The sequence below is a fragment of the Pagrus major genome, chromosome 6 (genome assembly GCF_040436345.1).
Source record: "Pagrus major chromosome 6, Pma_NU_1.0".
In the NCBI taxonomy this organism is placed as follows: Eukaryota; Metazoa; Chordata; class Actinopteri; order Spariformes; family Sparidae; genus Pagrus; species Pagrus major.
The window spans coordinates 35,847,199-35,919,287 of NC_133220.1; the positions used below are offsets into that span (position 1 = coordinate 35,847,199).

At 40.3% G+C, this 72,089-nt stretch overlaps 3 protein-coding genes across 3 annotated transcripts in view; all 3 read left to right on the top strand.

Moving 5' to 3' along the window:
* The first annotated feature begins 18,974 nt into the window (after positions 1-18,974).
* LOC140997970 (general transcription factor II-I repeat domain-containing protein 2A-like) lies at positions 18,975-20,771 on the top strand. The gene has a single exon (XM_073468068.1). The coding sequence runs from the start codon at positions 18,975-18,977 to the stop codon at positions 20,769-20,771; it is 1,797 nt and encodes a 598-aa protein (XP_073324169.1).
* A 6,732-nt stretch (positions 20,772-27,503) lies between these two features.
* cntn2 (contactin 2) lies at positions 27,504-60,301 on the top strand. The gene is made up of 23 exons (XM_073468475.1): positions 27,504-27,592; positions 32,432-32,573; positions 33,568-33,743; positions 33,959-34,054; positions 34,419-34,631; positions 34,831-34,845; positions 35,322-35,406; positions 35,643-35,824; positions 37,753-37,889; positions 38,859-38,988; positions 39,401-39,551; positions 45,611-45,738; positions 47,236-47,411; positions 49,054-49,174; positions 51,099-51,257; positions 51,526-51,675; positions 51,970-52,040; positions 52,621-52,855; positions 54,251-54,366; positions 55,589-55,775; positions 57,764-57,876; positions 58,987-59,155; positions 60,146-60,301. Exons 1-23 carry the CDS (start codon positions 27,532-27,534, stop codon positions 60,253-60,255), a joined length of 3,123 nt encoding a protein of 1,040 aa, XP_073324576.1. The 5' UTR covers positions 27,504-27,531; the 3' UTR covers positions 60,256-60,301.
* Positions 60,302-68,228: 7,927 nt separating this feature from the next.
* The window catches only part of chia.1 (chitinase, acidic.1), an 8,654-nt gene continuing 4,793 nt past the window's right edge, over positions 68,229-72,089 (top strand). The window contains exons 1-2 of the mRNA XM_073468415.1: positions 68,229-68,253; positions 68,371-68,575. Coding sequence (XP_073324516.1) covers positions 68,241-68,253; positions 68,371-68,575 — 218 coding nt within the window. The 5' untranslated portion in view covers positions 68,229-68,240. The remainder of the gene's footprint in view (positions 68,254-68,370; positions 68,576-72,089) is intronic.

A 72,089-nucleotide genomic window follows, 5' to 3' on the forward strand; every position in this document is an offset into this window, starting at 1 on the left:
GGCCCAGGCGATAATATTCACCCTATTTTGGTCTCTTATGGATCATGTCATGGACTCACCTCCTCCTTGCTCTGATGTCCCAATGTCAAATAAAAAAGAAACAGATAGTAAACTGCAAAGGGGCAATGTCAATCATACAATCATACAGTGGTGGTTGTCAGGATATTGTAGCGTTTTTTCTCTCAGTGGACAACCACTTCATCTCAGTGCTCCTGAGTGCACAGCCAGCGCTTTTCTGCCTGAAAAAATGCTATGTGGACACGTGCCCTTGGGCTAAAACTGGCTGGAGAGTTGGTTATTTTACATGGATGCTCATATCCCTGTAGTATTAATAAAATATTTAGTATTGAAATTTAGGCTGAATGTGAAGAGTGGCTGTAAACATCATATTCTGTTACGAGGTTGAGAAACCTGGATAAGGTTGAAGGGATATTCCTGACTTATCTGGGATATAAATGTAAACATATAATGATCTTTACTTTGCCCAAGTTTTGCTAAAACCTAATTTTACATTGTGTCATGAGCAAAGTGTTTTTGCCCTCAGAAATGTGTGACCAGCTGGATTTTTACAAATAATTTCAGAGACCTAAATAATCCTAAATCTAAAAGTTTCTACTGACTGACTGAGGTAAAAGGCAATTGTTTTTCAGTGTTTATATTGACTGATGTCTATCAACAAATAATCTATGTTGACATGATTTATGTTTCACCTCAGTTTCTCTATAGCCATTTTATTTATTGACATAGTGTGTTTTCAGGATAGAATGTGCTCAGACACTTCACAGTTTCTGTTTGGATATGCTCTGTCTACACTACTGTTGTGAAATGTTATCAGATGTGTTGTGTTGAACTATATCTGGATGGAAGAGGCCAACACTACTTTCATCACATCAGTATATTGAATGTATATCTCAAAAGGTACCTGCATACTGTGACATTTTCTCTGCAGACCAGCAGCAACAAGGTAGAACAGCTTCTGTCATCTCTGTCATATTCTCACCTGTGGAATGTGACAGATTAGAGCTGGACTGGAGTCTGATACCAATATTGACATTTTAGGCATGAAAATAATCTTCCAATGATGTATTGATCAATATGGATTTTTTAAGAAAACATGACATAGACAAACTTTCTAATATTTTTCTGTGGTTATTTTTATTTGGTTATTCTAACCGTGATAAGTATTGAATGGGAATTTTTTTGGTTAAAAAATAAAATTGTCAGTGTTCTTTGGTGTACATTCTGTGTAATGGCGACACTGTTTTTAAATTGCCTCTTACATATCTTTGACATTTCTTCACTGGCAGCAAATACTGAGATTAATAAAGCTGTGAGAAGCAAAATCAGCTGATGATATTGGCCAGGATAATGTCTCGGCCTGGGTTGATTGCAGATTTCCAGTTAAACAACATAAACTGGCAGAGTTGAAAACATTTTTTTTTTTTTGAATATTAGAAAAATACTGATGAGTCACATTTCACATTTTCTGCTAGAATGGAAAAACAATTCTTTGTTAATGTTTATTTGCAGTATTCAGTAAAAGTAATCAGGTGTTTTCTGAGAGCAGAACCCTGACACATAAAAAGCTGGTCTTGTGTCTCAGTTTACCACAGGGTAGGGGTAATATGAGCGTTGGTATGGAACAAGTTCAGACCAGGGGGAATAAAATAACTTCAATGTCCAGTTTTGTTCTGTTCAGTGCTTGTCAGCACAGATAGTCTGTCTCTAAACATTCTGATCTCTTCCGAGAAACACAGCGTGATGCTTGATCTCTCAGAGAAAATGTATTTCCAGCAATAGTGCAGCTCAGTGTTATCAACAGAATGTCAGCATGTCTCTTTCAGAGACGTTCACTGTACTTGTCCTTCATTGATTTTTTGTTTTCAGGACTTTGTATTGCTTTATTGTCATCCAGCCTATCTTTTATTCCCTAGCTGCTGATCAAGCTGACATCTACTCTGACTCTTCCTTAGCTTTGCATCAGCCAACTGAACTACTATTTTTATGTATTCAGTTGGCATAATATTATCTGCTCTGTGAAGCAATATTTTTATACCAACATTTGCTGCATTTGAGCAGAATGTAAGTCGACTGGTGTGAGTCATTTGCTCAGTTCTCTGCAATGGCACATTTGACCACATAAGAAATTTGACTAAACTATCGGGCTTAGTGAAGAACCTTGGTACTTATTGAGAACCGTCTGTGCTGTCTGCACAATAATTGAAATAATATCGAAGTCGCAATATGGCCAAGTGCAATATCCAAATCGGACAGGCTGCAATTTTTTTTATTACGGTAGAATGTGACAAATGGCATTATAATAAAGTGCTGCAGAGATGTCCTGGTCTATAAATCCTGTTTTCTACATGGAAGAAAACAACAAAAAAATAACAATAAGAAAGAGGAACAGCTGTCAGATAAACTTGTGGTCTCTAAAAGGAATGTTAAGTTGATGTGCTCGCTTGAAGTCAATCTCTCTCCAGTCTGTCTGTCTTGTTAACCTAGCTGGATAGCACATAGCCTCTCTCTCCCTGTCTGTGTTTTATTTGCCAGCCACTTGTACAAAATGACCGTCGAGTTTTCCAACTGCATCCTCAACCATTCAATCCAGACAATATATAGCTAAGATGGCACTCACTGTGCCATTTTCTACATTTTATATTCTCCACAATTTCTCATTTATGGTCATGTAATTTATGAGTTAGCCTCTTAATTGTTCTCTCAAAGTGCACCAGATTGATACATTTAACTTTAAAATGTGAAAATCTTCTTTCGGGGGGGGGGGGGGGGGGGTCCATCCACCATAGTCTCACGAAATCCTGTGGGAAACACTGCATTGTATGATATTTTATAAAAATAAGGATCCTTCTTAAGGAGAAGTACCCCAGCACAGACCCACCCTACCGAGGAAGCCAAGTACCAGTTATATTCAAGTTTGTGATCATTGTCTTACCCTGCATGGTTAATCTTGAGAGTAAAGAGTAAAAGTAGTTACTGTTTTCCCATAACTTTCTCTGTTAAATCATGTGATCACATGACTCATTTTGCACATGGTTTCCTGTAGAGTTGGTGCATAAAGTTGGGCTCATTTATTTCAACATTTTCACACAATTCATGACTTTGATTAAGACTTGATCTGTAACAGAATAAAAACTGCAATTTAGACTATTAGCATTGCTGTTTGTACAGTCACAAACACAGAATGACTGTCTCACTGAGCACCAATACTGACTGACCTGAAATCTTTAATCACTCCACTTTATGTAAATATAGCCGCCTACACTCTGGAAACCAGGCACTGAGCTAGATTGAAGCAAAACAGCACAGTACCATCATGAGTGTGTGCAAGTTTAGTGACAACTTCCAGTTTGAACACTGCAGAAAACATCCACACAACAGATAGATGAACATTAACCTACAGCTCGCTGCCCCACAAAACTCCCAGTTGAGATTTTGTTTTTGTCACCTCAGCATGTTCCATATACAGTACATGCAGCTGTAAAGAGGGCTTCAGTTTGTGAAGGTATTTTGACAGTTTTTGTCTGCAGCTGGCTTTTTTTTCCTTTCTTTTTTTTACAGATCAACTGCAAGAAAAACATGTAATACACCAGACACCAACTGAACATACATTTAGGAAATTAGGTTAACTTGTGGTGTGATTAAACAGTACATTTATTGGGGCCCTCCCTCCCTCTGAATTAGGATCAGGAGGATAGCCCAGAACAGGCACTTGGCCGTGGGCATGGGCCAGACTGATTCCTCCCTCCCGCTGGTTGTTCAGCGGACTACAAGGCCCTCAAAAATCTGTCAGATGTGTTGTGTGTTGTTGACGGGGAGAACTCCACTGTTTGTCTCATATACTCTCTTCAAGTAAGACGAGATGTAAAAGAAACAGGGAGTAGCAGGGGCCTATTTTAGAAAGCAGATTCAACACACTGAGCCTTAACCTTGGGCAGAGAAAAAAAAAGCTCATCAATGGAGTGCTGATGTAAGATTCACCATGGCAACAGGTAAATAAAGATCAGTAGTAGTTTAATCCAGTGGAGCTGGGAATATGAATGCATGCCAATGCAGATATTTATCTATAAAACAGGAGTGGAGAAAGGAGTCAAACATTAATTAGGCTACCATATTTTTCAGCATAATCCACATTCACCATTTACCAGACTTGAAATTTCCTGGTAGATTAAAGTCTTTGAATCCTATCGTATGTTGCATTCAGTTTAGACCCTAAACTGACAAACAGCAGGTGGTAGCGACTGATTAGTGATGATAAAAGCAGTCATGTTGAGAAGGTCCTTGGGTTATGAACTAATATCTAACGGGGAACTTCTGAAGACTTAAAGTTCTGCAAATAAATGTGTTCCAAAAAGTGCTCCAAAATTAAATTGGAGAAACTAAACACTGTCAGACAGCTGCTTCAGGTTCAGCACAAGGGGAGGTGTCAGAGAGAAACTCAGTCAGTTGAAGACAATCAGCCAGCGAGCAAATGTTGTGTTTTGTGAAATGTTGTGTTTTGTGAAATGTTGTGTTTTGTGAAATGTTGTGTTTTGTGAAATGTTGTGTTTTGTGAAATGTTGTTTTGTTAAATTTTGTGTTTTGTGAAATGTTGTCTTGTGAAATGTTGTGTTTTGTGAAATGTTGTGTTTTGTGAAACGTTGTTTTGTGAAATGTTGTGTTTTGTGAAATGTTGTGTTTTGTGAAATGTTGTCTTGTGAAATGTTGTGTTTTGTGAAATGTTGTGTTTTGTGAAATGTTGTTTTGTGAAATGTGTTTTGTGAAATGTTGTGTTTTGTGAAATGTTGTTTTGTGAAATGTTGTGTTTTGTGAAATGTGTTTTGTGAAATGTTGTTTTGTGAAATGTTGTGTTTTGTGAAATGTGTTTTGTGAAATGTTGTTTTGTGAAATGTTGTGTTTTGTTAAATGTGTTTTGTGAAATGTTGTTTTGTGAAATGTTGTGTTTTGTGAAATGTTGTTTTGTTAAATGTTGTGTTTTGTGAAATGTTGTGTTTAGTGAAATGTTGTTTAGTGAAATGTTGTGTTTTGTGAAATGTTGTTTTGTGAAATGTTGTGTTTTGTGAAATGTTGTGTTTTGTGAAATGTTGTTTTGTGAAATGTTGTGTTTTGTGAAATGTTGTTTTGTGAAATGCAGTTTTGCTTTCTGCAGTGTTGTTGTGTTTTGACATTCAGGGTCACCTTATGAAACAGCCCTGCAATTGCACATTACTGTGATTTGTGTTTTGTGATTTTCTATTTTTCTTATTGACAATATGACTTATGTTTATGCCTTAACTGGATTTAGTATCAGAATTGTTATAAAAGGTTAACAAGTGCCTCATACATCAGTGTTACCCAGCACTCACCTTTCTTTCCCTATCTGTCTTCTTCCTGCTCCATCTCTCTTGGTACTGTTGTGTGCAGTATAACAGAGGAGCAGGGACATTACCAGGGCTGGGTCTCAACAGGGACTCCGGTGGCGCCGGTGCCTGACTCCAGAGGTCACAGTGTCTGGGTCGGGTCTCAGGAGAGCCTCAGTGCCTCCAGATGGAAAGGGTGGGTGGGGGAACTCATTTACCTGAGTGTTAGCTGTCCCTGCTGGGTGACACAGGGATAGAGACAAACATGGGATGGGATGGGATCCTCACTGGCAGTAATAAAGCTAAGTAGTTGAGAAAATCCCCTTTGGGACTGTGAATCATACCTGCCAACACTCCGGATTTTTGTGAGTCCCCATTTTTTGCCCTTTCTCCCGCTGTGCTTCTGATTGGTTATTTCTTTTATTAATCTCCCTTTTAATCGTGATACAAATCAGATTGTTCAGTTTCTGTGTGGGATGTGTGTCATGATAACTGGCAACCTGACCCAGAGGTGAGCATGCTGCCCTCCTCATATTCACTTTCACACATAATGTGATTTTTGCCCCAGTCATTAAATAGGAGCAGTGTGAGGAAAAATCTCTTTATGGCCAGTATGAAATGATTACATCCACCAAAAATGTATGGATAGGCATGTGAGTATTGTTTTTAGACAATTGCAAGAACTTGTTTTGTGCACATTGGCTATAGATTATATCTCTGCCTGGGTGGATGTGATTATATCCTGGACCAAATCAGTCCTAAAGGCTATATTCAGTCAGTATCTTTGAAGATTGTTAGTTTAAATGTAAAATATTACATGGTATATGTCAAAGCCTTCTCCTATTTTCTAAGGATGACTTCAGTAGGTTTTCAAAGCCTAATCTTAGTCTTATCTGTAGTAGTAGGCAAGTAGGACCAAATGTGTGTCATATGTAAATTTTGGGTCTCTTTTTGGACCTATTTCCTCCTCTGAGGCGTTTGATTAATAAAGGCCCAAGAAGGAGGGAACGATCACGGTGGTCTCTTAAGTACTTCAATGGCCAAGCTGTCCATCCATGGCCCTGGGTGCATGGCTGACCTTATTCCTCCTACATCCTTTTCTGGCCTGAGGTCAGCTAAGATAGGACAAGAAGTCAGAGGAGATGGCGATGACCACTGAAAGGCAGCACTTATATCTGAGGTCAGAAGTCGCACATCTGCTGATACACACACACACACACAAAACCCTGAGGCTGTGTGGAGTTTGTCCTTCAGCCAGAAAGAAATCAGAACAAGGTTGTGAAGCAGAAAGGAGAAAGTGGAGTAGAGTGTGTGTAGGGCTGCACGGTATGGTCAAAATGATATTGTGATTATTTTGATTTATGATCATTTTGAAATATAATTCATGATTATTATGGATAATTACATTTTACATCACAATTTTCATTGTCATTGAAAAACCAGTGAAATCATGGTGATGTGGCATTTCTTCCTGTATTTGCCAAACAAATATGTTTTATTACATCTGGAGAACAAGCTTTGTAGACCAGAGTGTCTCTGCAGCACTATAACATTTAATTAATAACACTAATTTGTGACACATACTACCTTTATAAAATAATTGCAGTTCTTGCAATTTGGATATTGCACTTAGTCATATTGCGATTTTGATTATTTTGCAATTAATTGTGCAGCCCTAAGTGTGTGCTTGTATGTGCATGTTTGTATGGTCTTTTTGTTTAAAAAATGATTATTGATTTTCAGTTGCTGATTAGTTTTCTGTCGATCAACTAATGTAGAGCTGTTTATTTTCATTACTAATCTGGTGAAAGGTATTCCATTTGCAATTATGTAAAACAGAGAGAAGCCTGCTCTTTTTAAAATCTTTTAAACTGACAAACTTCATACATGTAAATCACACTACAATTCAAACTGGACCAAAAAAATATTTGTCAACCCAGTTCCACTCTCACATCCTGTCAAGTGACTGATTTGGGTGGGCTCTGTGAGTGCTGCTGCAGTGGTACAGTGGTCAGCCACTGTGCAAGTGCCCTTCATGTATGTGTCAGTGTTGTAAGTGTGGATTGCACTTCAGTAAATGGTTCTCTGTTTAACAGAGCCAGAAGTGGCAAAAGAGAGTCATAGACCCACTATTGTTCCCTAATGACCAAGAGGTGTCATTAGGGAACACAGAAAATAGATGTGTTTCTCTGTGTTCTGATGATGTCAGCCACAGCGTGCATGAAGTCATCCTTCTCTCAGGCCCCACACTGCCCTTGTTAATGGATGGGAAACTAATAGCTGGTTCAGGGTGCAGCAGGAAGCCTGGAGATTTTTATCTTTCCCCGCTGGTTAAGCCTGGGTAGGGGCTCAGTTTTGTCTTGGTATGTGAGTATGTGAGCAGTTCAGCATGTCTCAATATGATCCCTCATTTTTTCTATCCATTAATGTTGCAATAATTGTGTTTTTCCCAGTATGTGGTCAGTCACTTACTGCATGACTTGCTAAAAGTGGTGGCAGGTACACAGTGTATGCTGAAGTCTATGAGTTACTCTGGAGTACTAATTAGATACTTTTTCTGCTTGTTGATCACAATCAATTAATTACAGTATAGTGATGAGTTGATTATCACTCTGAGTACAGGAGGTTGATACATGCCCGGGTGTCATTCTGAGACATTCTTTTGCCTGTTACTTTTATACTTTCAATTTAGTTTTTCTTTGCCTCCCAACAGGAAGTTGGATCAAACAATCAGCTTGTTTGGTCTGCACATCGACTGTTATGTGAGCCTATGTGACCTGTAGGCAACCATAACCCCCTTCTGTGTATGTCTGCAGAGGCCTCTGGTTATTTTGCAGAACTTTAATTCCAGCTTCATGGGTGAGATTGTGTTGAATGCTGAGCTGAAGTCAACCAACAGCATTCTGTTGCAGCTGTTCGTATCCCCAGGTGTGTGAAGACACATCTACTGCCCTTCCCTCAGGAAGGGCAGTAGATATGGCATCCTCTGTGGATCTGTTGGTTCTGAAAGCATACTGGTGAGGGTCCAGGCTGGCAGGGATGTTGTCTTGGATTTTTGCCTCTCAAAACATCAGGATGGGGTAGGGCTGGGCGATATGGCCTAAAAATCGAATCTCCGATTTTTTCACACAGAACGACTTGATTTACGATGTTTTTTTTTCCTTCTTAAAAACAAACTACAAATGACAAAGTATTGCTTTTATTTTAATGCTTTTATTGTAAACAAAGTGGCCCTGCCATTGTAAACAGTGCACCTTCAAAATCATACACAGGACACACACAGGGCATGTGTACCATTATATTGAATCATCAATCAATCATCCGCAAAACCGAACCAGTTCCAAACTACTGACTACTGAGACTGTGTCTTTTTTGGGAACGACCTCTTTGCTTGCTGCATTGTTGTTGTGTTTGTCTCTCTGTGGGAAGTAATGCGGGGTGGAGGGCGGAGCCCACTATGAACTACGTAACAACAGCGCTTGTTGGTGAGGTGTTCAAGGCACGATAAGCATTCCTGTTTCACTGAAGTGTAGCTATAAAGACTCCTAAAGAATCTGAAACGCATGCCCACTTCATGCAGTGTCTGGCCAGATTATTGATTATTATTATTATTATTATTATTATTATTAGCAGCATTTGTATGATTCATTGGGCCTCGTCCCTCTCTATGGCAAAGTGTAGCATGTAACAGGTGAAAACACTTGTGTAGTTTGTGTGAAGCAACCTTTCAGGGCTATCCATTCATATTCACACTATGCCCTTTCCAGTCATATACAGCGAGGACAGAATAAGTTCAAGAGTTTCTTGAAGTATTCTGCAGGATCACACACACTGATGAGATAAACTCATAAAAATCTTCCTATCCGACAAATGGTAGGATAACAGACTCACTCCAAGGCAGAAATACCATCCTGTTGTTTGAAATGTATTGTTCAGAAAGGGCACGGTCAGTAGTGTTAAAGGGCAGACTAAGGTCAAGCAGCACTGTACTGATACACAGCACTCTCTTGACTCAGCACCCATCAATAATACATTAGTATAACCCCAAGACGGATGGCTTTGTGCCAAGTAACTGATCAAACCAGACTGAGAGATTACAGTCTGGTGATTATAGAATGCAGCTCCTGTAAAAGCAATGAAAGGAGTTAAAATGACTTGAGACATGAAAACCACAGCAAGAAAAGTCTACATTGAAACAGGAATGGTGATGTAAGCCATGATATTATTCTTATTCACAAATATGGAATACATGTTTAGAAAAACTGCACAAAATAAAGCCGACACTGTAACATGATTGAGTTTGGTAGTTACACACACGGTTGATGAAGAGCATCAGTATGTCACTGAGCTGTGTGTGATGTAGATGGTTGTTGTAGCTGCAGTATAAAATCAAGAAGTCACCTGGCCAATTTCTCTGGGACGATAAAGGACTCTAAAGGACAATGTAAGGAGTTCGTAATGGACAGCTCTAGAGGCCAGGCCAGGTTTTGATCCTTGATTGTGAAATCAGCTCTCAACCTCTTTTGATTCTTTGGAATCTCTCTGCTTTCCCCTGACAATAATGCTTTCCCATCACCCAAGCTGAAGGACCTCCTCTGATGGTCAACCTCTAGACAAGCATATATACATAAATAAAAATAAATATGAGGGGAGAATTGAAATAGACATACATGTTTGTAGATCTTACAAAAGCTCCAAATCATTGAGGTGGATCCTTGCTTGCTTTTTCAGATGTTTAAGTATTCTCACAAAGATAGAAACCCCAAGGTAGGGTCAGACGCACAGCTCACCTCATGCACAAACATTTGGTCTGAATGCAAAATAATCCCTCTAGTCGTGCTTTTCAAAGGTCATATATTTCTTTTCTGCTTTTTAAAAGGGCGACTTCACACAACAGTGCTTGAGCAGAGAGATTTAACTCTGGTACCACATTTGACTATTTCTTAAACACACATCTGTCCTTACACACTCTCCACAGTGTGTGCATACCATCAGTCTGACTCAGATGAACAGAACTGAGCGTCTTGCATACCATCTGCATGGTGTAAGAGATGGAGCACTGTAGGGTTGAGCTTTGTTGGCTGCTCAGCTATTTCATGAATGGCTGCCAGACAATGGAGAGCAGGGCAGCTGGTCCACTATGTAGCCATACCAGTGTTTCCAGTCTCTTTAGGAGATACCACAGATTTTGGGCAAAATAAAAGAGCACATGACAAGGAATCAGAATTGGTAGGGCAGTTTGGTATCACTTTAAAGTGAAGTCATCATTATCAGCATAAAAAGTTTTTTGAAAATCACATGTAGTACTCTTTTCATAAAATCTACATAAAATGGCTCTGATGTACATACAGACAGCAAAGCAAACAGACAATGATAACAATAAACCTTCTCTCTAAAGCCACATTAGATGCAGTCTGAAACCAGGCTGCTCCATCATGTGGAGTCTGGGCCAGCCACCATCCACCATGTGGACAGTATCTTACAGGCTCCTTCTACCACAGAGAGTATTCTAATTAATGAGATCTGCAGGCTAAGCTGATAAAAATCATCAGCATTGTTTGGCTTGACTACATTGAACTGACTCAGTGAAACAGACTGCAGGTCTATAACCAGGAAGATATGTATTCCAACATACCAAAATAATACTTTTTTGACACCTAATTTTCCAGAGTAAAAACACATTTGTCCTCCTCGAAATATATTGAAATCAACGGTAAAGCACCAGAAGTTGTACGTTAAAGCAACTATAATCGATATTTTTACAATACTGTAATATATAGAGATGCAACGATACCATAAGTCATCACAATAAATAGTCCATGATAAGATATTTATCACGATATTAAAGATGACTTGGACAATATCCTTTAATAATAAATGTGATGTGTACAGCATTTATTATTTGTATACAGTTTGTATTTACTTTTTACTTGAGTCACTTCTGCTTTCCTTCTATAGCCATGACCCAAGCATGAGCAAAGAGTAGCCATGAATTATCTTTGGCAGTGAATGATTAGACTATGTACAATCACAAAACAATACAGCAGCCAGTAGCCACCTGCATTCCCTCCCTACCTCTGGTTGTACAGCAGGACTACCGGGGCACCCAGGGAGGTCTGACATGGGAGGACAGCCAGAGTCACTGTTTTCTGAGAAAAAGCTTTAAAAACACTACCTTCTCAGAACAAGTGAATATTGGATTTATAATAATAAAGTTGTCAAGAACTAGAATCTAAATAAAATCTATGTCTGCTGGATATAATTGAAATATTTTGACAGAACAGTAGACAACTGTAGTGCTGAAGAGGTGTCCTGTCCTACTAATCTTGTTCTCCAGATTTAAGAAAACATGTTTATTTGGTAAAGACCCCAACAAATGTCACTTCATCACAATTTATTTGTTTCTTTCAGTGGAAATGAAAATTGTGATGCAAAAATGACAATTACCTTTAATCGTGACTTTATCACAATCACAATATATATATAATAATACAATACAATATAATACAATCTGTCAATTTTTATTATTTTTCACTTTGTATTTTTTTTAATTTACCATATTGTACAGCCCAATAAGCAATTGTCAATAAGCAATTGTCTCTGACAAGTTTGCAATGTCAACAACAGTTTTTTAAAAAGTTGGTAACACACCATTCAGACAGTTTTTATGTACCAACATGCAGCTCAGCACAACAGTTAAAGGTTCTCTGTGAAATGTTTTTGTTGTGCTGGAAGCTGGTAGTTGGTTTATGTGAACGGACTCCATTTGTAACCCAGCGTTAGCTCCTGTTGCTATCTGTTAGCAGAGCGGAAGGAAGCACTAAGAAGAGGCAGCCGGGAACATCATTAACTCACATCCTTTGGACTGTCGTGGAAAATCCATCCCAATTCCTTTACAAAGAAATCCACACTCCAGCAGCATTAAACTACTTAAACAAATCATCCACAGGACAGAGATGAGGAAGGTCTCGCTTTTCACGTCACATTACAATCTGCTCACATACAGCCAATATAAAAAAATATGAATAATTGTTTTATTTGCTACAAATTGTTACATAGAGCCTCTCTAATCTGACATACCAAATCCACTAATGTGACCGACACTATTTATACACAGTTTAATACTCTTACTTTCTAGCAGAACACTGATATTTGTCTCTCACCAGTAACACTTACTCATTATATCATGACACCTAAAACAAGACTATCATAAATGATGTCATTATTTTGCATAATTTAAGATTCCATTACACCAAGAATAAAAAAAATAAGAGAGAGAGATGCACCGTTTCAAAGGACTTTCATACCTCATGTGATAACATGAGGTATGAAAGTCAGTGATCAAAATTGTCCACATCAGCAACAGAGCACCAATGGTTAAAATGACACAGCAAATCACGAGCATACTCTACATTAGTCTGCTTATCACCTTTCACCCAATATCTGAACTTCTGACGATAAGCCTCAGGGACCAACTCATAAGCTTTCAAAACCCCAGATTTCACTTTAGCGTAGCTCAAACAGTCAGCCGCACTCAATGCTGAGTATGCCTCTTGAGCCCTCTTCGTAAGGACACAATCAAGCATCAGAGTCCGGTCCACATCCGGCCACCCTCTCACATCGGCAATGCGCTCAAACAGTGTAAAGAAGGTATCAGGGTATCAGGGTCCCTCTCATTGAACTTGGACACTAAACCCCAGGCACCCTCTGACCCCGACACACCTGACAGCTTACCTTCCTTAATCAACTCCAATTTCATTTTTTCAGTCTCCTGCCGAACTTTCTCCAGCTCCATCTTACCCTCCTTCTTACTCTCAGTCTATGCTTTTCCTGCTCAAACTGCAACATCATCAGTTCTTTCTGTTGCTCAAAAGTTAAATTTGACACTGACGCAGACACTGGCACGGAGCCTGGTGCACCGAACGAAGAGACCCGCAGTGCAGCCAGTTCCGACAGAGGCGCTCCCTTTCTTAAGACACCTTTCTCCAATAACGCGGACAAGATAACACACCTAATCTCATCCTTTTGCTTTTTGTCTGCAACCTTAATCTCAAAGTGCTCCGCTATCTGCAATAACTGCTCCTTAGTACAGCTATTTACAAACCCCTCTGAAGGCGCAGCAACAAAGCCCAACACGGAAGCCATAATAACCAAAAAAAACAACGGTCCAAACAGAATATACAGCAGTACTCACCCACTCAAATGCACACAGGAGGCAAAACTAGCCTCAGGAGTACTCCCCCTAACTGCCTAACCAAACCTAATTACAACTCACCCCTAGTCTTCGTGTGGGTTTGCGGCGGGTATTTACGCACTGTAACCCAGCAGGCTTTGAGAAGCGACCTTAACAGGCCACCCCACAAAAATCCTCTGGATGTGCTCCCGAGACTGCTGCCCAAGGACAGCTGACACTAACCACGTCCCCACCACTCTAACCAAGAAAACAACAAACGGACACTGCCCAAAGGGGGAGGTGTCCCTAAAGCCTAACAGGGAAACTCCAAAACAGCAAATCGGGGTGGTAACACTTACATTCTCTTTGGATCACGGTGAAATAATCCTCCTGCAAGAAACACAGAGTCAACACAGAATTACCGAGCACTGACATGTGGTGCATCTCCCAAAATTCATTCGGCAAACAAACAAAGCAACGATCAAGACACTAAATGCGCTAAAGGGTCGATCCCCGAGTGCAACGCTTTAGGAGCTTTCCACCTTTACTCTCCTCCATGTTTTGTGGCACTCGGGGATCGAGTCTTGTCAACTGGCAGGACTGCGATGAGCGGAACAAGCTACTGCTAGCGTGAGTTGTTCAAAAACCATCTTTTTAGTAAACTCTGTGTACACAAACAATGTTCTCAATGCTCGTGTTCATGTGTAGAGACCCTGGTGATACTACGAGCAAAGTTTCATGTTGTGTCGAGTCTTCTTAGTGTTTTAAAAATATCGATTTTGATGCTACCGTAATGTTGCCCCTAGCACGCAATTGAAAATTATTTTGACTCGAAAACGAAAATATGGCAAATCTTAAAAGTGGCTTTTTCATCGTAATTATGCTTTTACACAAAGGTTTGACTCGGGTTCCTTCACAAAAAAAGCCTAGGTTGCATTTTGGCGAGAGTTTCACTTTAACTCATTATGAACCAAACTACGACCAGAAACGCAATTTTGCAATATTTATTTTTTAGTGTATAACGGTCACAAAGTGTCAAGAGATGACCATTGCCATTGCTGTTGGTTGCAGGGGAACTGTCAACGTAACATAAGTAAATACAATTTTAAAAAAACAAACACCCGGCGCTGCTGTGAATATAGCTTTAATGTGTTCAGTCATAAGGTTACATGGCAAAGTAAAATTATGATCAATAAGAGTGACATGACGATTGTTGCAGAAGAGTAAAGGATGGGAACGTTAACATTACATTATTCATTTACTTCCAGGCGAACAATGCATTTCACTCAGCATGACTGTCTGCAGCCAGGAGCTGCCTTGCCTGCTTACCTCCACAGAAGAAGAATCATCATCCTTTGCACAGTGTCATATTGTGTCACAGCATCCCTTCTAGAGAGTACCTGAACACTGAGCATGGGCAGATAAAGCAGAGTTTCTCAGTGTCAGTAGTAGACAGGATGTCTCCAGTCACTTCACAGTCCAGGTGACCACCGTGTGACTATTATTCAGTGATGTTTGAACCAGTCTAATGAAGGACTGTTTTTATATTTTTGCCACACTAAATCAGGATTCACTAACCTGAGATTTTTGTTTGCAAGCAGTGAAGCAGGATGAAGGCCGTGGGTCAGTCTTCTCCAAAAGTAAGAGCTGCTCATTCTTTATTGTTATCCTAGGCTATGTTTCTGCCTCCTATTAGACACAGACAGAGAAAACAGATTGTTGGGTAGTGTGAAGGCAGCGGATCAGGCTCAGGCTTACACTTACCCCACAGGGATGGCCACAGAGATTCAGTGTGCTATCAGGAGTAAATGCTCAGAACCTGAAGGGTCGACACTTTGACAGGAATTCAACAGGGAATGGTTGTTTTTTGTTTGTCTTCAGAAAGGGTTTGCTGCTGAAAAACCGACCTTGACCTGACCTTGAAGGATTTTTATTCACTGTAACAAAATAACTAATGCAGTATTCAAATAGTCAAATATTTCAGTTTATCTCACTATGTGATGTTTTCTTACTAATAACTGTTCTGTGTATTCTAACTATGTCTTGAGACAGAGATCATGTGGTTGTGAAATAGTATTAGACATGTTCAGACAAACCTGCACCTGGTTTAGCTGTAGCATCAGTGTCTGTGTCACTCTCCTCAGCTTTTCATCTCCCTCCCTTTGCATTGTTATTGTTCTCTTAGTTCTTTGAATTTTTTCTAGGTCTTTCAATACCGTTCACAACGAGAATCCCATCACATGCTAACACATCTTGTTTTTAAGAATCTGGTGCAATGTGAGCAAAAAAGAAAAATCTGTGTCTAAGAATTTGCCCTCGTGTTATTTTACAAGCCACTGACAAATCAACTGTTTTTCGTTTAGATATGAGTACGTGTTGCTCACCTCCTGTCACTCAAAACCTAGTCATATTAAATCCAAACCAAAGCATGATGGTTGCAGTAGCTTTAGTTTGGTAAATTTGGTTCAGTAAGCCCAGTAGTGTTTCCCACACATAGATGTTACTTGCCCAGGTATATTAACCATTGTTTTTGATTGGCTACATAATTAACAAGCTTCCTCCACACGCTACTCACCTGCTGTTATGAATCGGAACCGCTGGTGAAAAAATCCTAAATGGTGTTTTTTTTTTTTTGACAACTCAATTAATGTTGCAGGGAGAGAGAAAACAGAAGAGAGAGGGAAACAGAGGCGAGGCAAACCAGTGTGCATTAAGGTGGACAATTAAAGCACTAATATAGGAAAACTCTTAAAGCAATTCTGAAGAGAGAGAGTTGAGTTTTGAGTCTCATTCTCAGGTCGTCAAATTCCCGAGGTTGAAGTTGGGGGAATAAATGTTTCCAAACAAATCAGAAAGGCAAGGGATTAATGAACAATTTTGGCCATGTCAATGAGTGTAGTTCAGGTTTCTTGGGCTGAATGGGGTTGATGTTGAGCCAAACCAGACGAGACCTGCAGATTCCTGGATTAAAGATTCCAGAGCCAAGGACTGCTGACCTTGCCCATGGCCAGCTCCCTATAGGCAAAAAAGAGTTATTCATAAACTTGTTTGTTTATTATTGACTGTGTCCATCACATGTTGTCACAAACACAAAATCACACTACTGCAAGTAAATTCTCAACCTATCTAAGTGTCACAGTTTTACTTCAGTAAAACATCTAATGTGGTTTCTGCCTGTAATAATCACTGAGCTGAGTGTACTCTGCCGTACTCTGATGCCCAGACAATGAGGGGTCATGAAGTTACATGATACACTGATCTCTTCTTACTCTCTTATGGCCTCTCTCTCTCTGTCTGTCCTCCTCTTTATTTTGTATCATCTCCCAGCCTCCTCTCCCTCTATTCATCTGTACGTCGCTCCTACATTTACTCTTCCTTTCGTGCACTCTTTCTCCTCCATTGTTATGGTGTGGAAAATTGTAATCCTTTGTTATATTGAGTGAATGAAAGCCAATAAAGTTGGGTTGTCTCTTTTAGGACATCAGGTGATACACAGATAAAAGGGGCCCTCAGAGGTCCTTTGGTTAGAAATAAAAAAAGGGAGTTGACAGACAAACCAAATAAACCTAGTTTATCAGACTTATGTGCCCACAAAGCTAATTTCCTTGTTTTGATTGGGAAATAATTTCCTCTATGCATGGATAGAGGACATAATAGATAGAGGACATAATTAAATTTGAGTGTGAAGTTAATTCTTGACATAGTAGTTTGACATGTTGATGAAGGTTCTCAGTCATCCAGGTCATGGTAATTCTAAGTGCTGTATCGTAGGCAACTGGAAACTGAAACAAGTCCAGTTGCTTACAATACAGCACTTAGAATAGTAGTTTGACTAAAGCTCAAGAACTTGAGGTCCACTTACTAACGTTTTCCCTGAGCTTTCAGCCTCATCTTTTGGTCTACATCAGTAAATGGAGTGTGCTCAATTGTCAGTGACACCTGAGTTTGGTTGTGATGATATTTAAGTCATGTCAGGACAATTTATCTTGGGATGAATGTGGCTGTGAAAGGTTTCAGCAGTTTCAGATTAAAGGTCCGCTTACATCAAAAATCACATCACAGTTTTAGTTCTTGCTGTGAACAGAATCTACACACAGTTCTGTCTGAGTGTTGACCTGGAAAATGGAGGACTTACAAATACCCCCCCAAATCTGACCTTTTGTTCAGGCAGTATTGATTGTTACTGTTCTACTTGTTTTCATTACTAGGTAGGACACAAAATAGATGGGATACTGTTTGACCAGTTGTTGAATGTAAGTAAGTACACTTACTCAATTACTGTACTAAAGCATGCTTAGCTTTATAATTTTACTTCACTACAGTTCAGAGGGAAACATTATTCTTTTCGCTCCACTACATTTTCTTGCTTTTCACATTAGGATTTGTCTACAGCTGATCTCACATACTACTGGAGCCATCAAGCTGCTGTAATATTTTTTGTGCACATCTATCACTGAAAGTGGCGACCTGTCCAGGGTGTACCCTGTCGCTCTCCCAATGGCAGCTGGGATCAGCCTCAGCCCCCCCTGACCCTGCACAGGATAAGCAGTCACAGATAATGGGGCTGGATGGATGGATGGATGGATGGATGGATGGATGGATGGATGGATATATACACTGCTCAAAAAAATAAAGGGAACACTTAAACAACACAATGTAACTCCAAGTCAATCACACTTCTGTGAAATCAAACTGTCCACTTAGGAAGCAACACTGATTGACAATCAAACTCACATGCTGTTGTGCAAATGGAATAGACAACAGGTGGAAATTATAGGCAATTAGCAAGACACCCCCAATAAAGGAGTGGTTCTGCAGGTGGTGACCACAGACCACTTCTCAGTTCCTATGCTTTCTGGCTGATGTTTTGGTCACTTTTGAATGCTGGCGGTGCTTTCACTCTAGTGGTAGCATGAGACGGAGTCTACTGGGACATCATGTCTCGCTCCATCCACCAACGCCACGTTGCACCACAGACTTTCCAGGAGTTGGCGGATGCTTTAGTCCAGGTCTGGGAGGAGATCCCCCAGGAGACCATCCGCCACCTCATCAGGAGCATGCCCAGGCGTTGTAGGGAGGTCATACAGGCACACACACTACTGAGCCTCATTTTGACTTGTTTTAAGGACATTACAACAAAGTTGGATCAGCCTGTAGTGCAGGGGTGGGGAACGTCCGGCCTCCGGGCCGTATACGGCCCGCGAGGCCATTTCAACTGGCCCGCAATGCAATACAATTTTTATATTTTATATCTTCATATATGCATACATGAATTAAAAAAAATCAGGAAAAAAAATATATCGCCCGTCATTAGTTTTCCGAGAGAGAGTCCTATGTCCGAGTCAACGTCAGGGTCAGTGAATACAGCATGTGATGTACGTACCACTGCATTGGGTCGGAGTGACTGACACATGACAAGTACCGACACAGACAAGTGATGCATCATGGCGACTGTCAAGAAAAGGAAGGTGGACGCAGAATGCCGCGTATTTCAGGAAAAATGGACAGATGACTTTTTCTTTGTTGAAGTGAAAGGCAAGCCAGTGTGCCTAGTTTGTGGCGAGGCGCTTGCGGTGATGAAAAAGGCCAATGTCGAGCGCCATTACAGCTCGAAACACGCTAAACTCGACGAGTTGAAAGGACAAATGCGTTTGGATAAAATTAACGCTCTTCGTCGGAGTTTGGGTGCTCAACAAGCAGCTTTCACACGGCCACAGACTGACAGAGAGAATATTACGCGTGCAAGTTTTGTGGTGAGTGAACTGATAGCCACGAAGCTGAAACCTCACGCTGAAGGAGAGTTCGTGAAGGAGTGCCTCGTAGCCGCCGCGGAGCTGCTCGCGCCCGACAAAGTGAAATTATTTCAAAGCGTCAGTTTGTCCCGGAGAACCGTTTCAGAAAGGATTACTGATATGGCGCAAGATATTGAAAAAACACTCAAGAACACTGCAAGAGACTTTGAGTATTTTTCTCTGGCCTGTGACGAGACAACAGACATCACACACACAGCGCAGCTTGCCATTTTTCTGCGTGGGATTACGTCTGAGTTTGAAACAAAGGAGGAGTTGCTGTCTTTGCAAGCCATGCATGGCACTACTAAAGGTGAGGATTTGTTCAATCAAGTTATTGTGGCCATGAACAATTTTGAACTGCCATTTGAGAAGTTGAGCGGCATCGCCACTGACGGAGCTCCCGCAATGGTTGGCGCGCAAAAAGGATTGACTGCTTTAGTCAAAAAAGAAATGAGCCGACTGAGTCTGGATCCAAGTGATTTAGTTGTATGCCACTGTATCATACATCAAGAGAGTTTGTGTGCACATTCCCTGAAGCTTAACAATGTGATGAAAACAGTTGTGTCCACCATAAACTTCATTAAAAGCAGAGGGCTGAACAACCGCCAGTTCAAGGAGTTACTCAGCGAGCTTGAGTCAGAGTACGGTGATCTGGTTTATCATTGTGAAGTGCGATGGCTGAGTCGTGCAAATATGCTCGCACGGTTTTATACACTGCGGGAAGAAGTCAGACGCTTCATGGAGATGAAGGGTAAACCTGTCATGGAGCTCAGTGATGGCAAGTTCCTCCGTGATCTGGCCTTCATGGTGGACATCAGCAAGCACCTGTCAGAGCTAAACATCAAGCTGCAAGGTCCCAACCAGCTCATCAGCTCTCTGCTTTCAAATGTGAAATCATTTGAAGTGAAGTTAAGGCTGTGGCAAGGACAGCTGGAAAGGGGAAACACTGTGCACTTTCCCACCCTACAAGAACAAAAGCCTGATGTTACGACTGAATATGCTGGTGAGTGTGCAAAACTCATCCAGGCATTTGATGAGAGGTTTCATGATGTGAAAAATATACAAAAGGAACTCGACGTGTTTGCGACACCATTTAATGTGCAACCGTCTGATGTGCCAGACAACCTCCAAATGGAAATAATTGATCTGCAAAACAACAACGAGCTCAAAGCCAAGTACCACAACCTTTCTCTGCTGGACTTTTACAAACTGTATGTTCGTGCTGAGGATTTTCCCATCCTGAGGAGACATGCCCTGAAGTTTGCATCTCTGTTTGGGACAACGTATCGCTGTGAACAGTTCTTTTCAAAACTGACTCTTGCAAAGACTCGCTTCCGCTCAAGACTGACTGACTCAAACTTGGAAAACCAGCTTCGAGTAGCATCATCATCACTGCCAGCTGACATCAGACGCCTTGCTAGAGAAAAACAGTTCCAGCCATCACATTAGGTGAGTCTAGAAATGCAGCAAACATGAGGCTTAGTAACACAGCAGTTATAGACTTTTTTTGTCTTTTTTTTCATCTTTAGTTATGTGTTCATAATGGTATGGCCCTCTGAGGACTTTGGAAAAATTGAAATGGCCCTTGATGTGAAAAAGGTTCCCCACCCCTGCTGTAGTGTGTTTTAATTTAATTAATTTTTAATTAATTTAATTTTGAGTGTGACTCCAAATCCAGACCTCCGTGGGTTAATAAATTTGATTTCCATTGATAATTTTTGTGTGATTTTGTTGTCAGCACATTCAACTATATAAAGAACAAAGTATTTAATAAGAATATTTCATTTGTTCAGATCTAGGATGTGTTATTTAAGTGTTCCCTTTATTTTTTTGAGCAGTGTATGTGTATATATATATATATATATATATATATATATTTATATATATATATATATATATATATATATATATATATATATATATATATACATTTTATATCTTAGGGGTGCACCGATCCGATATTAAGATCGGATATCGGCCCCGATATTGACAAAATAGCTGGATCGGGGATCGGAAAAAATAACAGATCCACGGGCCGATCCAGTTTCTTTTTTTTTCCTTCGTTGCCGCACATCCTATGTCATTCGTCAGCAGCACGTGTGTCGCATGCTAGAAGAGTTGAGTTAACCGCTAAACAACATGGAGCGAGCCAAAGAGTCGGCTGTGTGGAGATATTTCTCGCTTGCCATGCCAACTACCTTGACGGCTATTTGCAATGTCTGCAAAGTAAATATTTCGAGGGGTGGTGGTAGTACTGCAAAGTACAATACTACCAATTTAATCAAGCACATCCAAAAGCACCATGCTAAGGAGCACGCCGAATTCCTGCAGCTCAACAAAACCAAAGGAGCAGGAGACAGTACAGCCCAGCAACTAACTTTGGCAGATGCACTTCAACAATGCGAAAAGTTTCCGACGGAAAGCTTGAAAGCATCGGCAATAACACAGAAAGTTTTGGAATTCATTGTTTTAGATGCTCAACCAACGTCAGTTGTTGAAGATGAGGGCTTCCATCGCCTACTGGAATACTTAGAGCCAAGGTACTCTCTTCCATCACGCAAGTATTTTTCCGAGGCCGCACTGCCAGAACTGTACAAAAAAGTTTGCGAACACATCTCAAAAGAGATTAAAGCTATAAAGGCAATGAGCTTCACTACAGATATATGGAGCTCTGCTGTGTGTCCAATGTCGCTTTTAAGTTTAACTGTCCACTGGTCGGACACGAGCTGTACACCGCACAGTGCAATGCTTCAAGCTAAAAACTTCCATGGTTCACACACCAGCGATACCATTTCGGCTGCAATTAAGGCAATGCTTGACCAGTGGCACATTCCTTTGAATAAAGTGCATGTCATACTCAGGGACAATGCAAGTAACATGAAAAAGGCCATGGACATGGGGGTGCGGAGCTTAGGCTGCTTTGCTCACACATTGCAGCTTGTAGTCAATGAGGGACTACTTTCACAACGGAGTGTGAGCGATGCCATTGCAATCGGTAGACAAATTGTGGGACATTTTAAACATTCTCCACTTGCATATTCACAGCTGCAAGATATCCAGCTCCAGATGCAAATGCAACCTAAACGCCTGCAACAAGACGTCAAAACAAGGCGGAATAGTACCTACTTGATGATACAGAGTCTTCTGGAACAGAAGCGAGTCCTCTGTGCCTACATTGCTGACCATGACCTGCCTGGTACACTGACCGCTAACCAGTGGGCTTTGCTAGAAAAAACGCACCAATTGTGGAGGAGTGTGAAGATCCCAGTGCAGCAAGCAGCTTGAGCCCTGCAGTCCAACTGCATGGATATCTTACAGAGAAAACCATCGCTGCCTCAGACAACCAATACCAGTACTGGGGAGTCAACAAATACCGATTACCTTGTCTTGCTGCCACTGCCACAAAATACCTCTTCATTCCACTACTGTCATGCATACATACTGGACACTCAGTCACATCACAATAGGACTAATCTAGCATGCATGCAACATGGAGCACATGAAAACAGCTTCAAACACTGAGATTGGTCTACACTTTCCAGTTATCTCTTAAATCCACAATTTCTGTTTAAAAAAACATTTTGTTATGTTTAAAGTGACCCTGGTTCATTTCCTTTGAAGAGAGTAGGGGATTGTGTTCTTGTCAACACAGTTTGTTTTGCAGTAATTCACTGTGATCAAATGTAAAGAGAGGCACATTAGGGGCTTTGTCAGGAGCCAGTAAGAGCTGCAGTGCATTGTAAAGGTCAGGACACAAATGAAGCCTTTTTTTCCCCAAATTCATTCAGCTAATTCAAATTACTACTCAATATATTCATTTGCAAAGAGCCCCACTCTTTGTATGCCCTAGGGTATCTTTTTAAACAAAACAGTAAAAAGTGAATAAAATGGGACTGACAGAGAAAATAGTGCTCTTTGTAAGATTTCTGATTAGTGTAGTGGCTCACAATGGAACCATAATGACTCAAGAATGACTCCCAGACGTGAACTGTGTGACAGATTGATCTGTTAAACAGTGGTCCTTTGAAGACCTCTATATTATAGCAACTCTTTAGAAGCTTGAATTATGTTTTACTTATTCCACACTGGACAAAAACCCCACAAACAACCACTGATATCTGGCTGTTGTCTTTAATGTGAATGGATACAATCTGCATTCATTCCCAGGTCAAACAACAGTAGTAGTCCCAGGTGTTGATAGGGCTCTAGCTCCAATCAACTGTGATGTAAACACAACACCCTTGTGACTTTTGTGACATTGAATGTAACACAAAAAAGGGATGCTTGTCTACTGGCAATGTGAAAGTCAGCCACCCATTTTTAGCAGGTTTACCCTCTTATTAAACAGCATATGCACACTAATTTTGGTGTGTAAGTGGTATACATCTTACATAACCTTTCTTGAATTCTCCAAAAGGGTGGCTTCTGTCAAGGTGCAAGTCTGAAGAACAACTGCAATCCACTGCAAACAACTTTGTATTAAGAAAGAACCTTGGATATATTGGATGGCCTATAAAAGAAAACTGGGATGATTTTCTCAAGGCAAACAGTCAAAATTGATTTCCAGCTGCAGCCCTGAGTGCATAAATGTTTGTTTGCTATTTCCTTTCAAACCTTGAATTTTTTGTCCAATTTCCAGCACATATTTTCTTTTTGGTGCATTCTGTCCTGTCCACTGTGGTTTTCAACATTATCTCAGGTTTGTTAACTTCAAACTCATAGTGAGGCTTTATCACTAGCAAAAGTCTCTGAGGAGGGGGACCTCAACAAAATTAAACTAGATTCACTGCAGCATCATTCATTAAATGCTGTGTTACAAAAGTCCCCACAGGTTTGATTTCAGTGTGGTGGAATCATGTACAGTGAAGGGAGTCTGTGGTCTAATTTGTTGTGGGGTCTAAAGAATAAATTAGGGAACTTTTGTTTACAAAGGTATGATGCAAGTGTGTACAATAGCAGGTGAGCATTTCTAAAGGCTTCACAACACTATCAATGATCCTACTATAATAAAATACTTTCTGGTATTACCTTTTTTATAGAGAATCCCAAATGGATGAAGAGACTGTAGAGAGAGAGGGCAGAGAGAAAGTTTGAGATAACATTTAAAAGACATTGAGAAGAGTAACTCAATAACTGTGTCACATGTTGGCTAAAAACTGTTTTTTAATGGAGATAAAGTTTTAGCTGAAGTTCAGGAGCAGGACCACACCTCAATCACTCCCCTTCCTGTCATGTGCCTATATAAACCTCACCATGCTTCATGCCTGCCTTTCTCGTTTCTTGTGTATGGAACATCAACCCTATCACTCATAAGAGCACCACATGGCAGTCTCAAGTCATTAAAAACCTTGGACTCACCCATTGATTGCTTCAACATGGACCTCCTGTCAGTCAGCCCCTCTGACGAGGACCTCCTCAGCTCAGCTCCAGTCTCCTTTAATCTCAGCCTGCAGCAAGCCCGGAAGACAATGGTACCACGGTTGCACTCGAAACTCCGCTTACCACGTCCTCCGCCCCAGAAAACAGGACTTCCGAATATCAGCATCCAACCACATGTTCCACTAGAATACCAGCCACCACCAGAGGAGTGAACAACAAGGCAATTCTTCCCTTATCAACTCCTACTTGTTCCCTCGCTCGCTTCCCTAGGCAGGCAACCCACCCGGGACATGGATGCATCTCCATGGCGCACTCAGGGCCCTCCAATAAATTATTCTGAGTCACAGCACATCAAATGTGATAAATGGCACCGAGATACCAGGTTCACACAACACTTCTCGTCCTTCCAACAACCTCTTCCTAATTCTACTGGCACCGGGTTGCCACTTCCTCTCCCCACTACATCCTCTTTGCAACAACCTCTATCTCTCTCTATTGGCACCAGTTCCTCTCCCCACTACTGTTTCTTTTTCATTATAACCTTCATGGGCGCATTCCGAATTGCATACTTGTCGTTTTTACCCTAGTATGTACTGCAGATGCCCTTACAAATTATATACTGTTGCATTCAGTATGCATACAATTGGACATAGGGTGTTTTCCAAATCACATACTTTTCTTTTTACTATTAGTATGTAATGCAGCAGCCCCTATAAGTACATGCTGTCGCATGCAGGATGCATACAAGTGGGACAAAGGGTGTTTTTTTCCGAATCGCATACTTTCCTTTTACTGTTAGTACGTTATGCAGCAGCCTCTACAAAGTACATACTGTTGCATGAAGTATGCATACAACTGGAACATGCCACTTCGTTGTGACAGTGCACCCTGAACTTTGACCCTTTCGCTCCAAAAAAAACATTGCAGCCTTAGCACGAGTACAAAGAATTTAGTACTGCCACTTACATGCTTTTTCATCTGTTGTTTCGGTTCATCTGTCAGGGAGCCGTTAAATGTGCGTGCTGTCTCGGCTTCGTTTATATTTGCGTGACACACCGGGATGAATGTGAAATATCTTCCGCTGCACAGAGGATTCTGGGTCAGAATAGCCAGAAAAGCACGCTGGTTTGCATACTCCAAAATGCAACCGGATGTAGTAAGACATCATAGTATTTATGCATACTGCATTTCACATACTTTGTATTAGGACATACTAAATAGTATGGTAGTATGGGTAGTGGAACGCAGGGATTCTCACATATCTGGCACCGGGTTGCCAGTTCCTCCCCCCACTACCTCTTTGCAACAACCTCTGCTTACGTCTACTGGCACCAGGTTGCCAGGTCCTCTCACCACTACCTCCTCTGTAACAACCTCTATCCCTTTCTACTGACACCGAGTTGCCATCCCTTCATTCCTCCTCTATAGCAACCTCTCCCACTTCTTACTGCCACCGGGTTGGCACTCGCACCAAGCAGCTCAGGGCTACCTGTCAGGGCTGCACAGGTTTTCTATCACGTTCAGTTTACCTTCAATGCAGCAGCACAGCTTCAACAATTTAGGACACCCATGTGGGGTGCCTCGACTACAGTTGCACTGTCGCACCTTTCCTGCTTCAAGTTTAATCCGCCACACATGGATCATCTAGATTTCGCCACTGCACGAACCATGCACCTTAACAATAAGATAAAATAAAATAAAATAAAACAAAGCTTAAAAAAGCCAAAAGCCACAAGCTTTGTTGCCTCCATACCCTTAGCCCAAGGCATGGCCAAAAAGGTAGACTGGTGCTGCAGTTAGGTCGATTCATCTGCAATTACTTCAATGGATCTGGCTGCAGCATACCATCACTTCCAACACAGATGCCCTCGACAGCTCATCCAAAGCTGAAACGTGGCCCTGGAAACGCCTTCTCGCAAACTGGAACGGCATCATCTTCATCTACGAAGACCAACTGTCTAACCCATACATTATTCAGCTCTTCACTGATGCTGCCCCTTATGCCGGTTTTAGGGTTTCTACAGCCAGTGGTTATTGTAAGCCACATGGGCACCAAAAGCCTATTCAACCAATTTTCGAAATCTACCCCCATCATAATCGCTGCTCTGCTACTGGGACACAATGGTCAAGAAAATCCGTTCCAGTTCACTTCAATAACGTCAACTCCCAATCTATCGTCCCACTACTTCAACACCCTACGTTCTAGCCTCCTACCCCACCATCTAGCCCATACTCCGGAATCGACATTCCCATCGTTCTTCTTTGGTTTCCTTCGGTGCTCAGAGTTCACCACACTGTCTGCTAAATTTAATTCTCATCTCCATCTCTCCATGTCTGACCTTCACTGCATCTCAGAAGACTGCCTAGTCTACACACTCGATCTAGCAAAACCAACCAAACTGGCAATCCAGTTCCCATAATGTACTTCAAACTAGATACGCACCTACCACCACCACCTGCCAGCCTGGGACAAGCCGTAGATCCCTAAAGAAGCCTTCCCCACACCGCATCATCAACATCACACTTGTATTCAATTGCCCTCTTCAACATTGTACTCATATTCCACCTCAATAAACTATAATGTGCATCTCAATGATGGTGTTCTCCTTGCTTGTGAACAAAACTACATTTTTACATTTCTTTAAGCCATCCATTCTAAATTAATTCAGTTCCTTTGTAGAGTTGTTATTCATGGAAGTATTCTTGTTCATCTTTTTTCTACACAGGGCCAGATTGGACATCTCTTCTTCCAGTGTGAAAAGGATAACGGTTTTTGATCCCATCTGCTCCCGATCTGTTTGTGGTCCTGTAGTAATCCAGCTGGATCCAGATGATGGAGCGCTTGCTGTGTCTGCTGGTCCTCAGCTCCGGGGCCCTGAAGGAGGCTGTTGGTAAGCCCCACTTCACAGTGTGCTGTGCTTCTTCTTCTTCTTCTTCTTCTTCTTTTTCTTCTTCTTCTTCTTCTTCTTCTTCTTCTTCTTCTTCTTCCTCTTCTGCTTCTTCTTCTTTTTTTCTTCTTCTTCTTCTTCTTCCTCTTCTGTTTCTTCTTCTTCTTCTTCTGTTCTTCTCCTTCTTCTTCTTCTTCTTCATCATCTCATACAACTAAAATGTGTTCCCAATTACGTTTAAAGGGAAACATATTTATGCCCGGATTACAAGTGTTTCACAGAAAAATAAAAAATACTAGAACGAGATTGTTCAAATTCATGTGGTCGGGAGCATTGTAGCAAAGCAAGAAAACTGACGGCATGTTGATTAAAAACTTATTTTTGATATGTCACAAACAAACAAACAAACAAAAGTTTCTGCTCAAATGTAATTAAGAATACATTTGAGTAATGAGAATGTAATTTCTAGGAGACAGGATCATCCTCATTTTGCTTTAGCAGTCAATAGTGTCCCCAAATTTCCTTGTATCTTCCTGACATTTTGAATCTCGACACACTTCACAGAACTGCTGGCAAATATTTGTGGTTGCACATCATTTACTCGCTGCAGCAACATTTAAAAAGTAGTTACATTTTAGTCGTTAACTCACACAAGTGTGTGTGTGTGTGTGTGTGTGTGTGTGTGTGTGTGTGTGTGTGTGCGTGTTTTTTTTGTGTGTGTTAGGGAGATAGAGAGAGTGAGCTGAATGTGTGGGTGCAGTTCATGTGGAGGCCTTTGGGGACTGATTAAAATTTCATGATTGTTGTTTTGGACAGCGGGTGAAGGGGATTCAATTTTCTCCAAGAAGTCCCTTTCCTCTTTTCTCTCCCGGGCCTCAGCGTTGAAATACACCGATGTGATGAATGATAGATGGTGATCCATTGTTGCTTATGTTGGAATTAACAAGCTCTGCTGGTGTGCTGAAATTTGCAGTCACGAATGTCCAGTCTCCCTTGGCTCTTAATAGACTGCAGAAAAGTGATGTTCATTATTAACAATGGTGAACTGAATAATATATGTGCATGCTCATATGCACACAGACACATTATAAAGTCTTCATGCGTCTGCAATGTTCAATGGAATATTTGCACAATGTGATCTGATACATGGCAGCTGTGAAGCCCAGTAAAGCTGCAGCCATCATCAAGTTGCGGTGACATAGTGTCTTACTGAAAAGTAAGCAAGCAGGGCAGTTAGTCACTGTTGTATAACAGATATTTTGTGAAAAAAATGCTCTGTGAGCAGTTGCAGCACATGACCAGGGTCTTGGAAAATATTTTCTGCTCTCGTAGAACGCCAGGTGAAATATTTGAGGGGAGAAAGAAGTTAGGGTTAAGTTACTTTCAAATGGTGGCTGTCTGTTAAAACCAATACACATTATACCTAACACTGTGCAGGCTGAGTCTCCACAAGTGTACATAGTTTAAAGGGTAAATCCACCAATTTAACAAAATAAAATGTTGTCAGGTTTTGAAAAGCATTTGTTTTAAAACTGTCAATAATGAGCCCAACAGTGTTATAGGAGTGCAATGTTAGACCAGTTGACAGCTTTTCAAAACATGGTGCCTCCATTACCTCCAATTTAACTTAGCTACTGAGTAACATCACTGGAGGCAATTTATCAGATTACATTCAGCTTCCTCTGGAGCCACAAAAGGCTTTATACTACTTTTATCACATATGCAGAAGAACTCCCCAAGAACTGGAAACACACCTGGAAACACACTAATGTGTTAAATGGTGGAGTCACCCTTTAACTCACTGAATGCTCAAAGAAAATGCAAAACTCAGAATATACTTAATCAGACTAAATTCAAACCTAATAACTTTCCAGCCACCGGTTTTCAAGTTCTGTTTAGAATCATGCTGACAATGTTGATATTGAATAAAGAAAAGATCTTATGAGGGCTGATGGAAACATATTTTTTAGTGTAACACCACCAGAAACACACACATACACACAAATGCTATTAGCTTTGAACAGTAATGAAATGCCTTAAAGTACTACAATTGTTACATAATGTTTTCACTGGGATAGTATTCAGATATTTTACTTACTTTTTGGCCACTTGGGGGCAGCAACACTGACATATTCTAAGTGCTGTATCATAGGCAACTGGACTTGTTTCAGTTTCTTGAAGACGTTTCACCTCTCATCCAAGAGGCTTCTTCAGTTCTAACTAACTGGAGGGGAGCTGCAGGCTTTTAAACTCTGTGTGGGAGTGTCCTTACAGAGTCGTTAAGGACATGTGTGAGCTCCTAGTTTCAGAGTCGTTCGGGCCACTTGTGGACTTGTTGACCCAACCGGTCTTCATGTGGGTTGTTAGGGCTAGGTGAGCCCAGGTGTGAATGGTTGTTAAGCTGTCTGGGGAGAGAACTCAGTACTGCATTGTAGGTGGGTGATAAGTAATGTCTTAGACCACCAAGATAAAAGGGTCATTCCAGAATTGGAGGACATTTGGGCTTCGGAATTTTCAAAAAATGAACCTTCTATTTGACAATTTTCTGTTACATATTCATCAATAATAGGTATTAAACTATAATACCTATGTTATCAACAGGGTTGCAAATACATGCTAATTATGGCTTTTTCTCACAAATCTATGCTAGCTGTTTAGCTAGTTGTTAGCATTTACCAAGATGACAAACTTACATAAGTAAACAAGTAAAGTTTTTTTTGTAAGTATTTATATTATTCTGGAAATATGCATAACAGGGTTGCGTGAGTTAGAGTGAGACATTCAAGCAAGGCTGACAATGTTATAAAAATATGAAAAATATAAGACAGGACATACCTTTGCTCTCTACCCATGCTGTTGGGAAACTGTTTGATGATGTCATTTCCAGTCTATCATGTGGCTAACCCTTTTCTTCTTCTTTTACCATGCTAAAAAGTTTAAGGTAACAGGGTTGCATGCAAGTTGTGGGACATGGGTTTCTTGCATAATAATACTTATTTAAAACATTATGTTTTATTAAAAAGATGTTTCCCCATCTACAAGAGACATCTATGAACAAAACAATATAAAAGAAAGTAGATTTAAATGTCATTTTGACAGGTTTTTTTTGGAGTTCAATTTGGTCACCAAGGGTGTGGGACAAGACAAGACAAAATAGCATACTAGCGGGTACTCCAGACTTATTTGATATTTTAAAAATATTTTCAAATGATTTTTTCTCCCAGTTTATTTAGAGTTGGTCTCTGGACAAGTAAAAGTTACACAACAACTGCATGATTTTGTATTTTGTAAATTTATTATTTAAAATTTCATGGGTGGGACGTTAAATGTCCTCCTATTTTGGAATGGCCCAAAACATCACGCTGGCAGGGAGTTGTGCAGAAAAAAAATAGTCAGACTTTTATTAACAGTGTCAAAAAACATGTTACAAAGAAAACATCCTTCACACAGCTCTGGTGCTACTCTTAAAGAAAAAAAACAACCTGTTCTCTCCCCTTTCACTCACATATATAGCAGGTGAGTCCGCCTTTCCAGTTCAAACTGGCCTATCAGGGCAGATCTCTACAATGGAGAGTTGACAAGGTTAAATAACAAATACACATCGTTTTCTTAACTTGCTCATACCAGCAAGATCTAAATTCATTCTTCAACATGTTAAGAGAACTACTGTACATTCAAAATAAACAAATCATTTGTACATCATTCAGTATTTATATTAATTACCTGAAATTTCCTCACACATCCACTATCCAATCAAATCCGAGCGACCGCCTACTCATACACCACATAAAAAGGCTACTGTTGAGGCGCGCTTCCTCTTTCATCACCAGCACAAGATGGCCACCACAAAGAACTCAAACTTTTACAGGTTATTGCTTTGCTTATAGCATGTTTTTAATATGTTTTGAGAAATAAACTTCTTCAATTCTCAACCTCTAATGCCGAGTACAATTCTTTGTATTTAGCAATATGTTTTGGAACTATGATTTAAATAAAGAAAATAGAAAAGTGTGTGTGAGTGTATGTCAACCTTCCTGAACAAAAAGGGGTTAAGCAAACAGTGAGAGAGCTGGTGCTTCATCACACACACGTTCCGTTTTTACATTATCCCAGTTCCCGCTTTTGTTGCTCGGCCTTTCAGGTCGCCACCAGACCCATGGGAGGTGGCCGGCATGATGTGGTTAGATCTCCTAGAGAGCAGCTCCCTCCCCTACAGGAGGGAGTTCTTTTTTCATTACCTGCCTGCTTGCTTCCATAGAACAAAGATCCCAAGTCCCCTGAATTGACTGACTTCCTGCACAAAGTGTCACTCTGCGGTCAGATTTTGAAAAATAATTTATAATTAGGGATTTACTTATTACAACTTATTTGTAGCATTTTTAATTCACCAAAAATAAAACAGCATAAACAATGATTCATACAAGAATATTCTTTTTATTCTTTTTTTTTTTTTTTATGAAAATATCTAGCGGACCAAATCAAATCTTATGGTCAGCCAACTTTGGCCCGCGGGCCAAACTTTGGGCAGCCCTGGCCTAATTTATCAAGTTTCAAGTTCAATCAAGTTGTTTTTGACAGTCTAAGTCCCAGCCTTTGCTTTTCCAGCTTTAGATCGAACAAGGAAAAGTTTTTACATTTTTCCACAATTCTGTACTTTTTTATATTTGCAATAGCCATTTTTGATAGATGAACAAAGTAACAGGAAACTGCACGAACCAAGGGGAGATATGGCTGATAGGAAGTGCTGTTTATGAGTACACAATAGAAATGCCTCACCACTCGGATGTTTCTGGCACAAGGTTTGGTGTGTGATTAGTGTGTTGTTAATACTTTTGATTCCAGGTGGAGACGTGTGTGTATCGGGTCATGACAGCGGGCCAGTGTTTGAAGAACAGCCCAGCAGCGTAATTTACCCAGAGGGCCTGAAGGAAGGCAAGGTGACCCTCAGCTGTCAGGCCAGAGCCAGTCCAGCTGCTTCCTACAGGTGGGAACACACACACACACACACACACACGCACGCACACACTCACTGAATGTGATCAGTTTGAGGGAGCATATATTCAATAAAAATTTGGCCTATGAAGGTACATTCCTCAGAGGAAAGCGGCGCTTACAGGTTGTGATATTATTTGTAAATCAAAGAAGGACCACTGAGGTATATAGTAAATATAAACATATGGCTTCCATTTTTCCATAACTGTGTCCGTTTGTCCGTGTCTGTATTTCTGTATAAATGTCAATCTTAATGTTAACAGTTACACTTAAGTATGACCACAACTAGTAATTTGTCATGTTATATACACTGATCAGCTACAACATTAAACACACTGCATTGTAACAAGTTGATCAATGTTAATCACTTCACCTGTCAATGTTCACCTGGGAATCATTGGGTCCTGGCATTCATGTGGATGCCACTTGACATGGACCAACCACCCAAACACTGTTACAGACAAAGTACCTCCCCTCATGACCTCGGTGCTCTCTGATGGCAGTGGCACCTCCAGCAAGTAAATGCAACCTGCCACCATAAAAACTGTTGAGGAATGGCCTGAGGAATGTAACAAACAGCTTAAGGAGTTGACCTGGCCTGGCCCTGCACAGCTCCCAATCCAGTCTAGCATCTATGGGATGTGCTGGAACAAGTCTGGTTCATGGAGTCCAACCTACAGAACTAAAAGCATTTGTCACCAATGCCCTGGAGCCAGACACCATGGGACGACCCTAGAGGTACTGTGTCCACGCCTCAATGGGTCAGAGCCAGGTGCTATCCACGGTGGGACCTTTATGGATCAGATTTGTTCAGGACTGTTCCATTGTCACGTTCCTCGGGACATTCCAGTGCAGAATGTGTGTGCAGGAATGGGAGAGACGCTGCTGTAGGGCTGCATTCATTTCACTCATGAACTTCATTGTGAGACATGTTTATCTCCTGTTTGCTGTGTTCTTATGAATTTGCCATGCTTTTTGTCTTGCAGATGGCTTGTGAATGGCACAGAGGTCCCACTGGGTTTGGAACCACGTTACACCTTGGTGGCTGGGAACCTGGTGATCAGCAGCCCTGAGTCTATTCGAGACACAGGCTCTTATCAGTGTCTGGCCATCAACCGCTGTGGCACCATCATCAGCCGAGCGGCTAACGTCAAATTTGGCTGTGAGTGAGAAAAGGCCTTTCAACTTTCTGTCAGAGTGGGTCACTGTGGCACGGATCGTTAGATGAGATCAGGAGGATTTACCTTACACTAATTCTCCTCAGTTGTACATTGGTTACCATCAGCTGTGTGTCATTGCTGCTTTTGTTATGATCAGCATGTGACAGTAACCTTTCCATTACTTTCTCTTTTTCTACACCTTTCCATGTTTCTCCAGATGTCAATGACTTCCCTCCAGACAGCAGGAGTCCTCAGACAGCATATGAAGGGTTAGGAACTTTCCTGGCCTGCCAGCCCCCTCCACATTACCCAGGTATCCCCTTTATTCCAGCATTCCTACACATCCTGAAAAACCCAAACATGTTCAGACTACTTATTAACTATTTTTAAAGCACCTGGAAGATAAGAGAAAGAGTTAAATACCATAGAGAGTAATGTCCTGTGCCATCAGGAAAATTATTATTACTTTCCCATTGTTTGTTTTTTACTGAGAACTAACTTTACTGTGTAAAACCTGCAACAGCCAGCAGTTGACAGGTGGGATAAGGGTCATAAAGGTTGTTTGGAATTAGCAGAATTATTTATCTGTTTTGGAATGCTGGCTGTTGATATTGAAATCTGAGCACTAGCCAGTATGTTCCAACCGTGTTACTGGTCGACCTTTTTTCTCTCCCCAGCTCTGTCCTACCGCTGGATAATCAATGAATTTCCCAACTTCGTCAAGACGAAAGACGGTCGCTGGTTTGTGTCGCAGGTAACAGGGAACTTGTACCTGGCCAAAGCAGAGCCAAACGATACTGCAAAATACTACTGCTTCACCACCATCAACTTGGACATCAGCACTAAGAGCACTTTCAGCAAGGACAACCAGCTCACTGTGCTGCCTGATGGTACGGATTCTCTGCGGCTACAGTACATTACTGATCTTTTAGTCACCACGTGTAGCTCTACCACGGAGGTCTGCAGAAGCACTAGCTGTGTGTACCTGATGACAAAGGACAGAGGGATATCCAAAAGAAGATTTGCTGTGGTGTTCATGTTATGTGTGATAACCTGTCTTAAGTTAATATCTGAGTAGAAGTAATAGAGTAACTGAGCTATTTAGCAGCACACTGATTATTAATTAGGCCTGGTTATCTGACTTCAGTTGTTTTTTATGCTGCTTCCAGCTCAGGTGTTTACAGATGTTAAATATATCATACAAAAACTTAAAACATTTCATAAAAATATTTACATTACATTACATTACAACATATTAAAGAAATTTGTATTTTCACCACCACCATTTCTGAGTGCAACACAAATGTCATGAAGACAAATCCCAAGTTTCTGCAACAATTTGTCAGATGTAATGTTATGTTACGTGCTAACTATAAACAAAACTTGGGTCATAACAGTTTTATGTCTTGAAAACTTATGCCTTGAGGTAAACAGAAAACATGTTCCAGTTTCACCAAAATCACTGATAGTTGGTGCTGTCCCAGCCTGCTATTGGATTCAATTTAAGGTGTGCAATCTGGATGGGATTTAATCTGAACACTTGCAATGGTATTTTATTTCAGCCAATCCCAAGAAGTCAGCTCCAAGCATCAAAGTCCGCTTCCCAGCAGAGACCTACGCCCTTGCAGGACACACCGCCCAGTTAGAGTGCTTTGCCTATGGAAAGTAAGGAAACTCTGAAATCTGTCTGTGTCTGCAAGCCATTTGGGGTTGAGAGGCTGTGCCCTGTTTAGCTTTAGAAATATTTCTTAATGTGTTCTTCTTCTTACTTGCCAGTCTTCCTCACTAACTTCTTTTATTATACTTAAACCCCATCTGGACTCTGTGTTTTTTTATTATGAAACTACCACATGCTTTTCCTTTATTTCACCTCACTCTGCAATCTATTTTTTGTTTCATAGTCCAGTCCCAAAGCTGCGATGGAGGAAGGTGGACGGTTTGATGCCGTCCAAGGCGGGCTCCAGTGCAGAAGGTCCCACCCTCACCCTGCCATATCTCTCCTTCGATGACGAGGGCCTATACGAGTGTGAAGCCTACAACTCAGAAGGAAGTGACACATACCAGGGACGCATCAGTGTGCAAGGTAAAGAAAAGATATTGTGTAAACATCTGTTTATATTGCAGCAGCGCATATTGTACCAGGCTGATCAGTGAGGTTTTATAGTCCCTTACAGACACAGTCTGATGTTGATGTTACCATGCTCATGGTATATTAACAGGTCGATCTCATGATTGAATAAGCATCGTGGTCACTTTTACATAAAAGACAGGATGGCAGTCTGAGCTGAAACATTTCCGTATCACTTTCAGCAAGTATGTATTGAATACCATCAAATTAATGCAAAGACATGTAAAACATGTAGAGAGAGAGAATTGACATGTCTTGGACTGCCATCCATGATTACTGTAATAAATGTATTATCTTATCCATCTTCTCTTAAAAAATGTGCTGAATACACTACGAAAAACTTTGAAATTTGAAGTTTTCTATAAAAACTAGTTATTATTATTATTAACTAGCATAATAGGTTTAAAGAAAAAAAACGCTTACAATAAAAATCTGACCAACAGTCACTCTATTTCTCTCCCATTGGGAATGCCTGGGAACTCTTCATTAGGAAGTGCCGACACCATTCCCTACGTGCCCCAGCACGTGCCACCAGCCCTCACACTTCCTGATTGTTCAGATGAGGGTTGTCGGGATGAGAGGAGTAATCAGCAGATTCAGATGAAGAGCAGCAGCCCATTAGCTCACAAATGAATCTCTGTGAAGTTGCAAATTCAGCTTAAATAGGTTGATGAAGGTTCTCAGTCATCCAGGTCATGGCAATTCTAAATGCTGTATCGTCTGCAACTAGGCATGTTTCAGTTTCCTGAAGAAGTTTCACCTCTCATCCAAGAGGCTTCTTCAGTTCTAACTAACTGGAGGAGCTGCAGGCTTTTAAACTCTGTGTGGGAGTGTCCTTACAGAGTCGTTAAGGACACGTGTGAGCTCTGAGTTTCAGAGTCATTAGGGCCACTTGTGGATTGTTGACCCAACCAGCCTTCATGTGGGTTGCTAGGGCTAGGAGAGCCCAGGTGTGAATGGTTGTTAAGCTGTCTGGGGAGGGATCTCAGTACTGCATTGTTTTGCCATTTGTTTATGGAGAGGTTGTTTTGTCTCCCCAGTGTACAAATCTTAAATACCTTGTCATGTACCTCACACTTCCATATAGTGGGCATTGATCGGCAAATATACGCCAGTATATTCTAATAAAGACCTTTATCATTTAGTTCAATTCAATTAGAAATTAGTTAGGTCATCTCCTTTTGACCTTCTCTTTCTTGGTCGTGTAGAGGGAAGATTTGTTTCTAATCAACCACAACTTTGACCTTTTTGACCCCTGACATGATCCATATGTACCATTAGTCGTATTACTTCTTTATAATTCAACTCTGGTTTCACTAAAGGCTAATATGAAGCCTCTATGATGACATGTTCATGATCATGTCATGTTTCATAATGAAATATTGACCGCTCTGAGCTGAAAATAAGCCGCCATCGTAAATTTAATGGTCAAGAATAGGTGAAATCATCAAGACTAAACCAATTGAATTCCTGGACCCAAAACGTCCCAGAGACCATGTGCTATGGAGGTGAAACCATTGAAGAGATCATTTCCAACATGACTCATGATAGCCATTTTCGGTTGTGGCTCTTGCAAAATTAGTCCGCATTTTTGTGTGAGGCATAAGTGATACATTAGTGCTTAAACCCTCATTGAGGAGTCCACTGACAAACAAAACTTCACCCTCCATGGTCACAGTTTGCAGGAGATCACCCAACTATTACTCATTGTAGATACAGGCTGATACTACAGTATGTGGCCAGCAATTTAATTTAGAGCAGTAAACTACTCACATTATCAGAAATTAGCCAGTCAGAATTGAGTATTCACCCCGACCATGGCATGATTATTACTGATTTATTTTCTGCTGTTTATCACTTACCTTTCTTCTCCTACCCTCCAGCTCAGCCGGAGTGGCTGCAGGTGATGAGCGACTCAGAGGTGGAGATCAGTTCAGAGCTACACTGGAGTTGTGTTGCTGCTGGTAAACCGCGACCCTCCGTACGCTGGCTGCGCAATGGACAGCCACTCAGCACACAGGTATGCAGTATGCTCTCTCACTGTACTATGTGCCTACACACACAAAGTTCTGTTAAAATACTCCTGCAACACTGCTTTAAAAACAAAAATGTACTGTGTTCCTCCCCTTGTTCTAATGTTCAGGACACCAAACAGTGTTCATGTCTGATGTTCTTGTTTCCCTTTTATTTGAAAAATCTGTGCAACAGCAATACTCCAATCCAGAGAAATTACATTTCCTTAAATTAGAGAATACATTAAACCTACAAAAGATCATGTTTTTTACGCACCAAACTAACTACGCACCAAATTTCCCCAGTTACAGAGGTCATTTTTTATTATTCATCCCAAGTGAACCTGACTCCTAGAGAAGAACATCATTATGTTAATGAGAGCCATGATTGCATTTAGGCACAAATTCAGCTTCGCTCAGAATTCAGACTCATTCTGAAGAGTAAGAACAAATTCAGGGAACAATATCTAAAGAAGAATCTAAAAGTAAATGGCTTGGCTGTGGCTCAGGGGTAGAGCCAGCGTCTTGTTATCAGAAGGTTGCTGGATTGATTCCCCTGGTCTGCATATCAAAGTGTCTTTGGGCAAGATACTGAACCCCAAACTGCTCCTGATGTGCTGGTCGGCACCTTGCATGGCGGCCATCAGTGTATGAATTACTGTAAGTCACGTCAGCCGTAAATGTAAATAGATATTAATGAGTTTAAAGGAAAGGTGTTATAGTTGATAAGTAACATTTTAACAGGCTCAATAAAAACTTGTGTACCACATGAAAAATACGGGTGGAGTGTAAATCTGAACAGGAGTCTATTGGATGAGGTAGAATTTATTGTGACATTTTATTTCTCATACACCACCGCACATACAGTATATGCACAATGCATGTATGGTTTGTTTCACAGCTCACACTTCCTGTCAGTTGATTCCGTTTCTCTCGTTTCCTACCTCCCAAATGACCGTTCCCTCCGACTTCTCCAGGACCGGGTAGAGGTGAACGGGCCTCGTCTGAAGGTCAGTAACCTTGCCCTGGAGGATTCTGGGATGTACCAGTGTGTAGCTGAGAACAAACATGGCACCATCTACTCCAGTGCGGAGCTCAGAGTTCAAGGTAGTTATCTACATAGAACTGTCTTTATTTTACCTTATATAAAGCATTTAACATGCTTTTTAGTTTGAAAAGATGTATTTTTAATTTCCAAAATTACAATTTTATGATAAAAGTATTATATCATACTGAATAGAGCTGTTAAACATTTAGATCTGTATCATTAAAACACACACATTTTCTTCACATTAATGCATGTTTAAGTTTAATATTTATAATTTAATAAGGTGTAATACTGTACTGCTCTCTTGTCAGAATTTAACATAATTCTGACATTGTTTCACTTTTCCTGCATCCATAATTTTCTCCCTGCTGTCATCTTTATGTCTTCCTCTCTGCATCTCATCCATCATCTATCTCCTTTTTTCCCCTCTGTATTGTTATTCTGACTCCATCCTACCTTCTGTACTTCCAGTTCAGGCTCCAGACTTCAGGTTAAACCCAGTAAGGAAATTGATCCCAGCGGCCAGAGGGGGACAGGTCATGATCGAGTGTCGGCCTCGAGCTGCCCCAAAGCCCATCCTGTTCTGGAGCCGTGGGACGGAGCTGCTCACCAACAGCAGCAGGTAGTGCTAAGTCAACTTGATTTTCGTATCGCTCGATAATTATAAAAAGACAAAAATAAATAAATAAACTTGGCTAGATCTAGACAATCTAGAGACCTGTGGTAATTATACCATGGTCACCAATAATTCTGGGCTCTGATTGGCTTAAAGATGTGGATTAAGTTTCTGGTTATCGGCCAGTCTAACTGGACCCCTATGACATACGTGTTTGATTGCTGTTTTTAATGAATGTGCCAGTACTAATCTTTATAGTTGGTAGAAATAGCAACAGTGGGGCTTGAAGAATTTGATGATTTGGTTATTTGTGTAACCACTAACAACAACTGAAAAATAGGATAAAAAGGTAAAAGGTACAAAAGGTAGATTTGTCACTTTTTATTAAAGCGTTTAAAAAATGAAATAAAGATTTAATTAAAGAATGATTCCTGCTACATCTACTTGGAGAGTTTAGGATGAGTTGAGAAGTCTCACAGCCTGAGGAAAGAAGTTGCTCTGTAGTCTGGTGGTACAGCAGCAGATACTTTTGTATCTTTTGTCAGATGGCAGCAGGGTGAACAGACTGTGTACCAGTGATGTTCTGGTGGTTTTAATCACCGCCTGTATAGCTGGTGATGAACCATGCCACATTGTGATGTTTCCAGTCTGGATGCTGTCCATTGCTCCTCTGTAAAAGTTGACCAGAATCTGGCTCCAGAATTAACCTAAGTTTCAGTCAGAAGTAGAGCCTTTTCTGTCTGTCTGCTTGTGAGGAAGTCCAATATCCAGTTGCAGAGCAACCTAGAACAACCTTCTAAGCGAGAAACAGGCCAATTTAATTTCAGATGTATGTGATATTTGTGTCTGGATTTTTAAAATCATCCAACAGTTGGAGGTAAAGAAATCTTTTTTTTTTTTTCCATCCAGTATTTTTCCTCTCTCCCAGCTTCAAAATCTAAAAAACAAAACAAAAACAAAAAAATCACTTTTTAAAAAAAAACAAGGCCAGCCTCGTGAACAACCTTCTGTTTACCTAGATACTGATGCAAACAAAGACATTGTGAAGCACAGGAACTGTATGTTATATTTAAGATAGAAAAGCAAGATCAAAATTAGCTGTAAATTAACAACTGATATTTTTCAATTAATTATGTATATAGTTGGCAAGTGACTGAAGTTTGTACATTCAAGGATTCTGCTTTGCTTTGGGTGGCTCTTAGCTCCCACGTCATCCATTACACTCATGGAATGTACAACTTTTTTATTTGGCACACATCTGCTTATACAAGTCCAGTGCACTATTTACTGTATATATATTATTTAGTTATATTTTACACAATACAGCTGTATTGTAATACAGTATTCATGTAACCAACTGTTAAAATCAAATGTGTCTCCGTGGACTATTCACCAAAAAAAAAATCAGAGTTGCAAGAAGTATAATTGTTGTAGGTATCCTCCCATTAAGCAGCTAATACAGTTCATCACACTTCTTTTTATACAAATCAAGCTCCAGCTCAGGTGGGAACCTGAAGGTGTAGGTCTTTAATTTACTCAGACACTGTACATTGTCTTGATAGTGGGGTCGTTGCTTCGGTCTCACCCTGTTCCAGGCAAACTATAACAATCAAACTTGTCCGATCTTGCAAGTTCAGATTAAAGCAATAAACAACTAAAGCTACAATAAATGTCATTGCAGGGTAAGCGAGACCTCCGTTTCTGCACAACAGAGAGATGCAGCACATAAAAAAAAAAAAAAAACAGCTTTTAACTTTCATCAGCTGTTGAAAGATTTAGAAAAACCCTTATTACTTGGAGGCGAGATCAAAAGTAACTTCCCACAGTGCTGTGTGTATGTATTGGAGGATTCTGTTACTTCTTTCAATTCTGTCAATTACTGTTGATTTCATCAGATTCTGTCACAGCACCATGAAGGCCTGAAACCACCTGAGTGTTTGTGTGTCATATTGATTCAGAGGGAAAACATCAAAGATTCGGCTAAACACACAATAGAGGGAAAATGTGAGAGTTTAACTAAAAGTCTTGCATTTGGTTTTCAGACAATTTCTGTGATGATTGTAGTGGTGAACAGGTGGACCTAAAAGTTGACGCCAAACAGGGAGCAGATTTGAAAGGTGAATTTATTGAACACAAGAGGAATATGGCAGGTAGAGGTGGTGAGCTCAGGCGCAGGCAGGTGGCTCCACAGGTGGTGCAAGGGGAGACTCACGTTTACACAGATAGCTGGCTCTGGCAGTCAGGGTTGTGCGGGGTGGCACAGGTGTGGAAGGCTGGGTGGCAAGTGGTAGAGGAGCTGGTCCACAGGAATGGTCCGGTTACTCTGGAAGAGTAGAGAAACTGGATTAAGGCGCTAGCAAGTGAATTTTAAGAAAGCTTCTAAACACATTTACTCTGGAGACTGAGAGAAACCAAGTACCACTGGAGCTGGCAACAATAATCTGGCAGCATGTAGAAGGAAGGTCTGGGTATAAGAGCAGGTGCTGATTAAGTCCAATGTGCTGCAGGTGTGTGGACAGGCACAGCTCCGGCTAGCAGAAAGCCACTCCCAGCCTCACCAAGCACCTCTTAAAAACTAAGTACAGAACCACAACCACAAAACAGGCCACCACAAAGTCCAATCATGACAATTTCAGTCCAACTGACATTGATGTTGATCTAGCTGTGAATTCATCTTTACCTGTATGCTCAGCAAACCTACTAAATGTCAGTTGTTTGATCCCCCTTTAAGGGTTTAAGTACGCAAAAGAGTGAGAATTCCATTGCTTGCTCCAAATTTCACATGAACTTAAGAGGCACTCATCTGTTACTGGCTCAGTTGAAAACATCAGTCTCTGTGAGTGACAGTGTCGAATGGACTAGTGTTCAATGACATCCCCCTTTAGTCCAAACACATCAGTCAATCTCTCAGTGCTAAAGCAGCAACTTTAAAAAAACTGTCAGTTATTTAAAGCCACAAACCACTGAACTAAGATGAGTAGTCATTTTTGTCATTTTGTTGCATGTGAGTAATGCTTTACTTCCACAGTTTAAAGTTATGAGTGAATATGAGATATGCCAGGGATTAGCTATGCCTAAAGTGCTATATGTAACATATGGTCAGAATTTAACTCTACATGCCGTTTTTACCCGCTGCTGATCGAGCTGAGGCCCATTGACCATGGTGCCCCCGCCTTTCTGTCATCCAAGGTTGCGGTCCAGGCAGACTTCTGTCAGCTAATAGGGCCACTTACCTCCACAGCTAACTGAGCTACTTGCGAACAGCCGCCAGTTGCTTTAGCAAAGAGTATGGTGAGCAGAAGCAAGCAATGAGGCTGCCCCCTATAGTTTTGGAGCTGAATTCTGAACATTTTTTACAAATGACACCCGTAACATTTGGGAGGCCAGATAGCCTCAGCTTAATTCAAGTTGGGATATCACCAGTTGTACCCACCAAGAACAAGGGGTAAAGTCGGGGGTAAAGGAAAATCACGTCACCATATTTATTAATTATTATCAAAGACAAACTCCATGTAAACAGATCGCAGGAGCTGTCATTATGTGGCCAAAATATCTTAAACCAGTTATTTGGCAGTGCAGCTAAAAGTAACACACAAAGCTGTATTATAATAGCTCACTGCACTTTCAAACAGCAGGGGTGCTCAGAGGGACCAAAGCCTGTAAGCTAGATCAGGTAGACAACCCAAATGATATTGCCACAAACAGCTGACAAATTAAAGGAAAATCCAACATAAAGTGTGTCAGTAAGGCATTGTTCCACCACAAGCCTCCAGCAAAGCTTCAAAGCCCCTTGTCTTAGATTATCCAAGTGAGGGGAGCTCTACTGGAGGGATGAACCGCATTCTTCCAAAAGATATTCCTTTATTTAGTGTGTTGATGGTGGTGGAGAGCACTCCCTAACATTTGTTTAGTCAGGTTGAGCTTCAGACCACAGCATATTCTTTTTGTCTTGTTTTTTTGCTGTACTCAGGTGTCTCGATCAAACGAGATATTGATCTCAGTAACATTACCTGATGGTTATATACTGTTTGATTCAAATCATTTTCATACTCTCCCGCTCTGTATGGAAGAATCTGCATCTGTTATGTTTCTACATTTATTTATTTGTTTTGTTGTTTTTGTCCCATATGTACATTAAACTTACTCCACCCCCTGCCATGCATATCCAAGGTGTTATATGTAAACTGCCACACTTCTGCTTCTCTTCCCATTGCATGAATATTCCATTATCACACATTTTATCTTAGCAGTGTAGCTCTTAATTGGCCACAGCTACACTCCAGGCATCCACCTCAAGGCTCTAGTCTCCTGTAAATTGTAGGGTTGGTTTGTTTTCATTACTTAAGTCTCCAAGTGCTTATCCTGCAGGGGGTGACGAGGTCAGAGCGTTTACACCACACATTAATTGCACATCATCTGTATTCACGTACTAATGTAACTGTTCCATGTAAGTACAGCAGTGCAGGTTAAAGGTGACCAGGTAAGTTTAGGCAATAACTTAAATGTTTGACTGCTTTTACAATTTCAAGTTGTTAGATTTCACAATGTTTAAAGTTTAAAATTTAAAATGACAGTATAATTGTGGATTTGTCCTGATCACTCACATAGTTTCCTTTTGCCCTCTTGTAAATTGGTAGCTTTCGCCACATTTCCGGATCTTAACATTTAGGTTGGAAAGTACTATGGTGGTATGATGGTTAAAGCTGGGCTGATAAGATATTCTCAATTTGTTGTTTTAATTGTAGAAAATCTCTTAACATACAGGTAGCATCAATAAATCAAATTCTCTGCTCAAAGAAAAGAAAAAAATCTAGTATCTGTGGCTGCTGCAGGCCTCTAAAAGGCCAATCCAACTGTGTCTTTTGACCCATATGAAAAGATTGGAGAGGCTGCCTGCCTGACTACCAACATACCTGCCTTTTGCACTTTGCACTCATTGCACATGACTGGAGTCTTTCACAGGGCTAGGTGGATGTATTGCTTAAGCTTAGTGAGCTAGTGGCACAAGAATGGCAGAGAAAGTGCAGCCAAAACCCCCCAATACTAACATGCTAGCTTGACAGCGGTGAGTACTAACAAAAGCCATGTTTGTTGTTTATGTTCATTATGATACTGTTAGGTGTCATCTTACATGTGAGTGAGATGTGAAGTAGTTGGATTTGGTTAGTGATGACAACAATGTGCTGCAGTACATAGCCGCTGAGCCTGTTGTTCAGCAGCTAACTACAGTAAGCACACAGCCCCTGAGCCCAACAAAAGAGCCGTTGCAGCAGCAACACACTCATTTGGCTGCTAATGTTAGCACAAAGCACACACCTACAGCAGTAAGGACTAACTGTTGTACACACATGAGAATGTAGCATACTAGCCACTAACACATCTCCCTGCTGACCAGCAAGAGCTACGGGCATTCTGTATCTGTGTAGTCAGGCAGTGCACGTTCATGTGTTTCTGAGGAGTGGCTCTGGTCTGGAGGGAGGTGGGATTTTTTCAATTGGATACTTACAAAATTAAGCTCTCTCTGGCTGGTTTCTAAAAACTCACCAACCCCAGCAAACTCAGACATAAGTTGTAAAACAACATTATTGTCCTTTAAGGCATAGTTAAAGCTAAACTAATGACTTGTACAGCAGCACTGTGAATGTTAGAGCTGTGGGCTTCAGGCTGAAAGTAGCAGAACAGCTGGGAATATGTGGGCAGAAAAGTAAATGATTCAACATTCATGAGTGTGCAGCAGGATGCAGCTGGAATGGATTTATAAAGGTTACAGCATGCAGGGGAATTTTACCTTAAAATTCATAACAATTTCTCACTGCTGTGCCACATAAAGTGAGAGCTGACACACAGGAGGTGGATGCAATAACAAGAACACCTGTACAATACAACACAATCCAATACAGCAGCACCTCCACAAATCTTTGTGATGCCTGTAATGTTTATGTTATGTTATAAAATTTGAAGCCATAGTTTGTGATGTACTGGACAACATGATGGTTGGTAGCAGCACTGTAGTCATCCAGCTGAGGGCGCTCTTAACCCGCTGTATGTTTGTCATGTCTCCTCAGAATCACAGTAACTCCAGACGGAATCTTGTGGATCCACAACATCAGCAGGGCAGATGAAGGGAAGTACACCTGCTTCGCTGAAAACTACCTGGGCAAAGCCAACAGCACCGGACACCTGTCTGTCAGAGGTACACACACGCACGCACGCACACACACACACACACTCACTCACTGATACTGACTGAATATTTGTATTCATAGTGCTGGCAGTGAATGTATTATCATGCACATGGACAGCAACTGACAACAAAACTACAGTCACCCAGCAAAACAATTGAAGCATATACCATTAATCCACATCATGGACATCATTAAAATTGCCCTCATCTGCACAAGTATGTATCAGGGTCTAAAACTAAACACAGGAAATAAATAAATCAGCATTATTATAAAAGATAGATAAATAAGTATATTTGTACTAAAAAATCTAATTAATACATTATCAGTCATTAAATAAAAAACTAAGAATATTGTGTTTTTCCTGTATTTGTTTTCTTTATGTATTTGTTACAATTGAAGCTTTATATAAAGATTTATTTCTTCACTTTTTACCTTGTCACTTTTGTGTCTGATCAGGATCTATAACCTCTGCAGACATTTACCATCTAAACCACATTGACTTTTTGTTTTAGTTCCTCAGACATCCAAAATCCTACTTAACCAAATTATGAGTTTTGGTCTTTGAGCACAGCCTTGTACACTTTCTTGGTGCTCTTGACATCTGGACAGAAGTGTTCAGTGACAGTGAGTCCATCCATCATCTAGAGAATTGTTTTGTCTTTCAGTATCCATCAACTTTACTTATGATAGCAGGAAAGACAAACATATAATTTGATAATGGCTCATTTTACTTACAATATATTTCAGACCAATAAATTATCGGCCTGATGTTGGGAAATTTTATATTGTGGGATATTTTTGGTGTCTGTGAAATAGCCAATAAATAAAGCTGATAATTTGAAGCCAAATTGTTTTCATTGACTGAACGAGAGGAGCCTTTATGCACCACAAGCGCAGCACGCTGTCGGCACTCTGACTTCAAGCTGCTGCACCTGGATAAAGCCACGCTTGCAGTGTAGACTAGAGAACTAAACAAGTCATCGCCGGTGTGGACGGACATCTTAGCCTTTCTCAAGTGTGCAGAAACTACAGCTTATTGTTCTACAAAAATGTATCAGCCATGAGGAGCAGGTTATTATCTGTCATTGGTATCAGCTAAAAAATATCCATATTGTGCATCCCTAGCTCAGGTCAACGAGGAGCCAATGAGCCAGCATGCACAACTCCAGTAACATGGAACTAGCTCACCTAAATGGACTGCATTTGTTTTAATTATTCATTATTCATTATTTTACACCACTCACCTATCAGGACCATCGACTGTCAAATCAGATCAAATCAATTTTATTTATATAACCCAAAATCACAATCATTGCCTCAGTGGGCTTTACAATCTGTACAATGAACGACATCCTCTGTCCTCAGACCCTCAGTTCAAGTGAGGAAAAACTTGCCATATTGAGAAATAAAAAACCCTTTTCGTATTCTAAAACTTAAGCCTCCCATAGAGTCAAGACAATACACAGCTCTGCCACTGGCTCTCTTTTTTTGCCCAAACCTTGCAGATGCCACTAAGATCACGCTGGCTCCTTCCAATGCTGACATCAATCAGGGGGAGAATGTGACGCTGCAGTGTCACGCATCCCATGACCCCACCATGGACCTGACCTTCACCTGGGCCCTCAATGGGGTCCTGTTGGACCTTGAGGATTCTGCTGGGCCATATCACCGGGTGGAGGGGGTGAGTCCCATGTAACATGCTGGAGAGAAGGTGGTTTGGATGATATTTTGTGTGTTGGACTAGAAGATCCTGCAGAACTGTACTCATCTGAGATGAAACACTGCAGCATGATTGGGTGGTTCTGTTAGGCAGTGTGGGGGAAGGAGGGCTATCATTGATAATTGAGCCTGTGATGCATTCTCATTATTTCCATCCAGGCTTCAGAACATCAATCCACAAGTAACACCATGGATGACCATTAGCAGAAGCCACCTCAGCTTTGAGCTGTTGTCAGTGTTCGTAATTCTCAAGAAAAGACTGCAAGACATTGATCCATCTTTGATCAAAGGTTCTATCTGACTTGACTGAGGAGGATGAACACTGTGTGGTTACATTTTTCGGGATTTTATGTTTCCACTCGCCTTTTAGTCATTCCACCAAACAGCCTTTTTTGTATAGATTTAAATAGTTTTGTCCAGACAAGTACAAAGATTTGTAGTAATTGTTTCTTTAAATCTAAGTTATCAAATCACTGTTCATAAGGTTGTGCTGTCAAAATAAGGCTGACAATATTCTATATATTTCTTCAAAGAGTCTAGAAGAAACATGTTAGTCCATCTCTCAGTTTAAGTGGCTCTCAACCCCAAGCCAACCAGTTCATACAGAAAACACCAATCTTTCATTACAGCTCAACAGAAAACATCCATCAAACAGCTGTAAATAGTGCATTTGTTGTGGACTATTTTCAGCAGTGGATTAATCTTGTGAGCATTTTCTGGCATCAGGACAGTGTGTGTGAGTCAAAATAAACTACAGTATGTGTGTTTATGATAATGAAGGAATATGTCACCCAGTGCAACAGTGTGGCTCACTGATGTGTTTTGAATAGTTTTTAGACAACAATGGAGCTCTATGGCACAGCGGAGGAAGATGTATCAGACACACAAGACTTGTTTGAAGGAAACATTCATCGTTATTTTTTTTTAAACGATTTGTTCACGATAAGGAAAATATATCACCAGACATATGCTTAAAAGGTACTGCTTCTGACTGTCTTCAGTTTAGTCTTTGATTCTACTGAAGTTCAGTGCTGCTGGTTCAAGCTGTTTGATTCAGTTCAGTACAAAACTAGGCCTTTGTAAGCACTGTTTTAAAAGATCATAGTACAGCCGCCCATAGTAATCTGCAACCTGAGTTATTGGATTATAATTGTGTCTGTGGCTTTTAAGCAGGAAACACATGCTTGAGCACAAAGAGCACAGATTTGTTTCTTCATGTACTGAATAGTTCTAGATTTCCCCTCATGTCCAAATGAACTGCAGTGCAGAGTCTGGTAGAGGCTGAATCTTACCACCAATATATGCAAGATATTTTCCAGCATATTAAGAGTTCATTTCAGTACAGCCAGTTGAACTATCCATTCCCCCTCCTTTATGTTAATGAATGTTGATTTAATAAGATGCTCCTATTTTATAAGCTGGTTGTGGGTCTAGCTGAAAATGAGTTATACCTCAGCTATTGTAGTTATGGTCAGCACTATAATGTTCTGCTGCAGCATACAATTTTAGTTTGGTGTATTTCCTCAGTCTGTCATGCTCTTGACTAACAGAGCCTTTGACTCATTTGCTTGGTTCTCTCTTTTGCTCTGTCTTTGACCTTTCAGAAGGAAAACATTGGAGACCTGTTGACTGTGAATACTCAGCTGAGTCAAGCAGGGATGTACACATGCACAGCTCAGACTGTGGTGGACAGCGCCTCAGCGTCAGCTAAACTAGTGGTTCGAGGTAAGATGCATCAGAGCTCTGTTTCCATATTATTTCCGTTAAACCACTATATCTGCTACTACAGAAACATGAGAAAATACATTTAAAACAAAAAAAATTACATCAAACTCATTCATGCAATCCAGCAAACTATGGGGACAAAGATTAGAAACAGAAGTTAGTGTAAAAGGCTGTCGTTTATTCCAGCTCTTTCTAATATGGATGCTATTTTCCATTTTCTATCAAATCAATGGCTCATTTTTTCTTTTCTTCTTTTTTTTTTTTACCAAAGTACAAGTATTTTTGGTTAATATGATGTTGGTGATCAGAGGTTTCAGAGCTGTTCAGCAACAACTAGTGAGGTTGATGACCATGACCTGAATTCAGCCTGTCAGGTACCGCCTGTCTAGAAGGACAACTTCAGGAGAAAGAAAGACACAGATAGGTTCATATTATTTACTGAGGGCAAACACTGGTTCTGAATTGGATTATTTCAGGGGGAAAACAGCAGTGAAATCGCACGCATTTGTGTTCACTATCTTTTGATAAATGATAAAGCGATTATCATTTGTATTCATTTTTAGAACTGTATGGTGTGTAGAAGGAACCAGTTTATCATGTGGTGATGGAGTGATGGAGTGAGGTACACAGTTGCTACAGATGCATAACATGCTGTGAAGAGAACACCAGATAAATCCTGTTAATCACTGGTCAAAGCAAGTACATGACAGGACATGTGGTCAGTGTCAAAGTCAAACATTAATTCTGATAAATGGTCTCTTGAAGTTTCAGCTGTATTATTGTTGTAGATGGCGTTATACTAAAGTCCTTCTTATACAGTTTGATATTCTAAACCTTTGCAGTACATCGCATTTTAAAACAAGTTTCCTCCAAAAAAGAGAAGAATCGTCCCAGTTTCAGGCTTTCTGTTTTACTCTCCAACATCATCAGAAGAAAGGTAGAGGAGGCATAACTCTTCTGATCACATTTAATGAGATCACAGCACTTGGGTAAATCAAGTATAAAGTATAATATTTCTATGACAATGTAGGCAAAGTATCCCTGTTTTTTGCACTAAGTTCAGTGTTCAAGTATACAGGTGTAATCACTTCGACGGAACAACTATTTCTACTGTTTTTTGAGCTATCTGTGCTGCTAACTGTGAATCATCTGAGTCATGGAGCACTGATCAAGTCTCAGGACTTCAGTAAATAGATACATACTGAGCCATGAATTATTTCATTCACTCAGTCAAAAGCCCCCATTCACACTGTCCTTTCAATGCCAGAATCATGCGTTGATATACCACATCGCCATCTGTGTGAAAGGTACAGATGCGGAGAGGGGAACAGTTCTGCTGTGGCTCTGATGCGCCTCCAGAGGTAGTATCAGAGCCGTATCAGAGCCACAGCAGAGACGAGCCAGTGTCTGTGTGAATGGAAAAGCCTGCAGCGCGGAACAGGGGTGTGTCAGTCTGATGGCGTTCACAGACTGACAACTAAACAATCCTTCACTCATCAAATAAAAGAGAAATGTCCCACACTTCACCCCTCAAAGCAACGTTACAGGACCAGACAACAGTAATGTGGTTACTGGTAGTGTCTTTGGCATCTTACATGAGGAAAAAAATACAGCAGTTTAATGATGGCGATTATGTAATTTAGAGCGAAAAAACGTAACTTTGAAACTTTTCAGGATGTATGATGGGTCAGGATCTCAATCACAACACATTATCACTGCATCCATATGATTATAAACAGTCGGCACACATAAACCACACATCTCAATGTCATGATGTGTACCGTCACGCCTCTTTTGGATCCGCAGTGCGCTTGGTTCAGTGTGAACAAACAAAGGCGGAGAAATGGCGAGCCTTCACTGCGCCAATAATGCGGCGTCTCTGTGTGAAAAGGACTAAACAGTAACATTCCTGTGTTGTGACCAGGCCCCCCAGGGCCTCCTGGAGGTTTACTGGTGAAGAACGTCGCTGAGACATCGGTGGAACTCAGGTGGAGTCGTGGCTACGATAACCACAGTCCCATCGGCAAATATATCATCATGGGCCGATCATCACTCTCATCAGAGTGGAAGAAGATGAGGACAGGTGTGTGTGTGTGTGTGTGTGTGTGTGTGTGTGTGTGTAGAACTGAAACTATCATGTGATCAATAGATGACGATTAATCAACTTTTAGTCATGTGCATCATTTTTGTAGAATTAAAGTATTAGTATTAAAATCAAAAATATTTAATGGTAACAGCTTCTCGGTTGGGAGGACTAAGTCAGACTAAATATGTACTTCAGTATTTTTGGCTGTGGGACTTTGTCATAATTTTCTATGTAAATAATCACACAACTCCTCACTGTACACCAGACCCGGTTAACATTGAGGGGAACGCAGAGTCGGCTCGTGTGATGGGTCTGATGCCCTGGATGGATTATGAATTTCAGGTCATTGCCAGCAACATCTTGGGCAGCGGAGAGCCAAGCATGCCCTCACACACCATCCGCACACAGCAAGCAGGTGAGAGGCCACAGGTCACATCCAGTAGGCTTCACACACTCATTTTACATTAAACTTAAGTTCACCATTGACTTCATCACTATGTCTGGATGTTGGAACATACTGTATGAAGAAATCTGAATACCAAGCCAAAGCAGACGAGCAGTGATGCAGCAGCTATAGGAGCATCCACATATTGTTTCCACCTATACCACTTGCCACTGATCCACTAATGTGGATTATATCATGTAAGTATATATATATATATATATATATATACATATATCATGGTGTGTTTGTATATTTGGCCCTCAGCTCCAACAGTGGCCCCCAGTGGACTTGGAGGAGGAGGAGGAGACCACAATGAACTTATTGTTACCTGGACGGTAAGGGGGTGACTCTCAGTGGTTTGTGTGTATGTGTGTGTGTTTGCTCCAAGTGCACATACTGTAGTATATTGTGCATGTAAATGCTACAGCATAATAACAAGCGACTTCAATGTCAGCACTGTTTGTAGACAATGATCTAATCTACATTAGAGCGTAGCACTGAGTGACATCACTGGAGGCATTTTATCAGATTTCATGCGGCTTCTTCTGGAGCCACAAAAGGCTTTACATTACTTTACATGCAGTAGTACTCCCGAATAACCTGTAAACACACTTTAATGTGTGAATTTGGTGGAGTTACCCTTTAAGATCACAGTGTTGCTGCCTACAGCTGTGGATTTTATGTACTTCCATTAGGAGTCCGCTGGTTTACTATTTTCAAATCTATCATAAAACAATACTTACGTGTCCATATGAACGCTGAGATTGTTTTTGCTTGCTGTAATAATTCCTGTGAAAAGAACCCTTGCTGAAACACTTCCAATGTAAATGATGAGAAAAAAATCTACCGTACCTTAAAGTTGAAATGAAGATAATATGAGGCTTTTGCATCTTAACTTTCTGCTGACTTTTCTAGCCCATGGCCAGAGAGTACCAGAATGGTGATGGCTTTGGCTACATCCTGGCATTCAGGAAGAAAGACACATCATCTTGGACAGTGGTGCGTATTCCTCTTGTGGAGTCTTCCCGATATGTTTACTACAACGACAGCCTGACACCGTACAGTCCCTTTGAGGTGAAGATCAAAGCTTATAACCGCAGAGGAGAAGGTCCTTTCAGCCAGATCGCTGTGGTCCACTCTGCTGAGGAAGGTGAGTCACTGTGAAAGAAGTGAAAGACTTTTTAAAGGAATAATGATTTAAAGGAATAATAAATACTAACTCCATCTGGGGAGGAGTTGATCTCTTTTGGTGGGCTGCCCAAGTCATTTCTATTTGGGAAACATTTACTCACAAGTATTCTGAATTACTACCCAGCAGTTTTCTTTTTTTGTAGACCATAAACAGGATGCCTCATGGAACAGTAGTGTTAAACCAAAATATAGCAGATCACAAGTGCATTATTTAACAGTCCATGTTTTCCAGTTCCTCTGCAATATTCAGCTTAAAATGCTAAAAAAAGTCCAGGCTTCGACTATAGCAGGTAGAGCATAACCCAGTCTTGCTGTCTTACATTCCAGATGTACTATGTGTTCTTTGCAGCCATAAGTCCAGAAAATTACATTCTCCATTATATCAACTTCAGGGGATTATGATAATCATCATTAAGACTACCAGGATACCAGTAAAGCGCAGAACAGGGGTGTGTCGGTCTGGTAGTGTTTTTGGCATCTTATATGAGGAAAAAAATACCGCAGTTATACGTGGAGAAGCGTCTGTCATCCTGTCTGTCCTACCGACATTTCGTCACATTTCTGCCTGAAAAACAGCATCTGTCCCCGGCCTCAGAGCCAGGCAGCTCCCACAGTCTAATGACGTAATTATGTGACGCGACTCAGAGCTTTAACTCACCACGTTTTTGTCGCCTTCCACTATTGTGTTGTTGTGGTTACTGTCTCTGGCAACTTGTATTGAAAAAAATCACTGCGACAGTCAGCCCTCGTAACTGAGTCTTCAGTGAACTTTCCCCCAGAAAACAGCATCCCTCCCCATGAGTGAGAGCCAGACAGGGTCCGCTGTTTGATGGTGATTATGTAATTATGTAATTTAGAGCAAAAGACATAACTTTGACATTTTCCAAGACGTATGGTGGGTCAGGATCTCAATCACAACACATTATCACTGCATCCATAGGATTATAAACAGTCGGCGGATACATGTTTAGATTAACAGGTGAACACGGTTATGTCAACATCATGATGTGTAACGGCACTCCTCTTTTGGTTCCGTAGCGCCGCTGGAGCGGCTTTAAGCCGGCGCTGCTTGGTTCAGTGTGAACAATAAAAGGCAGCGTAAAAATGAGGCTTCATTGCAGCGATAATGCAGAGTCTATATGTAAAGGGCCTTCTGTCACCAGCTGCAGTATTTGCTGTCACCACTAGAGGGCAAGCACAGTTCTGAGGAGATTGACCACAGTCAGCTCAATTATGAAGTCGCTGACAATAAAAAATGAACATGGCTGTCATTTTGTGTAATATCAGGTCACAGTGTACATCATGATGTTTGTGGCATATCTGGCCCGACTGACCTCTCACTGACTCCTCACAGAACCCACGGTGGGACCGTCGAGCATCAACGCCACAGCACTGACTGCCTTTGAGATTCAGGTTTCATGGGAGCCCGTCCAGCAGCTCAGTGCCAACGGCATCCTCAGAGGATATGAGGTGAGTATAAAATTCAAAGGTGGTAAAAAATTACATGATTGAGTAATGTAATCTGTTTTACAATGTACAGAAAAATGTAGTTTGTATAGGACATGAATTGTCTCTTATTTGTTGTAAATATGGTCCAGCTAAATCATATCTAGAAAGTGTATGTTCTCAATAGCATCTTACTGCACCACAGAAGCAGGGGAAGAGACGTGATGTGACATCCAACTACTAAAATAAGATGGAGGACAAAAAGCACAACTTGTAACATCAGATTATCAGGGACATTTTTGCTCCCAGATGTATTTTGTCCTTCGACTGTCCTGTCTTTAGATTTCTCCCTGATCCTGCAGCCACAGTGTTTTTCTTTGATCTGCCATAGGGAAAACACTTTGTTCGCATAGACAAGGTTGACCTTGTGTCTAGGACTATTTTATTTTTCCACACCCCTAAGTTCTTATCATTTTATTACAGGTACTACATTGTATTATTTATCATTCTACAACACAGGGTGATATAACAAAATGCCTGTTGTTGTCCCTTTGTGCTACTCACAAAAGATATAAAAGTCATAAAAATAAAGTATTATTAAAGGTGGAGTGTTGAGGATGAGTTCAGGGGTTTCTGAGTCTGAGGAAAGAAGCTGCTCTGTAGTCTGGTGTGTTCATCTCTTCCACCTCAGCTCTAGTGTCTTTGCCTCCTTTTTTTTAAAAATCAATGATCAGCTCCCGTTCACTGTTTTTTGTCCAACAAGCTGAACCTGATGAAGCTCAATTTATCAACTTGATTTGATTTGTTATGCAAGATCATAACAAGGATCATAATAAATGTATTACTCAGTCAGTGCTGTTGTGGCTGATATCGGCACATTCTCGGCCTGTTGGTAAAGTTAAGATAATAAATGTTGAGACAGACAGCCATGACAACCACAGACACACAGAACTCAAATAGAAAAAAAAGTGACATATTAATTGCGTCTGCTGCTGTGAATGTGTCGAGTTTTAATAATCTGAGACATCCTGAAACTTAAACTGTATATAATAAAGTGGCAGTTCCTGGATAGGTTTATATATATATATGTATTTTCTGGCCTTTTCAAGGCCAAAAAATCGATAGGACAGCAAACGTGATGAGAGAGAGGGGGGATGTCACGCAGCAAAGGGCCACAGATCAGGCTCAAACCCTGGGCCACTGCAGCGAGGATAGGGCCTCTTTTTAACATGATGTGTGTCCATAGATCCGGTATTGGCGGCAGCATGAACGGGAAGCGGCAGCAGACCGAGTGCGGACCGCAGGACTGGAAACGACAGCCAGAGTTTCTGGACTTCGACCCAGCACTCGATACCATGTCGCCGTTCTGGCATACAACAGCGCTGGCACCGGGCCACCCTCACCACGCACCACTGTCACCACCAGGAAACCACGTATGGCTTCTGCCCTCACACTTGCATACACAGTTACATATGTTGTCAGTGAGCAACAGACAAAACCAGCAAGTAAAGATTTCTGAGTGCACACAGTCAGATTTGTAGAAGGATATGACCATATCTGTCTGTCACCTCAGCTCAGTAAGGGTGAAAGGAAAGCAGATTAGCGACAGGTTTTTATGACTCTAGATACGTTTAAAGCTAAACACTGATAAATCCATCTGCTGAATGCCAGCTGTTTAAGGAAGCAATCTGTATTAATGGTGTATATGTATATTTAAAATGATTGGGCAGTCAGGTACCTTGTATATGCATATAATAACTACCCTGTCTGCCTTTATTTATGACATTTGAGGTTGAGCAGAGTGTCAGGTGATCATTTTCTTAATTATTTCTTGGTGACAACAGAGAAAATAAACACAATGTTCAGTAAAGAGCTGCATGACGTGCACTGAGTCACTACAGTTTGATTTCTCCCTTCCCCAAGACTTTCTCATTTTTGACTTGCAGTGGTTTTGTCATTATTGACTTTCCATATCCACAGACACAGATGCACAGAAATGCATAATGTGATATCCCCTTGTTGGTGTTGTTCCTGGAACATCATAATTAACGTTGCTCCAAGGCCATCATTGAAACTGACCAATCGCGTTTTTATGATGTCATAGTTTAGCGACTCAGGGAAAAAGATCGGAAAAATATGCACATGAGAGAAGTTAAAACACGTGTTTAATGTTCAATGTTGTGAGATGGACCATGTCAACTACACCGAGTATTTTTGTTATCTAAACTTAACTATTTCTTTCACCCAAACATAACAAAGTACTTTTGTTACCTAAACCTAACCAAACAGTGACAGTAAACTGAAAAGAAACAGAAAATAATAAGGGAACAGTATGAACAAGTCAAAGAACAATTGAAAGTCATATCCTTATTCAGCCACGATGGCTTGCTTCACTTGGTCTCTATTTTGTCATTTGCAATGATGGTCCTGGAGCAACATACATTATGATATTTTAGGAACATCACCAACACAGAGGTATCGGATACACTGTAAAGACGCACACAGGTGTTGTCTCCTTAGGCATGTCCTGTCTTAAAGATCCTATGACTAATACCATCTGGTTAAATGACCCATGTAGTCTCCTTTTCCACCCCTCCCTCTCAGCTGTAGCAGCCAGTGGGTCTCAGTACTCAGGAAGGAGAGTAGGTACTTAACACTTCCTGGGCCTGAGGTTGTAAACATTTTCAACAGGAGGATTAGACATGATCTCTGTTTCAGAGCAGCATCACTCCTCTGCCTGGAGTCAGACTGTACACAGAGACCTGTCATAATATACCTCACTTACCTCTATACTGAATAATTGTAGTATGTGTGTCTGTCTTCATGAAGTATTTAAAACCCTGTGGTCTACTTTGCTTTATGGTAATACAAATGCTATAATGTACCTTTGCTAGCACATACTAAGACCATTTATAACCACTTGCTCATTCTTTATAGAAAAATATAGACACATAGTATAGATAGATATATAAATATTAACATACATAAAGTACATTACAACATAGATAAATATATGATAGGTAGTTTTGTAATAAATAACAAGAGGTTATATAAAAGTATGTGTTACAGTCTTTGGGTTGTAGACATTTAACATAAAGTTTTGTCTTAAAATTAAAATGTTTATGTTTAGTTTTTGCAATGTTTTATGACAATCCTAACCATCCTATCATGTAAAGATTTGAATTTTAAAAGGCTGCTCCAGTGATTTAGTTCTGCACTTTTATCAAGTTTGGGGATTTGTGAAAGAGAAAAATTAAACTGAAGCAACAGAGGACAGGGTATCCAGATATTTAGTTTCCAAAGATCCCAACACCAAGCTGAGTATTTCAGTTATTTCTTTCACACACACTGTCAGATTTTTTTCTTTTCCTTCTGCTATCTATTTTAATCTTTTAAAAACATTTTTCTGTTTCCATTACAGCTCCTAATCGTCGTCCAGGCAACGTGTCATGGAAGACTGATGGCTTATGGGTAACGGTGAGGTGGGACCATGTGAAGGCCATGCACAATGAGTCAGCTGTACTGGGCTACAAAGTGAGTACTGTCTGTCTAAAAGTGTGTGTATGTGCGTTTTCTAAAAGGGTTCTCTCAGATAACACTATCCAAAGGTGTTGACTGAAGACAGTGACACTATAAGTCAAGTTAAGACAAAAAAGACTTCACAGACAGACATCGTGTCTTCAGACTTGTGCAAAAATATTCAGATCTTAATGTTTAACCTGGTAAAATGTTGGAACAGTAAATCTTAATTAAGCCATTACAAGTCTATTAGTAGGACTACAAAATCCTAGTAAGACTGGAAAATAAACTGTAGATTTTTTCTTTTGCTTATTATTTTGACTTTGATCCACATGATTTCAGGATGTCTCTGGTATGTTATGAACATTTAAACGCTGTTAAGATCGGTTGATGTTTGATGTTTTGTGATTAAGAATGTTCACACAAATGTAACTGTTGAGATCACATGATGATCATGTTAAGAGGCTGAATAAAAAGTCCCCTCATACAGTTTGGCAGGAGTAAACATACTGCTGACTGATCAGATCATGATACTTGTAATCTCCTCTGCATGTAAGATATGAAAAGCAATAAAATGAGAGTACAACAATATAGAACATGTTTTGGGTTCCTACCAACTTATGCATAAGAAAAGCAAGTTCATCAAAAGATATCTATTAGTGGCTTTAACTAGGCCTGCAACTAAGGAACATTTTCATTGTCACTTAATCTGTGGATTATTTTCTCAATTTAATTCATTGTTTGGTCTAAAAAATGTCAGAAAAGGGTGAAAAATGTCGATCAGTGTTCCCAAAGCCCAGTTTTGACCACAGCCAAATGATATTCAGTTTAATTCAGTTTACTGCCATAGAGAACCACATTTAAAGAGCAGAGAATTCTGACGTTTAGTTAGTCAGTTAGACAGTTGTTGAACAATTTGATAGTTGAAAATTAATTGATTGATTAATCTCTGCAGCCCTAGTTTGTACACAGTGACATTGCGGGGAACAAACCACCAAAATCTCAACAAGTTTTGGATTATTCTTAGCAGGATGGTTTTTGATCTGATGCTAACTAGAAGGACGCCTGTATGTTTTAATGTTGTCATTGAACGAAATGGTAGACCTGCTGTGTTCTGTGTGTCAGGTTCTGTACAAGCATGAAGGTCAGACAGCGCTCAAAGTTCTGGACAAGGCAAAGACATCAGTGAGTCTGCCGCTGCCAAAAGACAATGGTTACGTTGTGTTGGAGATTCGGTCCTGGGGAGAGGGAGGGGACGGGCCAGCACACGAGATTATTGTGTCCCGGGACTCAGGTGAGAATAAACACACACCACTGAAATGATCTTTGAGGAATTACAGAAACAGTAACTGGAATTATTGCATCTGCACCACAAGTCTGTGGTACAGCAGCCACAACCCTGTGATCAAACACCCCATAGCACCCCATTCCTCTCAGGCTAGGATGGCCTAGATTTTAATATGCCATCAATGGCAGAGAAAGGAGCTACCTGTCACCAGCACAAATAAATATTATTGTATGTGTAAGGGATAATGTCTGACAACATAGAGTCCTTTGATTCCTGATAATGGACACCTCAAAGGACAGTACCCTGCTTCTACCATGGTCACTTACCAAAGAGAATAAAATGGATCACGGAGAGCAGGAGCGGTCAGACATGCACAATCTGAGAATCTGTTTGTGCTGATTTTTCTTCTTTCATGGCCGTGTTATCATAAATGATTTTGCAGTACCTAAAACAAATATAGGATGGTGACAGTTATATATGGTTTTATATGGTGAGACATTTAAGTTCCTCTGGATATAAAAGAAAGGTCAAAAGGTTTTCACCAATGTTGAGGCAGGGCTTTGTTCCTCCTGATATCTTTCCATCTTTTCAACACCTCTCCCCTCACATTACTTGACAGACTTCACTGTGCTGTCTGCACCTTATTGAAATCACCCTAATACACAGTGCACTGAAGGAGTGTGAAGACTCAAGAAAAAAATTGTACGTTGTCCAAAACTGGCAAAATTTTGATTTGGTTGAACAATTCAACCATGTGACAGGATGAACATTTGATGCTACCTTTTGCTGTTATGTTGATGGTTATTTTGAGGGTCAAAACTAAGTCCAGTTATGTATGAATTGGTACAAATTTGAACCTGAGAGCGTACTAATTTACAGCTTGAGAGGAAAATATTTATGTTACCTTCAGTACTTCTACACCTTTTAAAATTGACTATTTACATACCCCACCCCTCTCTCTCTCACACACTCTCTCTCTGTCTCTCTCACACACAGGGACTGGTATGATGGTGCAGAACGATTCCTCCACACTGTCCAGTCACCCTCTCCTCCTCCTCCTCACTGGCTTGGTTCTACTCACTCTTGTGTCGTTGTTAGGCCTGTGATCTCAGCCAGTCTGTGGACTTTTTACATTTAATGGCTTCCAGCGGTCGGGGAAGGTTGTAGCACTGCAGGGATTGGAAGGGTGGGGGAGGAAGGCAGGGTTTCATTTTTCCTTTTATTTATTTTTTGAATAATAATACAAATGAAAGAGGGTCTTTTTTTAGTCTATATGGGTTGAAGGGAGAAGGGGGGCAGGGCAGCCCTGTCTGGTTGTGTATTTGTGTAAACCATGCCTTATGGGGACCATCACATCTGTGGCTGACGCGTCTCATATTCGTGTCCTTCAAACTGTAGCTGGCGAGACATACAGACTTCAGGTGTAAATTATTCATGGGCTCAAAGGTGTGTAAAACACCTGTACATACAATAAAGTGTTACATGTCTGTTCACACTGAGATCAACTTGACTGATAATTCTGTGTACTGTGACCAGGTGTGGGTGGTCTGAGAGCTGTAAAGAGCTAAAATATTCAGAACAGCTCCACATGCATTTCACTGCCTGGTATTACCTGTCAAAATTGAATAGTCAGTGCTGCCCACATCCTGAAAAGCCTGGAACTTTACAGCACAGCTTTTCAATCTTTGGAAGCCCTTTGAAATGACAAAAGTGACCATATTGTCTTGGGAAATTTATAAAATTAACATTCAATTGTTCTCTAAACTTAACTTAAACTTAAACCTAAGTTCCTCAAACCATGACATCTGCATTTGACAAATGTCTTTGACAATGTCGTTGAAAGTAGTCTATACATATCCCATTATAATTAGGTGTGTTGGCAAAAAGAAAACAGTAAAATAAATAAAGGCACCAGCACACTGAATAGATGCCCCCTAAACAGATTATTATTGAATACAGCTACAAGGTTTTGATATTTATCAGGTTAAACTCATTATATGATCATCACAATGTAAACATCAAATTACTGACAGTGTTACATCATGAAAATTAGGACTGGCAGAGACAAATATCAGAACACAGTAACCCAGCATACTAGATGATATACAGTCATCAGTAAAAAAGCTCAACTGGACTGGACTGGACTGGACTAAACTGGACTGTCACTTGGCTTCAAATGATGCAACTTGAGACAGCTGTCCAAAGTAAACTCACAAAATGCCAAGAAATACTTCTACTTCTCCTTACTAAACAAAAAAACTGTACACCATCTGAATGAAAGTTTGTGGCCGACTTGTTAACTCATCACAAAACACACATCATTCATACTCAACAAAAACTCATTCTGTGATCCGAGGTCCCGGTCCAGACAAACTGTAGGGCCACTGCAGTTGTCAGTTACTCTGGTGATATGCTGCCCCATGTTTTTGGAGCTACCTTCGAATTCATATCAAGTCATATTTTACAAATCACACCTTTAAAGCAAGATTTCAAAGCGTAGGTTATAGGTTTCTGCGATTGTGTTCTGAGACTGCATTGCTTCAAATCCAAATATTACTGACAGACCATTCAGGTTTCTTTTCTCTGCACTCACACACTTTGAGCATCTCCAACTGAACTTAATGGTCTTGTTGCTGACAGTGTGAACACAGAATAAGAGTCACTCATTAAAGCACTGAAGAACTTGTTATTGTTATTTTAAGCTCCTGCTAAAGTCTGTATGCTTATTTGTCTTTGTGTCTCTGCTGTAATTATAGCAAACTACAGGAAAATGTCACTGGTCCAAATGAATGTTTACATTTTCTATTTTTTATCTCTCATTTTGGGGGAAGTAAAATTGGATAGATGAAGGCGTATTTATTCCTTATTTTTTATATTTGTTGTGCCTGCACTGTTTGAATAATTCCTGTAACAATGTAAAAATGCCTCTGTCAAGTGTTTATTAGGTTTATTGTTTTATGCTGGTAGGCTGATATGAGATGCCCGGGGCAGCAGGGATGAATCACTGCTAAAGATGAAAGAGCTGGTCACCAAAGTTATCAGAGAGTGCAGTTAACAGTGTCATATATCATCCTCATTGTAATCCTGTCAGCTTCTATCAGCGCTTACATAACAGGTCTGGCTCGCTACAGTTTACAGGAAGTATGTGACCTCATTCAGTATTCTTTGTCCACAGCTATCCTGTCCAGGTCAGGTCTGGTCAGCATGTCAAAGACTGACAGCAAGTGCTTACAATGTCTTTTGTTGTTGTTGCCTTAAGTTTTTGGTTGATTTGATCAGAAATGTCAACAGTTTAATACTCGAAGGGTTAAAGGCTAACTGATGCTGATGGTTTTGGTTCCTCTAATGGCATAAAAAAAACAGGCCAGTTTACTTTTAATTCACTTATGGTATAACCATATTTTTGTTGCCATTACTCATTCTATACCAAATCTTAACAGAGTACAGTGTGAAAGTTCATTTTGACTCTGGAAACGGTAGTTTGAAATTAAAAAAAAAAAAAATGAACTCAAGGTCCACTTACTAACTTTCACACACATCTCATACTTTTCTTGTGTCTTGTCTTAGAGATAGATCTGTTGTCATCATGTGAGTGTAGAAAATGACAACTGAGGAAAACCCTGACATGTGGTGGAAAGCTCTGGAAAAAGCTAGTACGCCTTGAGTGAAGTGTTAAGGCAGGTTTAACATAGTAGTTTTATTTGCCTGTTGAGGGAATAGCACAGTTTCAGGAGTTAAACACAGCCACTGCCGTGTTTTGGTGAACATAAACTAAAGGGACATTGTTTATTGAGGCTACAATATTTAGCATCTCTTTTAGAAAGGATTTGTATACGAGCTAGACTGATAACTTGACCTGGCCAGTATATCAGCTATTACTAGCTTATTGCAGATGTGTCATTATTTGCATATGTTGACGGATAAATAATCCTGTTACAATTCACAGATTTTTAGTTCTCCATATCAAGTTTATGAAAGTCTTATCCACAATATTTGTTTATCTGAGTTTTAAACTCTCAAATACTTATAGCAGCCTCAAACACCCTGCATTGGCAAATAATTTGTATTGTTTGTTCTGCCCCTGGGCCCCTTTATTGGCCAGGGTGCAACCTGCACCTGTATAGTCTCACAGGCCTTCATCTAATGCTGTCACTGTGACTTCCAGCTTAGAGGACACTGGCCTAATTGAACCAGAATCAAGTTACTGCTGATTCATACACAATATGATAGGGCCACAAATTGTACAAGAGCCTTAAACATTGTTTAAAAAACTAATTTAAGACAAGTTGCGTGGTGTAGTTTCAGCCTGTCAAGATTTCATGACTACTTTGTTGGAGTTATGTTCAGATAATTTGATCTCCATCTGAGAAGTTGTTGTTATTACCTACAGTCTGTGCCTGCAGATGAGCTGCTGCCATGTTTATTAGTTCACTTGCTTCTGAGACTTATCCAAAGTCACATCATCAGGAGTTGGTGAATCACAAGAAACTAGTTAACCTTTAGATACAGATTCACCAATGTGGTTTCTGGTCTGCTTGGATGTATTTTTTAAACTCTGTGGAAGTGAAACTAAAATACGACTAAAACTAAATACATGTTGAAAAAATGCCAAAAGCAGCAGAGAAACAAGCCTATGAGTGCAATTGGAAGGTTCTCTGTTGGCCATCAGATCCAGATCAACTATCGTTTGTATTTTAAAGATGTTTATGTTGTTGTTGAATTTAAATATTTGAATGGTCTGGACAACCAAAACCTTTTTGTGTTGCTTCAGTATTACATTTTATACTTTGCAGGTGGTTGAATGATAGACCACTTGATTGTACAATTATGTGTTTTATTTTGTCTGGAAAATGTCACTTATCATCACATGCTTCATACTTTACACCAAAATGTTGCCCTTACTTCATCATTTAACTCATGCTAGTGTGCGTGTAGCAAAACCAGCTTATTAGGCAAAACGTATAATTTTCTATGAGCACTGGAAAGCAAAATATCACAAATGTAAAACACATACATCACGTTGTAGACTATTAGCTTTAGACAGTTATTACTATTGATAACATGTTTGATTAGTAAAAACTGAGATTTATTATGGTTTAACCAATCTCAGAGTGTACTGCTATTTCAAGCGGACAAATTGCAGCTCTGGTCTGGGTTAGCCTGCTCTTCCTCAGACCTTACAGTCATTTCAGTACTTTGGTTTTGGTTTGACGTCTAAATACTGATGGAGTCAGCAAGCCCTCTATGAACAAAGTTGGTCCAAACCTGAATTTAAATCACCATCACAGTCATTCATTCAGAAATGTTGAGCCTCACACAGCTGCTTCATCTCCGCACTAGTCCAGAAGTTGGAAATACAGTCAGAACAATTGAATGATGTCCTGGTTTTGTGTTTATGTGCTTAACTCTGTATAAAGTGTTTTCTCAATGCCTTTAGTATTCATCGAAGAGCCATAAAGTCATTTCACCGATTGCTTCTGGGTGCCCAGTCACTGAATGTTCTGGCTGATTAACCGGCAACTGACTGGTTTCATCACCCACTGAAGGTGGTGACAGTGAGTCTGTGTTTCATATGGCTGGATTATGTTGCCTTTGGGCCTTTTCAGAATTGTTATTGAATGGAAATGTGAGGGAGGGGTGGGCGGGTGCTACTTGTAAATATGATTGAAAATAAACACATTGGGATTGTATTTCAGTGTTGTGTGTATTCACTGTATTTACAATTGTGTTTATTGATGAACTATCCACATAGAGAAGGTCAACTGACATTTTGCTGTGCGGGTTTCACCAGAGGAAAGCGGGGCAGGCGCCTCAAGGATTCAGCCTGATATTTGCCACAAATTGGTGGAATTGGTTGTTGTTTGACATGTAGTTTGAGGGATCTTGTTCTCAGATAATCTGATAGATTCCTGTAATTTCAGAAGTTTTGTGCTAGCTCACTACAGTTAGCTTGTTTTAATATTATTATAGTATTTTAACATGTTGTGGCCAAAATTACTGCAGTGACATAAAACTGACCTTCAATGCAGAACAGATACCATATTGTTTGCATCTTCCACATATCAGCAGCTCCATATTATGTTTTTTTATGTAGTGGATGGTGGTAAGATAGATCCTTAAAAATTTTAAAACACAAAATGAAATGAAGATAAATGAAACAGAATACATTCAGCAATGTTGTAAAAAGTACCTTCAAGTCATACTTTATATTGTGTTAAAATGTAATCAAAGTTAAAGTCATGCATATGAATAGTACTTCAGTACAAATCTTAAAGTATCTAATATCAAATGTATTCAAGTATCTGACAAAAAAAATGTCAAAAGTAAACATAAAGTAACGTATACTAAAATGTATGTATACTGCATACCATGAGTTGAATGATTATTATATGTGATATTCAGCATTTTGTGATTATCGGAATCAGTGTTATCTTATTTGATGTCCAAGAAAATACATTAATTTAAAAATACCCTGCCTCGGCTCTGATGCAGCATGTAATCTGCAAAGTAACTACAGTTATTGAATATATGTAGTAGAGGAAAAAGTATATTATTTGTCTCCAAAATGTGCAAGTATGAAGCAGCAGAAATCGAAATATTCAAGTACAGTTCTGAGGTACTTGTAAAAGTACTTGAGTTACTGTACTTAGTTACATTCCATCACCGGTATTTAGGCAAAATAATATTGTACTTATATTGATGTTCGAGGTTAAACAGTTTGCATCCTTTCCTGTTTGTGTTTTTAGAATATGCAGAAATAAGTAATGAGACATTGTGGTTAAACTAAGCTTGACTGCCACCCCAAAGCGTCAGTGTTTGACAATAGGGATTTGAGACTCAAAAGTCAGTATTTCTTACAAAGCAAAGCAACGTGCACAGAATGGTGCTGAAATGCCTATTACACCTTCAAAATAGAGCACCAAAACTACTTGGTTAGGTTTAGGAAAAGATTGCGGTTTAGCTTAAAACCACTGCTTCCTAAAACCGTCCCTTTTGAAAACTTGCTTTTCATGGGACACACAATGGTTGCATTTAGGCTGTCTGCATCTGTCAGCTATTTACCACCTATATCACCTATTTTATTATTACTGATCATTGATTCCTTCACTTATCACTACAGTCAGTATTATGTGGAAATCAAATTGATAGCTCATTTCCCAGCAAGTCTAATTCTTGCATGGCTTTGCACTTACTGGAAGTGGGGTTATAAGACACGTCAGCCAAACTCCCACCACCCTGAGCCTTATCAGCTGCACTTTGCCACCAGCTATTAGTCATTAATGAGCAAAATATAAATCTAACCCAACTTCACGGAGCCCTTGACTCTGCTTCAGTTCCTCTTGAAGAAAGGTAATGAGATCATCACTCCATATGGGTTTCTGTTGTATACTACTAGCATTTAGCTGCAAGTAACTTCATGTCCAAACGTAAATATTTTAATTTAAAAGGGGAACAGTGGTTAAATTGTACTGCAATTATTAGTAGATGCATATAGGCCTACAACTAAGAATATTTTTTTATTATTGATTAGCTTTAGGATTATTATTTTTCAAATAATCAATATCAATACACTAGCATATAAAATGTTAAAGAATTATTCATAAAAAGATGTGTGACTGAAGTGGCGTCTGAGAATTACTTCTGTCTATAGCAGAGAATGGCAGAGCTGCCAAGTGTTAACATATTGATCTGTTTGATTGTTTCATGAAATCTGCTTTCGTCTATTATTTATTTTATCATCATTTCATGTTAATGTTTTATGATCAGTCAGAGGTTCACTGCTGCTGCAAACTGGTTGCATCTCCAGAAACACAATGGCAAGACTCCTCACCGGTAAATACCTTTCACTCCTTTCATTTGTATACTTCATAAACCAATTATGTTTACACACAGACACACACGTACATATACCACGATGCCAAAAAAATTTATATAGTGCTAGTACACACAGTCATTCAAAGGTTTGGCCACAAAAGCTTGATTCGATACAGTGACATGGCTGACTACTCTACTGTATATTTTGAAAGTTTGAATTATTCTTCTTTTGGGGCCAAAACTATTTCAAAAGGAAATAATACATTTATTGTCTGAATTATTATGATTTCTCGATACTAAAACAGCAATTATTGAAGGAAAAAAGAAAAACATCACCGCTGTTCAAAGCCAATTCCATACTTTAGGAGAGAGAGGTAGGAAGCGGAGAGCATATACAACAACCTCTTATTAATTAATTTACTTATGCATTCACATGCTAACTTGCATTTAGTAAACAGATAAAACTAAGCATGTTAATTAAAATTGTTGTGAAATGACTGACAATTTTAAACATTTTTAATAACTTAATTTGTGAAGAAGCTATATCAGTCAACTTAGCATTGTACTGTGGAAGCATTATTAATCTTATTTACCTTCTTTCTCACAAAATGCAAATGTGTTCAGGCTACTCAGTTGACTTAACTCTAGTTTCTAATTCAGTAATATCCTACATTGAGAAAAACTAAGCAGATTTATAATATTGATAAATAGAACAAGCAACACTTCATTTAACAGCTCTGCAACTTTCATGGTAAGTAAGTGCTAGTTACCAAGCAACATATTTCTTTAAAATTACCCCCAAATTTCCACATTAATTACCTCAAAATGTATTTAAAATTACCCCAACACTATTTAATAATAATTCGGCAGGCCAGTGAATTGAAGTTGATGCAGCTTTATATAGGAAAATAGAAGAATATTTGCATTCAATAGTGGTGTAATTTCAAAGATATTTAAAAAATATTTTACTACCACCTACTTTCCTTAAAATCTGTGGATCTGTAAAATAAAGTGTCAGTTTTTACATTTAAACTTTCCGTGAAGATATCGTGCTCATGTATATTGTTAAAAATGACCTGGTGAATATATTAACAGTATGTTACTCTTGCAGTGCTATTAATTGTAGTTGATTGTTGTTTTGCAGACCTGGTTCCTGTTGATTCTATGTTTTTCTTAACTTGGACATGTATGTATTTAGTCTATACATCTCATGTATATAATGCCAAACAATGACATCTTATCTCTTCCCTTTTTTGTAGCTCTGGGCGTTCTGCTCATGCTGCACATCGGTAAGCATTCGTCTTGTAGAACAACAAGTGCTGACTCTTCTTCACACTAATATTATCAAAACTCCAGAATGATCACACTGTAGCCCTCATTGCTTCTATCTTCCCATCTTCCCTCAGCCACATCCAGTAAACTGGTGTGCCACATGACCAACTGGGCCCAGTACAGGCCTGGGGGAGGCAAATTCACTCCAGCCAATGTTGATCCCTTCCTGTGCACACATGTCATCTACGCTCTGGCCACCATCAACAGCTTCAACCAGCTCAGCCCCGTCGAGTGGAATGATGAGCAGCAGTACAGCAGCCTCAACAGCCTCAAGAATGTGTGAGTACACTTAGCCAATATGGACACCATCATTCAGCAAATGGGCCTTTTTCAAGACGAATAACACACACACAGTGTTTTGGTGCCACTACTCAACATTTAACATGTTTTACTGTTCAGCAAAACAAAACAAATATGCAATGTTTCCTCCAGAGCTATATTCTAGTCTCAGTGGAATGGTGTTTAGAACAGCAAGGACCATTTGAAGCCTTGAATGCTGAATTTCAACATTGTGAGGTAGACAATGTAAATGTTATTTACATTAAATGCATTTAACCCATCCATGACGTGCATTTGGCAGTCACTGTGGGTGCCCAGGGACCAGCTCCATCGCTGAGCCAGCACCTTGGTCAAGGGCACTGGTAGGAGAATGAACGTAATATACATGTTTTGATGGCTGGGGGAAACTTCAATAATTCATTTTTAAAACAAAAGTATGTCAAAGAAAAGTTCCACCTGACAACTTCTGGAACTCCAAAGTCCTATCATTCGGATCATCATGAGATCAAGCCTAACACTGATGCTACATATTTTGGCCTGGGGAATTTTTTATTTTTTTTTCCTAAAGCTAAGTTAATGTGAGCTAAAGGAATAAAACAACAAATTGATCATATGACACATCACAGCAGTTAGAAAATGTGTTGAGATAAGACATTCACATGAAAGCGGGGTTAAATGTAAGTTCAATTTATTTCATATTTATTAAAACAAAGGTATCTCAAAGTGCTTTCCACACTAGCACTGGCATCTATTCACATGTTCTGTAGACAATATTTAAAAGAGCTGTCTCAGATTTATATAACAAAGACACTTTTCAGGTCAGCAAGAACACCATTTCCATTCCTGCGAGGAAAAAAACTAAAAGCTGACTGTGTTTCCAAGGGCGAGGAGTGAGATCATTACTTAACCCAGCACAGAATGAGCTGAGTGGTCTAACAGGCCCACAGCTAACAAAGATATCAGAGCTGAACCCTGGAGCAAGGTCATATAAAACCCTGTATACTGTGACAGGCAGCAAGCAGAGTCATTTAAGACTGCAGTCAGATCTTGTAGTGTGAGTTATATCACACAGTGGCAATCTTCTTATGGTTGTTTGGCAAGTCCTGAAAAAGCAGCATGGGAGTTATCTGACCAGTTGGTAATATAGGTGAATACTTTATAAAGATTTATTAACTGAATAAACAGTAGTCCAGTGGGGTGAAGTAGTATATAGATTTCATTGAGATATGTAGAAAATTTACCAAATTAAACCAATACACAACATATGTAATACATGTAGCTATAATTTGTCAGTTATGTAACTATAACTAAATTAGTCAAGTACAGTAGAATGAGTCTATCTGTGCAGTGTACAGCATGAATAACAAGAAGGCAGCAGACTTTATTGACAATTTTATTCTCAATCCTCAAAAAGAAATTGTACCTCCAAAACTGACTACATCCAAAAAAAAAACAAGAAACATTCAAAAATATAAAGAACACATTTAAAATACCAGGACAAAATATTACATTGACAATTCTTGGAGGGCCAGAACCACTGCCAGTAACTCCCAATTACCAATGTCATAGTTCTGTTCGGCAGAGGATAGGTGTGGAGAGAAAAAAGCACAGGGATGGAGTTTCTGAAAGACAAAATCACATTGGGAGAGAACAGCTCCTACACCAGAGTCAGAGGCATCCACTTCTACTACAAACTGTCAAGAGGGATCAGGATGCTTGAGCACAGAGGCAATGGTGAATAGTCTTTTCAAGGAATAGTTCACTCTAGAACGAAATTCAGTCATTATCGCCCCCCCCCCCCCCCCCCCCCCCCCTATGCTGATGAGAAGTCCGATGTAGTTTGTAATATTCCTCCATACTGCTCATCCGCTGCAATCCAAGTGTCCTGAAGTGGCGACATCCAGAGTTTACTCAACACAACGTCATTTAGTACATTTTTCTAGCCTAAACAGTCACTATGCTATATCTGCCTGGAGGCACGCTCCGCGTGCACGTGAGTCTCCCTCACAGCCGATTGCACTACGGAAGCCGCACCAGACAAGATCAACGAGAACTCGCGATAGATACACACCGGTATTTACATCCTGCTGTGAGTTTCAAAGTTTGTTGGAACTCATACTTCTCGGGTTTTCCAGAAGCCTCTGGAGAACTAGCTGCACCTGTTGTGTGTGCTCCTCTAAGGTGTGGGAGAAGTTGAGGATGTCATCCAAGTAAACAAACACACAATGATGTTGATCATGTCATGGAGGATGTCGCTGATGAGGGCTTGAAACACAGCAGGGGGAATTAGTCAGACTGAAGGGCATCACCAATAAGTATTGAAGTCGGTCTTCCATTTATCTCCTTCCTTGATCTGGACGAGATGATATGCCTTGCGGAACACCAGCTTGGTGAAGAAAATGGCATGACAGAGGGGTTCAAAGGAGGGATCGTTGGGTGTAGTGTCTTATCTTTCTTTGCCACAAAGAAAAATCCTGCTCCCTCTAGGGGCAAGAAAGGTTGTAGAGCCTTCTTGTGGGGAGAGATGCACCTGGAAGAAGGTCAATGGCACAATCATAAGGTCTGTGAGGGGAGAGAGACGGGGCTAGCTCCTTTCTGAAAACCTCAGCCAAGTCATAGTACTCGCGGTACTAGAGATAGGTGAAGAGGTGCAGGAGGGGGCGCCAAAGGGGCCTTGTTGATGGCAGAAAGTCCGAGTACAATTTGGGATATAGGAAAAGGAATCACAGATAGTTGGGTGAGTTCACGATGGTTGCCAGAAATCACAAGGGTTAAAGGAACAGTACGTTGAGTGACGATGGCTAAAAGCTTGCAGTCGAGTGCATTTACCATTTTAGGATCATCAAGAGCCTTCACAGGGATGTTAGCTTGTTCTACCAAGGCTGAGTCGATGAAGCTGTCATCTGCACCGGATGTACACAGGGAGTGTATCACGTGACCACTGGAGCGAAGCTGTGAGGTTAATGCGCTGAGGAGAGCTGAAGGAGGAAGAGGTCTGGCTCACCAGTGTGCTCTCCTTCACTAGTGAGCCTGCTCTTTTGGTTTAGAGGGCAGGAGGCGAGGATATGACCAGGTAGGCGAGAAGATGACCAGGTAAACCACAGTAGATGCAGAGTTTGTTTTGAAAATGTCTTTGGCGTTTAGTGGGAGACAGACAAGTCCTATTGAGTTGCATGTCAAGCAGGGGGAAGTCCAGAGTTGGTAGTGGGACACTTGAGGGGGAGACACAGGTGAAGACAGGTGGTCAGCTGGTGTGGTAGCAGGGCTCACTTTGGCGTCAGCTGTGGTAGGAGAGGAGCAGCTGGTTGGGTGAGACACCGAAGGTCCTTGGTATAGTCGAGGCTGGTGACAGGGGTGCAGGAAACTGGATGGCAGGGCAGTTTGTGGAGATGAGGCTCAGAGGCAATCAACACTAGAGAGGTCGAGGAGAAACACAGTTAGGTCAGCGGGAGAGCAAAAATACCTAGGCAAAAGATGGAAGAAAGGACACGAGAGATCCAGCCATCTATCACGT

Bases quoted from the DNA above. Each gene is read 5' to 3' on its own strand.
- LOC140997970 (XM_073468068.1), top strand. From the start codon at position 18,975: ATGGCGACTGTCAAGAAAAGGAAGGTGGACGCAGAATGCCGCGTATTT.
- cntn2 (XM_073468475.1), top strand. From the start codon at position 27,532: ATGATGGAGCGCTTGCTGTGTCTGCTGGTCCTCAGCTCCGGGGCCCTG. The intron at 51,258-51,525 runs GTGTGTGTGTGT...ACTGTACACCAG, and splicing joins GTGGAAGAAGATGAGGACAG to ACCCGGTTAACATTGAGGGG. The intron at 59,156-60,145 runs GTGAGAATAAAC...TCTCACACACAG, and splicing joins TATTGTGTCCCGGGACTCAG to GGACTGGTATGATGGTGCAG.